Source organism: Thalia democratica, chromosome 4, assembly GCF_965202585.1.
Source record: "Thalia democratica chromosome 4, ktThaDemo2.hap1.1, whole genome shotgun sequence".
In the NCBI taxonomy this organism is placed as follows: domain Eukaryota; kingdom Metazoa; phylum Chordata; class Thaliacea; order Salpida; family Salpidae; genus Thalia; species Thalia democratica.
Window position 1 is genome coordinate 38,981,368 of NC_139168.1, and position 56,020 is coordinate 39,037,387.

Here is a 56,020-nt window from a genome sequence, read left to right on the forward strand (position 1 = left end):
CTTGTTTCAAAATTGGTTCTGTAATTTTTCTGATTCAAGTATTCAAGAATTTATGTAAATTTAAAACCATCCAGTTTTTGCCTTTTACAGTGCAAAAACTACTCAAAATTCTTCATAGTTTTTGTGAAAAATTTGCTTGCTGAAAGTAATAATTAAAAAATCTGAAATACTTTTTTAGAAAAACTTTATACACCACTTTGAAAAAAGATAATTTAATTAAAAAATTAAATGCTTTAATATAATTTTTTTCTATTGATATTTTTTTTCTAAACAAAAGTAAATAGGCATCAAAATATTTTGTAAAAACCCTAAAAAAATATTTATATACCCATAAATAGAACTTTTTGTGATTTTGTAAATAAATTCCTTGTCATGTGTGCTATAGGATAAAAAAATGTCTGCAATAGGTGTTTTGAGATATTTAATTCTTAAAAATACCCTATCTTGCCATAAATACACCAATGAAGTTTTGGAAAGAATACCAGTCTCTTTAAATGACAAACAATATAATTATTTTTAATATTCAAAGAATTTGAATTTTTTTAATAAGCACTAAACCAAAGAGAATAAAAAATCCTAAAAAAGTAATTCAAAAAAAGCTTCTAATGTGTTTTTAGCAGTTGCTGTAGGCCTTAATTCTGACATAAATCTTAGGGATTTTTGAGTTATTTTCAAATTTAAAAACAGCAAAAATTTGCTACGTTTAACCTGACGTAACTTTTAATATACTTAACGCAGAATGAACTAATCCCATTTATAAAAAAATAAACCTAGCTCTAAATAAACAAAAATCTTGGTTAAAATTTTAGTCACTAAAATGGTAAATGACCGCTTTCCAGCCAACTGTGCTCTTTTAGAGTCAAAAAAAAACTGTCCTGAGTGACCAAAAACTGTACTGAGTTGTCCTGAGATTTTTCAAATCCTTTAAAAAATATTTTTTTTTTAATAGTAAAAATCAAGCTGTTTAACAAAATTGGTTATAAAATAAAAATTATTGCAACTTAATCAACTAAATTTCATTAGAAATCTATAAAAAAATTGTCCTGAGATTTAAAAGTTATAATCAAAATATCCAGGGTCTTTTATAGAAAAAGAAAACTATTCTGAGTCACCATGAGTTTGAAAAATTAGTTCTGAGTTATCTTCAGATTTTCAAAAACTTCAAAATACACTGAGTCATCATAAGTGTCCTGAGTATCCTGAGTGTGTGGCAATCCTGAAAAAATCTTGTTTTGCTCTTTAAAAGAAATATTGAACTTACTAACTTTGACACTTTTTAACCTAAAAGTTACTTTAAACTTTGTTTAGTGGTAAAAAGTGTATAATTTCTAAAATAAATATGTAAGAATAGGATAAACTTGTAAAAAAACAAGGTTAACCCTCCTGGCCTTCTTTGAATTAAATATCTGGGCATATAGGATAAGAACTAATGAACTTAAGTTATTTTACAAATTTTCATGTTACTCAAGACAAGTTTTAAACGTTTAGAAACTAAAGCTAAATTACTTCTACAAAAATAGTTTATGATTAAAAATTATTTCCACATTTTTTTATTAATAAGTCTTTAGAATTGATCTTGTTTTATTTTTTGACCATTAATTTTCCAGCAACGTTGTCAAAATTTAGACCAGTAGTTACAAAAGTTGGGGGAAATTTTAAACCTCTAATTTCCCCTTGTTATAAAAAATTTACTAGTCTAAAAATTATAAATCTTTGCCTGATAATCAATTATACCAATCCTGGTTGCAGGAAGACAAAAGAGATTGTTATTTAAGAGCAATAAACATTGATTCATGGTTAATTTCTTATACAAAACGAATGGTTTCCCATAGAAGGCTACTCTGCCCCTCCTATTTGAGAACTATATTTTACAGTTTAAGAAAATTTCCAGTAAATTTTAAGGTATAAGGTATCAAAGGTGGTAAGTTAGTTTAACAGGTAAATACTAAGAAGATCAATGTAGAACTACCTCATAAAAACTTTATCTTCTCTGATGTATTTTCAAGTAATTTTAATCAACATTTTACAGCTTATTCTTAACTTGATTTAAATGGTTAAAGCAAATGGAATTTTTTTTAATTCATAAAGTTTCTCTTTTTCTCTGAATTGGGTGACTTTTGGTCATGGAAGATTATTTTATAATTCTAACTTTCTACAGGTTTTTAATAATTAACAGAGTAATTTTATAAAAACTTTATGTCCCTAGGTTTAAAATCTAAAGGAAGATAAATTATTGGTAAGTTAACTTTTGAGAAAACTAGAAACTTTTTGTGTGTTTTGATAAGCATGTTTTATGATTTTTCAGCATCATAAGAAACCCTACACAGTGGACTAGAATTAGCTTTGAATTTCATAAATAGATTAATACAATTAATTTAAATCCTTTCAAACTAAAATGTTAAATATTTAGAAATTTCAACAAGTAAATTATCTGAACTAAAATTTTATTATTCTTCAACAACTTAAGTTGTTAAACTTTACAACATAACAGCATTCTGACTTGCTTTTGCTACATGCTAATGTCTGCAAGACATTTTTGTTTAAAATATTTTAATTAATTAACAAACGAGATTCAATTTATAAACTACTATTAAACTATTTTTTTAACTTATCATTAATGCTTAGTATATATTAAAACCTATTTTTAAGTTTTTTTCTTACTGAAACACTTTGTCTACTTATTTTTTTTATCATTAGTTTAATAAAATTAATAAAATTATAAAACCACTTAAGCATTTAGGTTTTAAAGTATTACAAAATTATACAGCTTTTTATACATCATTTGTTTTTTATCTCACAATAAGCAGGTTTTTAGTTATAAGTATCAACATTGCAAACTACTTAATCAAAATAATCATATACTTCTATTTATTTTAAATTAATTCAAAACCAAAATTATTTATTTTCATAATTGATTCAAAACTGTTTTAGATTCAAACTGTTTTAGATATACTAAGCAATAAAAAGAACTACATCAGGGTTGCCAATTGCTTTTGGAAAATTTTCTACAGGTTTTTGAAATTTCTTCCAGGTTTTTAAAATTACACGTTTTAAGGGTCTATTTTTAGTTTAAAACTAAGTTTTAGGTACAAAACTGTGGTAAATAGTATAGTGACATTGAAAAGATATTGTATAGCTTCTTTTAATGTGTTTTTTAATAAAAAAATTGTTGATGATGACAAAAATTTTTATCTATATGATAGATTTTTTGTGTCAAATTGAAATTTTATTATTTAACATGTAAAAGTTGTTTAAAATTCCAGATTTTTCCAGGATTTTTTGTGATTATTGTTCAATACTTTTCAAATTCCACTTCCAAGTTGTTTTTTTTTGCCTAAATTTAGTCAAATTCCATGTTTCCCTAGGATTCCAGGTTTTTTGGCAACCCTGCTACATAGAAGAACAATTCAAAATTCAACTTAAGTTTATTTTCAGTTCAATTTCAGAAAATCATGTAGCACATGTTGAATTTCTCAAAATCCGATTGATTAACTTTGTTATGGAAGGATTTTATATATTCATTCAAACCCTTGATAAAATTTAGGGATATTTAAAATCTCAAATTTATAATGTTTTTGAAATTGATATTAATAGCTATTACTAATTTTCAGTCTTGCTCACTTAACTAATGCATATTGTTTATTGTTATGGGAGAAAGAGGGGAGAGAAAGTACTGATGTTTTACCAATTATATAAACTATGTATTAAGTCACCACAGTTTAAAAATATAAGTCATAAATTTTTGTAATAAACATTTTTGTAATTGCTGCAAATTGCTGTATATAATATGTCTAATGGCTTTTTTAATTATATTAAATATAATTCTTGTCCTAGACACGACATTAAATTGTTCTGGTGTATTACTTAAAAACCAAAATGTTTTTCTGTGCACCAGGTCCTTGGACCAAACTTTTTAGGTGTTTTTTGTCGTTTAATAAACAATATATAATTATTAAAAAAAATTGTCATAGTTTGTATATTTAGCTCTGGTATAGTGTGTGCTAAGTTCAGTAAAAATTACTTTTACCTCCTCCCTGTAGACTTTGTGTTCTAATACACTTTACAGAACTTTTATAATTAAATAGTAGAAAAAGTTTTTAGCAATTATAAGCTCAAGACTAGAAGTTATATTGTGAATGGTATTTGCTCAAGTTTAAAAAAGATTTTAACTATACAAAAAAATTTTTTTAATTTTCACCCTTTGTTATTTTAATTGTTGCTACATGAATCATGGCTTGGAAGGGGCACCTAGGTTTTGTTTGGAGGTATATTAGCTGCTGTTCCAGGACTTACTTGAATTAACTTGAGGTTTAGGCAAACACAATTATTTTACTATATCTTTCATTTTAAAAGAATATTTTTATTTAAATTTATATAAATAAAAAAACATTTAAAAGTATATAAGAGTCATTTTTCAAATTTACAATACACAAAGTGTTTGCAGCAAAGCAACATAATCATGTGACATCTCAATCATGTGCAAATAACCATTGGAGCATATCATAGTACAGATGTTTACAAAATCTAAGCTGATGCACAGTTTGGCCTTTGCTGGATTTCACAAAGCTTTTGTTCAAAACTGAGTTGTACCAAACCGTTAATTTTAACTTAAGTAATTTTTATATTAAAAGGTAATTAAAATACCTTACAACTTTTTTTTTCATAAAGTCTTTAAATTTTAATTGTTTAAAACTTGCTTCCAAGATAAATGTGAAATTCACCACAGCGTAAAGTGGTGAAGTGAACCATTGTTGTTGCCAGCTTAAAAACAGTTTATATTTAACACTCTTACCTAGGTCCTAGACATCGGTTAAATAAACAAAAACCCGTTGTCTAGCAATAAAGCAATTGGATTTTTAACACCTAATAATACGATGATCGTAAAGAGTCTTTTGAAATTAGTAATGTACCGGACTCACTATCCGGGTCCGGATCCGGCCGGATATTGCCATTTTTGTCTGATATCTGGATCCGGCCGAATCTTGATATGAAAAAAAGTCCGGATCCGGTTCCGGCCGGATCTTGATATGAAAAAAAGTCCGGATCCGGTTCTGGCCGGATCCTAATTTGAAAAAAAAGTCCGGTTTCGGCTGGATTCTAATTTAAAAAAAAAGTTAGGATCCGGGTCCGGCCAGATCCTAATTTGAAAAAAAAGTCCGAATCCGGCCGGATACTAACAGATATCTGGCCGATTCGGATCTAGTTAGTAAAAAAGAGCATACAAAAAAGTATTTTTTCAAAAACAAACCCTTGGTAAATCAAAAAGAGTCATTTTCGTCAGTTAAAATTAAACACCTACCATGATTGGCTCATTTTGAACACGTGACTAATTTACATTTGTTTACATTTAAACTATGAAATAAACATTTTAGAAATGCAACTCTTTACCTATGTTGTAAAATTAAAAACTTTACTACCAAATTGTTAGGCTAGTTTTAAGATTTTTTGAAAAACTCAGGCTAGTTTTCTTTTAGATTTTGAATGAGTTTGAGCTGATCCAGTTTTCAATATTTTGTGATTTTCTAGTTAATTTTGTTCAAGAACTTGATTTTAATTGATTTTAGATTGGTAAGGCTATAGGGGTGGTCTTCCTTGATTTTTAAAAGTTGATCTTAATTAATAGATTTTAATCTTAGCTACCAGATATTGTTTCTGTGATATACTTTATCTTTCTATCAATTTTCCTTATACTAAATTTAAAGTTATTTATAGTTTTTTTTTTAGCTTTTATAGAAATGAAATTTTGAAACTCCAAATGTAAGCTCTACTTTTTATGTGAAAACTAGTGATTTACCGGACTCACTGTCCGGGTCCGGATTCGGCCGGATATTGCCATTTTTTTCTGATATCCGGATCCGGCCGGATCTTGATATGAAAAAAAATTCCGGATCCTAATTTGAAAAAAAATTGTGGGTCCAGTACATCACTATTTAAAATAAGATATGAAGTGCTAAATGTAAAAAATCGAAAGTAGTAAAGCCTGTCAATTTAGAAAAACTTACAAATATGAACTCGTCTCGTTTACAATTCCAATTTAACAACTGTAAGACGGTCGGTCAGTAAAGTATTTCTTTTAAATCGTTGTATTTTTATAACTAAATTCTAAAAACGAAGTTGTTAATGACAATTTATCTTTATTAGATTTTTGATATAATTCTACTTTAATTTAGTAATTCTTTTTTCTATGGCTCTTTTATTAATCACAGATAGCGTAACAAGAGATTAAATCCTTTAGTTCTGAATAAGCAAAGCCTATCAAAAAATTTCGACTTGTCACATTTTATAAACACTAGTCACTAAGGTAAGGACTAGTAAGCAACTTTATGTACTTGAGTTGAGATGATTTTATTTTGTTAAAAGGTTATTTTCATATTGATTACATTTTGTTGTCTAATTTTTTAGAGCTAGTTCATTTACTATACTATATGTAAAACTATTTGTTTTCCAACGTTTACAAAAAAAAAAGCATCTACATACGTTAATAAAACAAATCTTTGCAATGGTTAGTTCAAAATACGGCATCAGGATTTCCGCGACTCTTTACCTGAATCGCCTAATTTTAAGGTTTGAAACCAAAAACTTTCACGTTAATAGAATTTACTGTTTGTTGAATATTTAAAGTTCAATTCTTTATTAAAAAGTTATCTTTCTTTAATTTTTTACTTTAAAATACTTTTTCCACAAGTCAACTATCATTAATTTATAAGTTTTTAAAACTATCTAACGGATTTTTTTAGTTTAAGAAAAATTATATAAGAGTTATCACAACTTAAATGTTTTATTTAAGAAAAATAAATATCTTGCAATTACTGAAAGTCAAAATTTTGGTAGAAATTTCAGTTTTCAGCAAACTGATGCTAAAAATAATTTATTAAATAAATTGATGTTGGATTCGAACAAAACCAGTCAACCTACTGCAGAGAAAAAGAATATTAACTCTCGCAGTGATAAAAATCTGTCTGTATCGCAAAAATCAATTGAAAAAAATTGTTACAAATAAGCCTCAATCGTGAATAGATTGCAGTTTAAGCAAAAATAAAGATGTTTATAAACCTCAAGTAGAAAACTTTAAGATTGCAGCCCAAAATTAGCAAGTAATGACAATCAAAATTTTGAATCCGAGTGTCATAACAACTCTTCTTCTGAAAAATGTCAATCCTAATCAGTAAGTGGAAAGTAGCTTCGTGAAAAGTTGTAGTTCACAAGACACGGATGCAAATGAATTATCAAACAATTCTGATAAAATAACTTGTGCTAATTTAGTGGCAACCACAAAATCTAAAGACGATTCCTGTAGACGTATCAAAAATGAGTGACTAAAGTATGTTATTTTAAATAACATGGTTGAAAGTGTCGTCAAAAAATCTAAAAACAGCTTAAATATGCTGTTGATTCGTTAACACACAGAAACATATGTTGGTACAATAAAGGAAGATTACTATACAATTTGTTTTTATTATCCTATTTAACTATGCAATACTGCTGTTGATATTTAGTTTAAATTAATTGTAAATATATTTACTCTAATTTTACTTAAGTTAACTTAAAATCCTGTATGTAAGTATTAAGAATTACGTAATTATCTAAGTTCTGAAACTTTTTATCCTTTTTTTTTATTAGCCTTTATTTAGCATAGGTAGTTTTTTAAATAGAACAAAAAAATTAAAAGTTAAAACATAAATAACAATTGATAAGTCTATATACAAATGGTATTACAAATTGTAAAATAAACTCAAATAAAATAAATATTAGTGTTTATCTTCAATTACTACTTTTTAAATATTTATGAAAACGTAATTTCAAACTGGATTACTATTTTTTTTGAATAGTTTTTAATTTTATATAATTCTTCACTAATTTTTGATATCACATTTTAACATTTTTTACCATATAAAAGTATTATTTTTATTTTTATAAATTTTAGTTTGTTTCGAGTTCAACAAAATAAACTTTACCTTTGCAATATAAACAACTACCTTTGCAACTATAACTAAAACATTTCTATGTATTTTTCAAATATATTCATCTCTATTGTAAATAAAAGCATATAATTAAACTCTTGCAATAAAGTCAATTTATTGTATATAGTAAAAATAAAACTACTTTTTATTTCTTGCTAACACGTATAACAAGAATGTTTTAATTGACCGTTGAAAGACCAAAACTGTTAGTCAACGCGTCTTATATCTTATATCGTCTCTTATATTTACCAATTATAATTTTTGATAAAAGCTAAAACTTAAAAGAAGTGATGTAATTTTTTACACTTAAAACATTAAAAAAACAAAAATACTGAACTAGTTGTTTATTAATGAGATAATAACGTACGAAGTTTGTCTTTTAAGTTTGAACAAATTACTAAGAATAAAATAAAACAAATATGTAGATAAATACAGTTAAAAATTTATGAACTTGTTTTGCAAAAATTCAAAAAATTTTAGTATATGCTTTTTACTTGATGTTTAACATTTGTTATCATTTTTTAGTTATATGTACTGTAAAACGCCAAAATGTATAAAACTACTTTTATAAATCTTTTTGTCAAATGATATTTTAAGCATTCAATAAAATGACGAATTCTTAAAATTATTTTTTCAACAATACTTTAACATCCAATATTACGTTTAAAAAAAAAGTAAAGAAACGTTTTTTTAGTACTAAATTTAAATATATCTTAAATATATTGTACAATAGCAGTGCACAAGTTTTGATAAATTAATTTGAAAAATTATTAATTTTTAAGTTTCATTTTATCAATATTAAATCAATATTTCTTTATTAAGTTTACATTTTTGAAATATACTGCTATTTTGTCTTTTGAATTTTGTCATACTGGCAGTAAATCAACGTAAAACTAAACAAAAAAAATCCATGAAATTAAAAAACTAATTCCAACCAAAAGTTTTAGTTGCTCAATAGTTACTGAATAACATCTTTGTTTTAAGTTGTAAATAGAAAATTCAAAATGTCAATTACTTTTCATTTGTCCTGGACAAAACATTAGATTGTATCCAAATGGTTTGCGACTAGATAACCGAAGTGTTTTTTTCGTACACTAGCTCCTAGGACCATATATTTTGAGAGTTTTTTTTGCCGTCTTAAAAGAATACATATTAACAGTTGTTATAAAATAACAAGCTAAACAGTTAAGCTTAAGTTACTTGATTTTTTGACATAAAATTCCTACTTATACTTTATTTCATAACACCTAACTTTTCTAAGTATTTTATTTGTAGTTTTGCTAATCTCGTATTGTACAATAATTCATTAGTAATTTTTTTACAATTACAATTGAAAAATATATACTAATACTTAGTTTGTTAATATTTTTAGCAAAAAAAAACTAAACTATAAAAGCGTACACTGGAAAAACTTTAAATGCAAAGTTTAAATTTAAACATCTCTATTAATTTAAAGTAGAATGTTTTAGACTAACACTGTAGTAGAAAAATATAATTTTTTTTTATGATTAGTTTTGTAACCGAGGTCCTCACTTATTTTAGTTTATTTGGTTTATTTATTTTTTAGTTTGCAGAGTTTCTACTTAGACTTTTAGTGTATTTTTTATGTTGTTTGGTTAGTAATTTTCTAATGGTACGTCTAAAATAAAATTTACTTTAAATTTGTTTAACTATATAAGAATATAAGTTTTAAAAGTGTTAATGTTGTCGTTATTGAAATAAAGTTAAACAGTTATTAAACTCTTTGGTGAATAAAGTACTTGTTGTTTTATACTGAGTTGGTTTATAAACCTAAACAACATTCAATAGAAATAAAAATTCAAAAACATTACCAAAGTAAGTGTTAAAATTAAATCTAAGATTGAATTATAACATTTACTTTTGTAATAAATATTTTTTTTATAAAAAAAAACATTGAAAAACTAATCTGTTTCATAAAGTTATAACTACGTTTCCATTTCGACATACTTTTAAGCTTTAATAAGTAAAAAAGACTTATTTTTAGGGTGTTTTTTTTATTAAGATCCTTTTTAACATCTTTCTAAAAGTTATTAATTCATTTAAATATTTAAACGAGGTACAACGACCTAAACAGTTTTTAAATATAATACTATATTAAAAGTCGTTTAATAACAAAAATAACATTATAAATGTATTTCAGCTATTTTTAGTAATAAATAACACTTGGCATTATGTTATAGTATAGTTATTTTAATTTTTACAAGTCGTTTATTTTTATGTAATTACTAGAGTTTATTTTTAATTTAAAACATCAGTAGACTATGTGTTAAATCCTAATAGCAATAAAACTAAAAATTATTTTAAAATATAATCTAATCGAAACCATCTAAATTTATAAAAAGAAAAACCCGCAACATCGAAATAAAAATACCTTTTAGACAATAAATGCAAGCAACCTAGTTTACCAAACCAAAACATAAAAAAAGGCATAATAAAGTTTCACGTATGTTCAATTATCACAACTTTCAAAAATAGATACAGTAATCACAAGGCAAGTTTTAAGAATATAAAAATTGCAGACAACAACAAACTTTTAAACTTGTATTGCAGACAACAACAAACTTTTAAACTTGAGATCAGAATTGGTGGGAAAATGTAGACATTTAAAAAAAAATTTATTTAAAGTCTTAATTTACTAAATTTAAGTTTAATCTACCTTTGTTTTATTATGCAGTTTTGTTTTGTCGTTTGATTTTTGTTATAACTGTATTTACGTTAATTATAATTTATCTTACTTAATATTACTAAAATTTAATTAATTAACCAATCACCTAATCAACTAATTACTTATCTAAAACTACATAAAATGTTTGTCCGTTGCAACTTGTTAGTTTGTTTACTTTTTTACTTGTGATCATCGCTCTAGCGTGAAACAATTGTTAAGTAATAAACTTTTTAACAATTTAACTTTTGTCATAATTGTAGAGAAATTACATACCACTGAACAATCAAATTACATATGGTAAATAAAAGACGCAACTAAAGACTATAACTCAAAATGGGAGATATCTGCAGACTAAAACAAAACCAAAAATTAACAAAACATCTAATTTATGCAGATTGAAAAACTACGAAATTAAAAAAATCAAAAATTAACATCACTAAAGAAAAGAAAAGGAAGACAGTAACACTGCCACCAAAACCAAAAAGATTTAAAAAAAAAAAGATATATATAAAGCAGTAACTAAAAATAGCAACAAAATAAAACTAAAAATAAGAACAAGCAACACAAAACAAAATATAGATTAAGTTGTACAAAATGTGTATTTAAAAAAGGCTAACTAAATTTATTTAAACTTATTTGATACGTTACAAAGTATATTTTTGTAATTTATTCAAAAATCGCCTATAAAGCTTTATTTTTGTTCTGATGATATGCGCAAAGCATTGAAACAGCTGTAATCAATTTTAAAGACTAGTTTTTTTTTTTTTTTAAACTAAATAAATTATTTTCATTATAAAGTTAATTTTATTTTTAAAAGCCTCGAGTGTTTAGAAAATATCAATAACAGTTAAAGAAAAAAAAATAAAGTTTAATGTTAGAACAAAAATAAAGGTAATATTTCGATGAATATAAAACTGTGTACTAAGATTTTATAGTTATTAAAACTTTTAAACGGTGATGAGTTTAAGCTGAAATGTATTCTTATAATAACAAAAAAGTGAAGACTTACAAAAAAAAAAGCTTTTAGTTTAGTAAAACTTTAATTTAAAAATATTAAAAACTAAAAATATACTATCATATTGACTAAAATAAACTTTAATACAGCTAAATACAAAATAGTGTTTTTAAATAACTTAAATAAGTTTCTTAGTACAAAAAAAACATAACTTATAGTAGATTTTTATAATTTTATCACTAAAACAGCTCTATATTTTTGAACAATCATTATCAATGTAGAGCAGGCTACCCCAAAGCTTTTTTCTTTCTGTTTTTCAGAATAAAACTTGTTGTGCAGTATTATTATTTGGTCATAGACCATAGTTAACAATTAGTAATCTAAAAACTTTATAATCATTATTAAAAACATCTTATGTACTAGAACTAGTAATAAAAGCAATTATTAAAAAAAAAACGTCAACCCAAACTGAATATTCAACTTGACCCTGATAAAGGATCAAAAACAGGGATTATTACTCAAACTCATTTTTATAATCGCCTCTTTTGGCAGTAATTTACAAATAATCGCTCTCTTTATTAGGTATAGCTTCCTAACTAGACATTAGACCAGGGGTCGGCAAACTGCGGCCCGCGGGCCAATTGCGGCCCGCGAAGGGTAAATCTGCGGCCCGCGAGCACGTTATTTTTTTGAATGTAATGCGGCCCGCGAAAGAAAATTTTGTGGCCCGCGAGTATGTAAATGTGGCCCGCTGAGCAAAATTATATTTCTCGTTAATTTTTTTTCGGTAATTCGACTTGATTTGATTAGTTTGGTGTTAAGTCTCTGTACAACATTTTAAAATAATTACAAGAAATTACTGCTTTAGTTTAAAATCGTGAAAAAGACAGTTTAGCGTTCTAACAGGATATGTTTCTCAGTTTCATAATAACTTCTTTTTTACAACAGTAAGTATTTATCTGAAAAAAAGTGTAAAGAGTGCTTGTATTTAATAAGTTAGTTACATAACACCTATTTATTAAATAAACTAAATGCAATTGTTTTTCGTTTTGTACAAAAGTAATGCATAGTAATTAATTAAAGTATCATTTCTTTATAGCTTAGATATTCTTTTTTAATATTTTTTATACCTAAGTTTATTTTATAGATTTTTATTTGTAAATGTTATATTTTAGTGTGAAAACATTTAAAATAACATAGTAATAAAAAATAAGGTTTATTTGATTTTCGTTTTGACACATTTTAATTTTTTATAAGTTTTCTATGCACATTAACTTAAAAAAATGCTCATATTTTAAATCACCTTTTTTTTAATACTTTAGTTAGTTTAAGTTCAGTTTATGCATACTTTTCTAACATTGTTGTTTCTACATGTCATATCTAAATTTGTACAGACACATTTAAAACAATATATATGACATAAATTAATATAGTTTTTGTTTGGTATACATTTCTATTTTTCAAACATTTTTTTGTCAAGCTAAGTTAATTTTTATGCCTTGCATATCAATACACACAATTGCTATTTTTTGGAGCAACCTATTTAATATAAACTAGATATAGAGATGGTAAATTTATTAAGTTTGTACATTGTTAATCAAAATAGTTCAACATTTAAGCAAATAAACAACTAAACATTGCCACACACTCAGACTATCACTAATTGAAGACTTCAAAACACAGGCCAACTAAGCCATTTTTTAAGTTTTTGGCTTGAATTGCTTTTTGTATAAAAAAATATCAGGAATGTTTTTGTTGACTTAGGCTGGCTTTTTTGCTTGAAAGAGTGGCAAATTAAACTTATGATGTATGTTTTGCTCAATCCACAGTGTTAGTGTGAGTTAAAATATATGTTAAATTTTAAGTCTTGCAGCTGATATAATTCAAAATATTATTTATATTATTGTGTACATTTAAATATGAACAATCAGTGTTGCCAAAAAACTTAAATCCCAGAAAAGCTTTGAATTTGTATATTTACATTAAAAGTTCTAGAAAAAAACTTAAATTTAAGAATTTTTGAAGAAATCTTGAATTTCAAACAATTATTACATGTAAAGTAATGAAATTTCGAATTGACTTAAAAAAAATTACCAAATGTTTTTTTTTTATTAAAAAAATATATTAAAGTAGCTTAACAGTATTTTTTAACATTGATAAATTTTTTAAAACATTTTTTAAAACCTTAATAAAACTTTATACTAAAAATAAAAGACGGAATTGTACTTCCAAAAACTTTTTATTGGTGCATTACACCTTTAATTGAAAAAGTTCACCGATTGTTTTGCTTCGCGTTGGAACTAAACCAAGAAATTCTACTAAAATATCAAAATTAGTAAAACATATCTAATAAAAATTCTGAGATGAGCAATAGTTTTTCTATCAGTGCACTCATGTTAGCAGATTGATTAAAGTCCTCATTTGATTTATGCGACTTTATAACCTTCATGCATTTCCTAAACACGACTTCATGTTGTCATTGAAGAAATAAACAAAATTTTTTCATTACCGCAAACGTAAATTATTTAAAAAAGTTTTCAATTATAAATGGTATCTCATTTTGAGTAATAAATTTTGCTAGTTTATTACTTGCCTTAACAATTTTTTCTGATCATTCTGTAGTTACTGAAGATAATAATATGCTTTGTTGGAAATGACTTTGGTGATTTTTTTATCGTTTCTCGCAATAACTCCAAACTAACGTTTTTTTGTTCTTGTAGCTCGTCTTATATTTTACATTACTATTTTTAAATGCAATATTCTTATTGCAAATAAAGAATTGCTTTCATGCTTAATAAAAAAGAAGTTTTTCTATATCGCTAATTACTCAATAAAGGTTTATACTTTTGTGAAATTTGTTTAAGAAACTTAATTGTCCATTCCAGCTGACTTATATTTTTTTTGGAATGTATTTTTTGACTGTTAATAACCTTCGTAATTTCTTTAAGTAGTGACTTTTATATTAACTGGGCTGCTACACAAACAGGCTATTTTAAAAGCTTGAAAATTCAGGTGTGTGAAGCTTTTATTTCAAACACTTTAAAGAAGTCTCCAAATTCTCAGAATAGTTTTCATGACTGTAGTGTAGTTTACTAATTGTATTTTTATCTTGTTTTCTTACACTTTGTGTACTATTTGATAATGATGATATTTTGACTAGGTATTTAAGCTTGATTAACAACTATTTGTTAGCTTTTTCAAATTAAAAAACAACTTAAGCTGGTTTGATATAACTCAGACATTTTTAGTTTTTAAGTGGCAACCATGTAAAAGACTAATTAATTACTAATAAGATATTTTATTAAAATATTTGAAATTAATTAATTTAAATCATTTGTTTTAGCTTTCTGGAATACATACAGGTATTAATTTTACTATGATAAGTAATTACTTAATTTTTTATTCAGTGTAAATTATTTAATTCGCAAAAACTTTTTTTGAAGTAAATATTTGTAGAAATATGAAAAAGGTGTTACAACAAATGTATGAAAGTAATCTATAAATTGTCTTTTAAGTTAAGTTTTTATTGAGAGTTGGGTTGTAAGTAAAATTACAAAAGTATCAAATTTAACTTATTAAGTGCTTATGAAGGTACATAGTTTATTAAAACTTAAGTATATTAGTCAATGTAAATTATAATCTAATAAATATTATTATAAGTAGGCATTCTATATAAGTCATTTAAAATAATAAAGTAATTAAAAGTAAAACGTTTCTCTAGTGTGACAAAAATAAAACCAAAAGATTATTCAAATATCACTAAAACTAAAACTGCGGCCCGCGAAGACTTTGGAAACTTGAAATTTGGCCCGCGACCACCAACTGCCTGCCGACCCCTGCATTAGACTCTAATAGACAAAATCACCCAAACGGAGAAATACTGCCCACTTTTTGAAACCCTGGTCAAGAGTAGCTTTTGATATATTTTAAAATATTTTTTGTTTGTAATTACTTCTACGTGGCTGTTATATTTTAAAGTTTGAGTGCTTGTTTATTTTAAAGTTGAAGTATGTGTTTTAATTAACTACTCGATAAGTACATTAGTTGTATTTTATAGAGAAATCATTTATTAAAAAAAAAAAAAACTTAACACTCAACAGTTTTATAAGTTAAGTTATGAAAACAGAGCTGTTTATTCTAACAACTAAGTGTACTACTTTAACAATACTACTAAAACAAAGTATTTTTTAACTTAAAAATACTAAGATTGACAAACTAAAAGTTATTTAAGAATTATCAATATAAATTGGATTACTAATTTCATTACTTTTAATTTTTTGTTTTGTAAAAAAGGACTGTCTAGTAGCTGGAATGTTATAGCAAAAAAAGATAAACTTTTTTTTTCTTTATGTCAAAAATTGTTTTCAATAAAAAGTTAAAGAATATAAGCATTTTTTAAAGCAAACTAGATTGTATTTGACCTTTTTGCTAAGCAAAAATTCACCTTTACAATTTTTGATTTGTTACGAGAATTATAAAAGATAATACAAAATTAAGCAAATAATTATTCGAAGCAAAGACTTTGGCTTTTTGAGACTGTAATTAAGCATTTTTCCAAGCAAAATTCAACTTTAAAAGTTTTATTTGAATAAAAAAGTTTAGAAAAGTACTAAAAATTTTAAGATAATAAGAATTTTTTGACTGTAACTAAACTTTTTCCGAATAAAAAATTCAAGTTTTATGTACAGTTTATAAATTAAATTAGTACATGCTTAACACTATTGAATAAAAACTAAAATTGATTAAAATTAACAAACTTATGTTTTTAAGTAGCTAAATATAAATAAAAATTAAAATTTTTCAAATCTTAAAAAAAATTATTGGATTTTTTTTTTTAATTTGTTTGAGTTGAAAAAAAAAATTGCTTGTAAGTAGTAATTGTTATAAAACAACTTTATATATTTTTTGTAGTACATAGTTATAAACCATTTAATATTGTAAAATTACAAGCGTACCAGCAAATTTTAGCCAAAATTGTGTTTCACTGTAGGGCTTTTTAGGAATTTGTGTTTGAAATAAAAAGTACAAAAAAGCTTAGAAAGAATTAAAAAGCGAACAGTTTTTTATTGATTTCTATAAAATCTAAAATTTATAAAAAGAATTGAAATCGAAAGTAAATGTTTTTTAGTATAAAGTTTCATATTAGTTGAATACGTTTTTCTACACAGTTGTAAAGTTTTATTTTCACTGTTATATTGAAACGTTTCATTAGTGATTTCTAGTAAACGATGTTGCATGCAAGTAAAGTTTACGTTTGGTAGGGTATTTTAACAAAGTATATAAAAATGTATAAACAAAGTTATTTGAATTAATTTAAAAGGGTTATATCTTTATTTAGTAGGTACTTAATCATGAAATTTTAAATATAGCCCAATGCTTACGATCCTTAATCTTTATAAGTATACTTATATATAACAAGAACAATATTATAGTTTAACAATTTATTACCGATAAAACGCAAACAAGATGAAAAAAGTAGATAACGTCATAACTTAACTTGAACAGAGACAAACAACTTAAATTTAATATGAAAACGTAAATGAAGCTCTAGAAAAAAAACTAAACTAATTTCAAAGGTCAGGAGAAAAACAAGGCTCGCAACAACACATCTCAAACGCGCAGTTGCGCAGGTCATAAGCCCAGCTGATGAGATCATCATAACAAGGCAGGTCTCCGTGAAGAAGAGTTTTGAAATATTGCGTCAAATTGAAAATGTCTTCCAGACAGCTTTTCAAGCGATCTTCGTATTCAGTTTCTTTCACGCCAGTGGCAACCATGAGCGCAATCTTAGACAAAGGTTGGTGGAGACTCTGTAGCAAAGCTCCAATGGCTTCAGAAGCATTCGTGAAGTTCTCAACCAGCTTTCTTTTTGCTCCTATGTTCCCCAAGTTCACAGAAGGGATACTGATAACAAGATTCGACAGTAAACTACTAGTGCTTTTCAGATAGACTTCCATTTTTTCTTGAGTTGCTACTTTTCTTAAGAGTTTGAAATTAGCGGCGTATTTTGGGATTTCGCTATAAAAGATGTCAAATACTTTTCGTTCCCAACTGTTGTAGTCAGCCATGTCAAAGTCTGAAGGCAAAGAATTGAAGCTTTTCTTGAACAGAAGAAAACGACTTGCTAGTTCACGGCAGTAGCGAGAAAAGTTCAGGATCTTAATATGATCCCTGATGCCAACTGAATTGATCTCAAAACTAATTAGAGGTAACTTTTCAACATAGTCTGAGATTTTAGATTCTACTGAACTTTCTGAATCTTTTTTATTCAATTGTTCGTTTGAGAATTTAACTGAATTTGTAACTTCAGTTTGTTCCTTTCTTTTGTTATATTCACCAGCCACTGCATCATACAGTTCATGTAAACAATCGGAATACTGGCGGAAGCACGATCTTGTTTTATCAAGCGCAATTTTTACAACTGCAGCTGTGTCGGAAGACAAGACTACGTCTTTGAAAGATTTTGGACTTATTGCAAGCTTTTCATCGCTGTAAAACTTTGACCGCAATATTTTGACATTCTCCTTTTCCATTTCCAACCTTTCCAAAGCTGCTGCTAGTTCCTTAACAACGATGTTTTCAAACACGTCACTAACAGCATTGCTATTGCTTGGCACGCTGGTTTTTTCACGAAGTTGACCATTGAAGACTTGAGGTTTCTTCAGTTTCAGTCTGAGAACTTTACTGCCGACATTAACTTTGACTGGGTGACATTTGGTAGTGGTTACAGACATTACAAGTAGTAGCAGTTATAAAACAACCTAAAATTATAACAGTTTAAGTACTATGCCTGATAATTCTAATTTTTGTTAAATTTAAGATATGTTAAACTATTTAATATACCTATTTTTTTATTTATACAGAAATAAACTTTATTGAAATTCATTTTATCAAGTATATAATTTTGGCTTAGTTTTTTTTTAATAATTACTTAAAACTTTATATGGAGTTGGAATTTAATTATTAATCAATTTTCAACAAGCTTAAATATAAATCAAAGTGTAAACTTGTCAATATTATGAGTTTACGTACACTTAATTTAATTTAAGATTTAAAATTTTCATAGAAAAGACTACTGCTTCTTTGATTTAAATGTGTTTAATGCTTTTAATTTGTGTTGTATGAACTTATTATGATTTATTATCGTTTACATACTAACTAAATAACTATGTTGAATTGTATACATAAGTTTATTATCAGGTTTGCCACTCTATAAAGCCAAAAAATAAAGTCAGCTTAAGTGACCAAAAGCTTATGAGAAAATTGATAAATAAGTACTATGAGCCAGATGCTTAAAACAATTTCTGTTAACAAAACTTTTTTAAATACCAAAACAATTACAAAAGGATTTATAAAAAGACCAGACTAAAAATATATTCAATAAAATGCTATCATAAAATTTAAAAATATATGTTCAAACTAGCCTAAGTTCTATGTTTAGATTTAAAATCAGCCTAAGTTATCCTGAAAGTGTGACAACTCTATATTATGTTAAAAAAGTTTTAAAATCATAGCTTTTATTTGGGTTGAAGTCAGGCTAAACAAATTGTAACATAACAGTTTAATATTATTACAGTTTTGTTTAACACACTAGTAGTTTTTATATAGGTTAAGAAAGGAATAAAGAAAAAATTTAAAACAAGCCAAGTTTAGCAACTAATTCTAATTAAGTTCAATAAACGGAGAATGAATAGTAGCTCAGAGCTAAACAAATGTTTTAGATTATTAACACTGTTATCATGTTTAATTAAGTAACAACAAACATGTATAACTGATTTTTTTTAATAGCGACTTTACATATAAACCTTTATTAAAAAATTCTAAGCTTTTTCTTAAAACTTTAAATTTTTTCATTAGTTTTTTTAATTATTAATTTTTAATGATTTAATTTATTTAAAATATATTTATTAATTTTTTAAGGCTTTTAATTTTTATCTGTTGAAAATTTGTCTAGTTTCAATGCAAGCAAAATCAATAATTTTTTAACAATTAGTTATTCTAGGTTTATTACAGATTTTAAGCGTATTTTTTTAAGTCCCTTTGATATAAGTAGTAGGTTAATCAGGCAAGTTTTTCTCAAGTTTTAGTATTAGATATTTTCTAAATCTAGCATTTTTTATTTCTTTGATTTCTTAATCTAAAGTTATAATCTTCTTATTTTTAAGAAAATTTTAAAGCAAAAAGATATTAATTTTAGAACTGATAGAAAATAAAAAATAATTATTGAAAGCTATTTCAGTCTTGTAAACAAACTCACTACAAATCCTATTTAGAGTTATAAATGGCAACTACGTATTTAAAAAAGATTAAATACATAATTTATAATTACTAAACTAAATTATGAGCTATAAATTAATCCTTTAAAAATTATTTTTAATAAAGTCTTTTAAGTGTTTTATCTTAATAGATATAATTTTACTTGGCATCATCAATAAGCTTTTCAAAACAAGTATAGTTATATATTTAAAATTTATTATTTATCTTCATTTTTAGCAAGATATTAAATTTAATATAACTATGTTATCTTATAAAATTTAAGTGTTTTTTTGATTAAAAGTTTTTTATAGTACAAATAGTAAAAAAGAAATTAAATACTTATAATAGATTATCTATATTTATTGTAACAAATTTTTATATGTTCTTTCAAAAGATTTAGATCAGAAGTAATCAACAATTGAAGTCTAACTAAACAACCAATGCCTATTAATTTTCTTTAGTTTTTTAGCAGTACTAAAAAGAAATATATTGTTATATATTGAGAGTTGTGTGGGATTCAATCAGAGTGGTTGCTGAACTAAGTTTGCCATTATCCTTAGTAAAACTTGCCACTGAAAATACTACTAAAGTTAACTATAAGGGTAATAATAAAATTTATCTTTAGAAATCTTTTAGTACTGTGCTTGCTCGCTTATCCGGCCATGTTAGGCAAGCTTTTTTTTTTTGTAAATAAGGCTGAATTTGCCTTAAGTTAGATAGGAACAAAATATCGTTTTTTTAATAATCCACCTCATCAATATTATGCAAGGCAAATAATCAAACGAACACTTAGTTATCTTTTAATAAAGTTTATTTTAACTTTCTTCAAAGGACCAAAGAGTTAAAACAAACAAACAATAAACGAAACAAAACTTTGTAAAGTATAAAATTAATTTAAGTAAAACAAATTACATCGTAAACGTGTTATTTAATATCGGAACTCTTTTAAAAAAGAAAAAATGCAGGTTTGTTTGACATAACTTTCTTGTTTCTTGGCATAAAAATCACGAAATCGGATAAGTTGTGAAATACTTTCTGGTGTAGTTTCTGGCTTTTTGTTTTATTCTGCCGGTTGTGTACCAATGCTAAGGTATGTCTGGAAACATTCTTATATATAACCCAGTTTCATCGCAATAAAAAAATTATATTCACTAGTACTGGGTTAAATTTTTTTAATTAAATAGCGCGAAAATATGAATTATTTACACAATTATTTTACGTTTTTGGTTAGTTTTATTATTTTGACTAGATATTATACGACTTTTCTTATACAAAATCCAAAATGAAATACTTTATTTTCTCAGATTGCTAGTCTTTTTTAATTAAAACAAAGCTTGTTCTGTCCAGCACTGAACAAAATATAAACAAGTTATTTGGTAAACAATATTAATGCGAGTAAGAAATTAATAAAGTTTATATTTTATTTTTCAGTTTGCGCAGTATTTTTTTGTTCAACTAACAAATGTTATACTGTACAATTTAGTTCTATTTAAAAATTATTATGCAAGCAGTATATTACAAAATGAGCTCATTAGTGCTTAAACTATAATATTTATTCAAGTAAAAATTATTATAGAAATAACTAGTTAAAATTTCATAATGAAGTTTAAAAAGAATTAAATTGTTTCGATTATTCTTGTATAAGTAGAGGTCTTTCTTTATTCGTTTTAAAAAAATATCAAAACATACAATATTTTCCTTTGGGTTAAACAAATTGAAAAAAAAAATTTATGGATTTTTATAAAAAAAAATTACTTTAAGGAAAGGTTAAAAGATAAATAAGATGAATATGTTTGTTTACTAAAACAAAAGCCATAATTATTATAGTTTAAATATAGATACAATATACGTTATATAACCCAATAATTATACATTGTGAAATGGAATCAATAAGCATTAGTGGTTGACCTAGTGGTTGACACATATACAAAAAAATATTTAATTGTATCTTATTTCGAATTTGATACAATTTTGTGTATGTAAGTGATAATTTAGAACACTTACATATGACTTATAGTAATATTACTATAATATTAGTAATAGTAAACATCACTATAACACATAAAAAATTAGTAAAAACTAAACACAATATTTAAAACTCTTGTGTATAGCTATTTGTTTCTTATTTCTGTTTTTTTGTTAATTTCTAATTGTTTGAATTTTGAGCACCTTTCTCTAGCTTGCATTTTTTCAACTGAAAGCGCAGTGTATTACTGACTAAAACTAAAAACAGACTGCGGGTACCCTTTAGTTGCCGTATTTTAGTTTCAACATTTTAGTTAATGCTTATTGATTTATTTCATTTCACAATGTATTTCGCATTATATAACATATATTGTATGTATAAATAATCTATCATAAGTATGGGTTTTATTTTAGTAAATACACATATTCATCTGATTTATCTTCTACTCTTTTCTTAAAGTATTTTTTTATAGAACTCCGTAGAACTGTGTGAATTTGTTTATTACAGAGAAACATATGTTAGGTGAATGAAGATAAGTACTGTGCAAGTTTTTTTATTATGTATTCCAGCGAATGTGCTTCGTTAGGACCAGGGCCGTGTTTTGACTGGTGTCCTGTTTCCTGTGAACCCCATGAAAAAAGAAAAAAAAGATTCATAGAATATCACTAAAAACGTTGTTTATTAACTTTGTTTTGGTTATTTGATAAACTTTGAATAATGAATGTTGAATTTATAACACTGAAAGATAAAAAAAGTTTCCTTAACAACAAATGCTCTTTTTTGCCCAGCTGAAATAGATTTTAAATAATATTTCAATAGTGACGTCATAATAGGTAAAAGTTTAAAAGTAGCATTTTCTTTCTAGGAAAATTTTTACTAAGATGCTCTTAGTGTAAATAACTTTTAAATTTAATACAGTATTTTTTTTTGAACTAGTAAGTACAGTTTTACTTAAAAAGTGTCCAATATAATCACTAAAATTTTATTTTACTTGTTTGGTTGTATATAATAATGTTGTGTGAAGCTTTTGTACTTTAAAATTTATATTTTTTGTTTATGTGTCAACCAACTTGGTTTAAACCTTGAAAAGTTCAATTTAGAGAGTTTTTAAAATTATCTTTAGACCTGCCAATTTATTCTTTTATCATTTAATGGTATTTTAATATTTTTTATTCAAGTTGTTTTATTTTTGTATATATGTTAGCCACAAATTTTGTTCTTCATTTTTTGAAATTTTTAACTCAGAGAGATTTCAAAATCAATATTAGAATTCCTGCACCATCAGGCAAACATTTAATTATAATTTAATGATTTTTTAATTTAGTTGTAAAAGTCTAAACATTTTTTGGTAATTACCTAGGATGATGTTGCACCAATATCAAGCTGAAATTATATTGTGTTTAATATCTTTTTGAACCATAATTTTATGCTTAAAATCAATATTTTAAGCCTTGTATGTTTGATTTAAAATTATACTTCGTTTTAAAGAAGCTATATAAATACATAGTTAGAATTAAATTCATTTGTTATAAACTAAAATACTTATTTTATTTTACTTTACAGTATAGTAATGTATATAAGTTAAGTATAATTTGCTTTGTTTTAAAATAAAAAGAAATTAAATATTTAAATTTTATTGGTTTAGAAAAACAAGTTTTAAGCCTATAATTATGGTAAAAAACAACATTAAATTTAATATAATTTCAGCTTGATATTGGTGCGACATCATCCTAGGTAATTAATCATTTTTTTTAGTGAAATTTAAATTTTTATAGATAGAATTACTTAAAAAATATTATTATTATTAAAATATTTTTTCGGCTAAATATTGCGTACTTAACTGGCATACCTAAGAAATGCGTACTTAAGCAGGAAATTAAGAACTAAAAAAAATTGTGAACTCCCTTTAAAAAAAGTCTAAACACGCCCCTGGTTAGGACCACTATTAACAAACCATTAGCTTCTTAAAATAAAAAAGAAGTTTAATTAACGGAAAAGGACTAACACATAAAAAACTTTCATAAAAAAAGTACTACACTTTTTTTTGAAAAAGCAAGTATAGCAATGAACATAAATGCATGGTTTTGCATTTAAGAATACCGTACTTAAACAAGATGCCTTGAAAAAATTGGTCTTCAATGTTAGATATGATTAGAATAAAGTTGGCTTGGTTATTTTTTTTTCTACAACTACAAACAAGACATGTAATTGGTTTGACTTTAATTATGATTATGTAGGTGTGTTAAACGCTTAACACACCTACAGAGTATTTATTTGCCAAACTTCTACTACTACTTATTGTAGTGTAAGTTATACTAAATATTTTTTTTTAAGAAAATACCTAATGTTTTTTTTCTACTACTTAAACAGTTTTATTTTTCTTTTTTTACATTTTTTACATCAAATTTAAACATGCTTTTATCACATGTTTCACAAAACATTTGAAGCCTCATATACTGTGTATATAACAATGTGTTAAGTATTATGTAATTTATTATTTCAAATATACAGACTAATTTTATTTTGTTAATTATTTTATTACAGTTAATCTGTTTTAAAAAGGTTCTTCTTTAAACTCCTTGTGACTTCATTCAACTTATAGCCTCTCATACTGCTTCCAAACTTTTCTTCTCTCCAACCGCGAGGAGTAACATTCCATTGACTAGTCTTCCTTCGTTTCATCCGCAGCATAATAAGTTATTTAAATAATATAGTATAAAAATGTAATAGAAAACGAGCATTCTTCCAAAGATGTATCAACACTACAGTCCTTCAACTCAGTAATCTCCTTTCAACAAATCACTTTCGAGTGAGATACCAATCCTTCCCACAACCCTTCATCTATCGAGGAATGCAAGCCCATACGTCATGGATCTTACCGACCCCATAAAATTTATAAATTAATTATAACATCAAATTTATTTTTTGATAAACTATTACGTTACTATAAACTGGTTGCTTAGTTATTGAAATCAAATTAGACATGTATTTAAAGTAAAGCATTGAATTTAGCAGAATTAAATAAATCTACTTCTTTACTAAAGTCGGCCGGATTAGCGAGGATTCGGATAAACGAGGATTAGTGAAAAATTACTGTAATCAAAAAACGTGACTATATCAACACGATCTGTCTTAAAATGTTTTTCAATTGGAAGTTTTAAACTCAAAAGACTGAAACTTAAAAGCATCTAAGTTAATTTCCTTGTAGAATTAATAATAAACTTTAACTTTGTTATTAAATATTTATTTCCTCAGCTTCACATAAGTTTTTAAACAGCTTTGAGTAATCTTGTTTTATTTTGCATAGTTATTGATACAACAACATTTCACTTTATCCATATTTCAACTATTTTTTCTTCGTGAAATAGTATTATAACCTTACTTTTTGATTACGGTTATATGAAGTTAGTTATAACTTAAAATCTTAATAAATTTTATAGTATTTTTTTCTACCTAAGTATTTTGGTTAACCTGTCTAACTTTTTGTTTTGTATTTTTAAACTGTTGTTTATTAAAGGCTTCAAGATTTTAACGTTGAAGTTTTTTTAAATAATTTTAGTTCTGTTCTCCTAGTTAAAACTGTACTTTTTTTTTACGATGATTTAAGTTGCTAAAGTTAGCTCTTGTAAACTTTTAGAATTTAAGATTTTTTGTTTATGTTCTTTTGGTATAATGCACAAGTTTCACTAGATGTGTCTTCTTTTTTTTTTCAAAAAGCCCTCTTTAAAGAAATTAAAACGCCTCAAACCCAGAATATCTTTCCCATTAACGAGAGTTGTTTGTTTATATTATAATTTGTTGTGTAATTTAGCTTACTTTACTTATTTTAGACTTAATGATCATAAATATTATATAGTTTTATAACAGTCGGATTTAATATTAAGTATTTCACCTATTAATAACTATTATCTGTAGAAAATATCTTATTTTAATGAAAACATGTATACACCTACTTTATTCTATGCTTCTATTCTCTCATTACAGTAATTATTATTTTTTAAAGAACCGAGTTGAAGTGTGTTGATTCGTTGACACACAGAAACATATGTTGGTAGAATAAAGGAAGATTACTGTATAATTTGTTTTTATTTATATTCCAGTGAAGTTACTTTACTAGGATCTTTTGTTAGCAAACAATGAAAACTACATTCTGAACACTTATAAGTAGATAGATATATATATAAGTCTATCGATAATCTTAATTTGTTTCAAAACTAAACTTTACCAGTAATTTCAACCAATTATTAACTGTTCAACTGTTTACTTATAAATCTTAGAAAGTATATTTAAGTAGTAAACAAGTATATGTCAAAAAAATTCTATAACTTGTAAACACCTAACTCATTATTTTTATAAATCTAATTTAAGTGGTGGACTACTAAAAGTTTGCGATCTTTGGCTTTGACCTTTTAAATGCTGTATTTTTGTTTACTTTGGATAATGTTTTATTTAATCTTAATTTATTTAAACTGCATTCGTTTTGTGCTTCATCTTTGTTTTTACTTTTTCATGTTTATTTCTCTACTTGATTGTATAAATTAAAATATTAGCTTAATTTATAAGTATTATTTCTTTCGTTTTTTTTTCGAACTGTAAATTTATTATAAAAACATTTGATATTATATTAACAATTTAAGCTGTAAATTCTTATAACGTTAAAACTGGCTTATATCTTAATTTAAAGCCACTTTCGAAAACAATTAATATACTTTAGTTTGCACAGATATTATTAAAATAAGCAAGATACTTTACTGTTTTGAAAACAAGTAGCTCAGATAAATTTTGCCTGTAAACAATCACATTATATATATAACCTTGTTTTGCACGGACTAAAAAAAATTATACTAATCTTACTTCACATTAACGATTTACAAATTTTAATTAGCATTGAATTATAAAATATAGTGAAGTATTGTAGAGTTGCAATTATAAAAAAATACATACTTTCAAAAAAATCAATTTAAAATATTTTGTTGTACTAAAACCAAGTCAATCGGCTGAAATTTAAAATACGTTAGAAATTTTCGTATTTATTCTAAATACGTTAGAAATTTTTGAGCAGCAAAAGAATTATAAATGTTTCCTCTTATTAGCTAAGAAGTTAGTTTTGGTTTTATTTTAATTTAAAAACTGTTCGCCTTGAAACTTTTTTTTTGTAAAAATTATGCTATAAAAAATAAACACCAAATAAACTTTATTTATGTGAACATAATAGCAGACATCGAAAACTTAAATTTAATAGCTTAACATAAGGATGACAAATAGTAGTCATAAACAATCTCTAGTTGAAAGTAATTTAAACAAAAAATAAATAAACCAACATAGTCTTCTTAAGAAATCATACACTCTCTAAAAAGGAAGATAAGCCTAAAAATTGTAATATAAGATGATTTATTTTCAACAAAAATAAATGTTTTTAATTTTTACCATCAACTTTAAGCTAGACATAGTACTAAAATATGCTTATTGAGTCTTCTTTTTAGCAACTCCAGTTACCAAACTAAGAACTACTGGTTTAAATGCATCCATGGATAAAACTCCATTTACATCAAAAAATTCGCCTGCAAAATATTAATTGAAAAAATTTTGAATTCAAATCAACTTTAACCATATTAGAATATAATAACTGTTAATTCTTTAAAAAATTCAAGTTATAGTATTAAAAGAAGTTTAAAATACAATAGTATATTATAGTAAATTAAGAAAATTTGGTTTAATTTAACACAAAGTGAATCTTACACACGATTTTTGAAGTAAACTTCACTGATATTTTATGAAAAATTATTTTTCACTGCATTGATTAAAAAAAATAATTAAATATTAATAAAAATATTCAATGCTATATTATTTGAAACTATTTAAAAGTCTTAAACCATTCTTGGAAATGTCAATAATTAAATAATACTATACAAATACTTTAATCAAATTTATAAAAAAATTAATTTAATATTAACTTTTTTTTTAACTTCATTTTCAAAGGCTAATTTCAATTGAAATAATCTAATTTTCAAATTTGAAAGTTAGCTATAATAGATAAAATTAACTTTAATTTAGCAGAAATGCAGAAACATTTGAAATAAAAAAAGCTTTAGTAACATCATAAGGTTCTTAATAAAACTGCCTTAGTTGTCATAACTTGTGTTTTAGTAAACACAATGGTTTTAACTCTACATGTTGTTTTACTTTAACATCGTTTTATGTCTAACTTTGATAAATAAAATAAAAAACAGTTTTAAAACAAATATAGTCAAGAAGCTTCGCATATGACGGATCTTCTTAGAAATAAACTAACTTTTAGCTACAAGATTGTACTAGAATGTGATATAATAAAACAGTTTGTGGGATAAAGTCAAGTTCCATGAAGTACATTAATGCTTACAAATCTTATTGTTAATTACTTAAATAATTAAATAGCAATACATATTTTTATGTAAATGAGCTTTCAATTCATTTATAGAGGCTAAAAATTGAGTACTTTTGAAAGATATATATTTTAAACAATATTATTTGTTACTTTTAAATTTGTGTTAATAATAAGACTCTTATTTGGGAGACTTGATTCTAATAAAAATTAGTAGCAAACACGGTTCTTTATGAAAAAACAAATTTTTGTAAGTCCACATAATTAAATCGCTACTCACAAAATTAGAAACTAAAATATTAAAATTTACACTTGATCACAACTCTGGTTATAATCTTTTACTTAAAAAAAAATTTGAACTTATACTAAACATATTGACTGTTAAGTAAAATAACAATATCTATAGTGCAAACTAATTCACTCACCAACACATTTCTTAACTGAATCCTTTGTAACATTTCCGTTTCCATCATTTCTTTCAACATTCAGTTCATAAAACTCATCATATCTATTTTTATGTTTATTGATTAATACTTAATTAGAATATACTATATAACGAAATACTTAAAATACTTGTACAGTAAAAAATAATTAAGTCAAGGTTCAAAATCTAAGGAGCTATTTTGACTGAAATCATTTCTTTTCGCTTTCATGTGTCAACAATCTTTGTATCGAATTTTAACTCCTTTAGGACTTTAAATGCATGAGATATTTTTTTACGAGAAACTTTTGATAATGAGTTTAGGATTTACAACACCATAGTAATAAATTTAATATAATAATTATATAAGTATTCATTTTAAGACTTATTAATTTTATAGGAATTAATAATAATATTCTTCAAAGCAACACGGACTGTTAGGCATTGTAAATAGTAACTACAAAATAAAATAATAAGTTTTGTTAGGAAAATACTAAAATATACCAAAAATAGCATAGGTTCTTATGTGAAAGCCAGAAGTATGAATAATGATACTCATTTTAATTAAATATAAAAATCTAAAACTTTTTAGATATAGTTTGTTTTATAATGTTTTGATATAATGTATTTTCCACAACTTTTTCATTAGTTTAATTTTCAGAGAAATTTTAAACTTATCTACTTTCCTGTTTATTAAGCTAGATACCTCAAATTTTCCAGGAACATTCTTTAAATAGTTAAAAATACTTCAGCTTTTGAAAGTTTTAGGCAAAAAAAAATTATTTTGATAAAAAAAAAGGTTTTCACAACTAAAAGTAACTTTTATGTAGAATTATTTAAATATTTGTAAAGAACGGACTACTCTAAAATTTTAAAGATTGGTTAAAAATTTAAAGATAAGATACACTTTTAGTAATTAAGTTGTTTTAGCTTTAATAGTTTTTCACCTTCTTAAAGAAGCTATTAAACTCATCAACCATAACCCTTAAAAGTTAATTTGAGTTTTGTAAAGGTTAAAAGTGTCTGATAGCAAATATAATCTAACTCTAGATACTAATATTAACTTTTAAAAGTCAAGACCTTTAACAGTTCTTTAGAAACTGAGATTTACATATTGTTTTGGAAATAATACTACTATTGAATAATAGTTGTTAGAAGTCTGTACTTACATGTGAAGAAAAATTGCTTTATCTACTCAGCGTGATAATTTAATGATAAACAAACAAAAAAAATACGTTCCAGTGATCAATTACCATAAGTCTTAGGTTAGCATTTTTATAAGTCTGGTCTGTACATAAACATCACTTATCAGAGATTATTTTACAAAACATAAAAAAAAAACTTTTTTTAAATAACAAGATCATTTCATAAAATGTGTGCTTAACTTTATGAAAAAAACAAACTTCTTAGCAGTAGATGATATTCTCCATACAATGTCAGGTTCAGTGCCAACAGGATCTTCTTGGTGTGCCAGTAGAAATGTTGTTTTTTCAATATACTGCATGTAGTAGGTCAAAACCAACATCAGAAGTCCATATGATGCCTGTTATTTGGATAATAATTTTAAACTTTACAAATACTTGGAATATTTCTTTTTTTTTTGATATGTCAATATCACAATAAAATTATTTGAAACTTAATGCCATAGGGTTTAAATAAAACTTTTTTGAAAGTTATTTTAGTTGTATTTTTACATTTCTAAAATCATATATTTTTACATATGAAACTAAGTTATTAGTTGCTCATCATTGTTTTTAAAAATACAAAGTAACTTCTGAGATATAAGTGATTACAGTTACAAAGTTCAATAGATGTTTTATTGAAGGTGAAAACAGACTATTTCACAAAAATTTTACTTCTCTTTCAGTTTTTGAGCATTTGTTTTAAAACTTTCTTTCAACTATCTTTTGTAAGTTGTGGACAACTTGTTAGAAATTAACTTTTTTTTTATTCAAGAAAAAAATTTGAGTTCTTTTTAATTTGGTCTAAGAGATCTAAACAAGCAATGCTCAATACTCGTTAGAAAACCAAAACAATCGGTTTTTACAAAAACACTTATTGACTTAGGGATTAGAGTTATGAAAAGCTCTATAGAATTAAAATCATATAATAAAAAACAGTTGTTTATTTTCTTTAAGTTAGTCAAAATATATTTTGACTTTTTACTAGTTTTGCAATGTTTTTAATTTAAAGCTTTGAAATTGAAAAGAAATTTTATACATCTATGATTAAATAAAAGCTAATACAAAAAGAACAATTGATAAAAGCTTTTATTTAAAAGTTTATTATTTTTGTATAAAGTACAATACTTATTCATAAGTGTTTGCAATTACTTAAAAAAATATTTTCTAAAATGTAACTACTATACCTTTTTATTTCGACAGTTCAATTAAAAACAAAGTATACTGTCAAGCTTCATCTTTTAATGTGAAACATTTAAAAAATAAAGTACACATTGATATGATAAATGAATAAAAAATGTTTAATCAAGTTTTTAAACAAATAAGTCAATTGTAACTAAACTATAAACACTATAATAAATAACAATACTAAGAACACATACCACACAAACTAATAGAACGGCCTTTGATGCAGGAAAAGGATGGAGCCAATCATAAACTATAGCAGCTCCAGCAAATAGGACAGCAATTGTACAGATTGCAAGTCTCGTGTCTATTAGCTTAAAGTTTTCTTTGTATCCAAGTTCCAAGACAACCTGCAATGGACAATGTTAAAATATTAAAAATTAATGTTACTAATATTGATAAATATAATCAAAAACCTTTAAATTTTAATGTCAAAACTTTTTTAATAGCTAAGGCACACAATTTTAAACAACTTGATTTAAAATATAAAAAAATATAATAACTTATAAATTGTTTTTATTTAAAAGGCCATAATAAAACTAGTTTTAAAAAATTTAATTAGCTAGCATTTTTCTACTTAATATTTTAGACAGCTAACTTAGATCAACAAACTAAGCTTTTACATAATAACCTGTTTTAAATCAAATCAATCAAAATATTTATACCTGTTTAGCAGCATCATCTAGGGCAATTCTTACTGCATTTTGGTCATTTTTGTCTACTTTAACTTGATTTTCTTGGTCCATTACTAACTACTATAGTTTTATATCACTATTATTAACAAAATTATTTAAGACATCAACATTAACAAACTTTCTATTAGATTAAAATTAAAAAATCAATCCAAGTTTCAAATTGAAATATGCAAAAATAAAGTCTGCCAAACTAAAAATGAAATTTTAATTATTAAAACCTTACTACAAAATGTTAGGTGAAGTTATAGTTATAAAAAAAAATTACTATACAACATGTTAAAGATGTTTGGATAAAACTACAAAAACCAAAATGTTTTTTGTTAATGGTTACCGAAGGTTTATTGAGAATGTTTTCCAATTTTTTAAAAGAACAAGTCTGTTTTTAGTAATTAAACTTAAGGTAAAAAACTGTTAAGATTGAAAAGATAGTGTAATACAATTTTAAATGTGCAGCTTAATAAAAATTCTAAATAATACATTCAAAATTTTTTATATTTGATATATTTTTGTTTCTCATCTAAATTTCATTACTTAAAATGTAAAAAATATTTAAAACTCTTAGATTTTTACAGTTTTTTAGTGATTTTATTCTACAGTCAAGATTTTTCAAAGATTGAATGTTTTTTGGCAAACCTGTATCATAGTAATAGGATTACACAATGTTTTTGATATCATAATCTAGAGTTTTATACTAGCTATTGAAAATCTTTTCTGCTTATTTATTTTTGAGGTATAATGGTACAAAGTTAGTGAGTTTAATTGTTTGCTTATGGAAGGCTCGAACCAAAAAAGCCTAAAAAGATTGTTTTGCCAAAAACCTATTTGTTCTTCATTTTGTACCAATCTTTTTCAAATTTTTACTGAAAGTTTGTTAGTATTTAGAGGGTAGCAGCTGGTTTTTAAGATCTTTTATTCCAGGTTTTTTTAAGTACAACTTTTTTGATACTTCTTTTGTATTAAATTTCTAAAAAAGTATTGCTAATTTATTTGTTTTTCAAAATAAATAAAACTACAAATAATGATAATAAAAATAAAAACTGAAAAATTTAAACCAACTAAATAAAACTAAATGATGGAGAACTAGCTTTTAAGATAACAAATACATATTGAAAACTGAAACAACTATAACTCATTTAATTTTTATATCTATAGCCTAAATATTTTGATATCTTTAATGTAGCCAGTTTTCTCAAAAAATTAATTTATATCAAAGTTTAAGATTTTCTTTAAACTAGCTTTAGATAGACTAAAGTGTAGCAACTTGGTAAATAATATTTCTGATATAAAGTTAAAAATTAATAATAATAATAATAATAATAATAAATGTGAACAAAAAAGCATATATTAAGGTAACCACTGGTTTTTAACCAGTTATGTAGAATTTCTCATTAATAATTTTAACTAAAGATTTTCCAGAAGTCTGTTAGACAAATAAAAATTTGTTTTTTTTTAATCTTAATATTTAAACTAGTGACCATAAACTAAATTAAATACACCTTTTTCTTTTGTAACTTAAACTTTAATAACTTGTTTTAATTATATTTTATATAAATAATTTTATATATGTTATAAAATTTTATAACCTTAGTACAATACAGTGATTCTTCCCGATAAGAAAAAATTGCTGGAGATTTAATGATTAAACTTATAAAATATTGTTTATATCAGAAGTTATTGAAAGAAGAATTAGCTGTTGTACTTTAAATTTTGTACCAAAACATAGTTAAATAAACTTAGTTCTTTTGAAAAGCATGCATTTTAAGTAAAAACTTAACTTTTAATCACTTAACATCATAAACATTTATTAAACATAAACAAAAATAATCAGTATGTCTAAAGTAATTGATACTCCTGATAACTAATTCAAGTTTCTTAGTCAAGTTTTTATATGGTAGAAGAAAATCTTACTCTTCCCTTTACAAACATAAACATTTTGAAGATCAATCAAGTTAACTACATCACATGTAACTATACCTGCCCCTTTAAAAACTACATTAAACTAAGAAAAATAAAAACTATCTATTTTAACTCAAATAAATATCCCTTGTGACACTTCATTTGGCAAATACTAATAAGGTTAAACTCTCAACACTAAGACAAAGGGCAGAAAAATCATAAAGCTTAAATGGTAAGCAAGTATTTGCTGAATCTGCAACAAAAATATAAACATCAACAAGGCAGTTATGTGATCACTGCCTCTGAAGTAAATTTACAATCAACAGTTGCTTATTTGAATTAAAAAAATTTGCTAAAGTCATCTCTTTTTAATGATTATAAATTGTTGCACTAACCCTTAAAATTTAAGTCTCTTTTTTTATATTACTTATTTCATTATACATATGTATTCATAAAAAGAATGTAAAACTGATGTTTTTCTTTACAATAAACTTGGCTTTAAAAATTTTAATTTGCTTTAATTGTCTTATTATGATACGTGTTTTAAAAGTTAAGCTTTCAGTATTCAGTTAATATACCAAGAATAAGACAAGTTTAACATTTGTGAGCTGCAAATTCTAGGCGCTTCTGATTAGCTAAAACTGTAGTTTTCTAAGTTTAAAGCTTCATAAAATAATTTTTTTTTTGATATACCTATTAAGTGTTTAGGAAAAGTAGGTTAAAGGTAAGGATCTAGATTTAAAACTTTGGGTAAACCGAGCTATTAATAAAGGTTTGGAAGGGGTAGATTTAAAAGTTGCACGAACTACAAGAAAGCACCAGGGGACAAAATTGCACAAGAGCACAAAATTGCACGGAGATACTTTTGCTAGAAGACACTTTTGTACGAAGAGACATATTGAAAGAAGATAAAATTGCACAAAAACACTTTTGCACGAAGAGTAACTTTTGCACGGAGAGTCAATTTTGCACGGAGGGACAATTTTGCACGCAGACATTTTTTTCACAGGTTGAAGTTCTTTTAGTTTTTTTTTTTGATAATTTGTATTTTTTATTTCATTCTTTTATAAATTTCAATTTTGATTTATTTTTATTATCACACTGTTACCACCAGGCCAGGGGCGTCGCGTGAGGTGGAACGCTGGAGCTGTAGCTCCACCTAAAAAAATAAAAAATATTGCTTTTTTTTTTATAGTTTAAGCCTTTAAACATGCTGCTTTAAATGGGCCCCTGTTTCAGCTGTACAATCCCAAACTACGTCAAATTAACTTTAAAAGTTGAGGAATCGAGCTTTAAAATGTTATAACTTTTTTATAAAAGCTTAAACAATAAGAAATTTATTTTATCATGAAGTTGTACAAAAAGTACAGCCAAATGTGTACATGAACGTCGTTAATTTCCCTGCTAAATTAGTTTTTTTTTTTTAATTTATCTATTTAATGTTTAAAATGTTCGTAAAATAGGAGCTGCAAGTTCAATCTGTTTTGAGCTGCATCTTAAATGTTTACAAGTTTTTAATACAAAAGATGTTGAAAAGTTGAATTCTAGAGCTGAATGAACTTTCAGCACTGTGTGAATTAAATCATGATCGTTGTTGAAAATTTACTAAAACGCGAGAACAATAAGAGAAATTGAACTCGAGTAGAAGAAACTCTAGGAGGGAATACTCAAGCAGAGGCAACTCGAGCAGGAAAAACTGGAACAGGAGCAATTTAAGCAGGGAAAACTCGAGCAAGGATAACTCGAACAGGAGCAATTCAAGCAGGGGCAACTTGATAAGTAATAAACTCGAGCAGGAACAACTCAAGCATTGCCCCTGCTCGAGCACGGAAAACTCGAGCAAAGGCAATCTCGTTTTTAAAGTTCTTGCATGTTTTATTTTCTTACCACCTAATTAGACAAGTCATAAATTCAAGTTAGTAAATTTATAATTGTGCAAATACAGAAACTTATATGGACATAAATAAAAATAAAAGTAGCTGTAGTTGTTAAGAAATAATAATGATATACAAAGGTATGAAATATGTGTTTTTTTATATTTAATTTTTTGTTTCATCTATTATTTAATTAAAGAAATATGTTCAAAATTTTTTTTTTGAAAAATTTGCATTTTTTTTTCTTGTACCTTTATAATTTTAATCTAAGTGTTTCAAACTAGGTTTTTTTTTATTATTTGACAATGTCAATCTGCAGCACCCCTTAACAAAAACACCACGCGACGCCACTGGTTACCACTAACCCTTACCCTTGGTCGGAAACTTTAGTTTATTTTTATTTTTTTTATAAATTTATACTTTTTTATTTTTTTATTAGTTATTATTTGTTTTTTATTTAATACTATCACTGTTACCCCTAACCCTTATCATCAGTCGTGTCGTGAGCTTTATTTTTCCTTTTTTTTTTATCTTTTTTTTTTTTATTTGGTTTTGTTGTTGGTTTTTTATTTTCAATTTTAATCACTGTTACCCCTAACCCTTACCCTTATTTTTCTCCTTGTTTTTTATTTAATTTGTCTATTTTATTTGTTTTTCTTTATAGTTTTTTGTTTTACTTTGGTGTAAAACTGTCACTAGTGCAAAAATGACCCTACGTGCAAAATTGTCTTCGTTTAGTTTCGTACCCTCGTGCAATTTTAACCCTTTCCCTTTTAAAGATATGTTATGCAAGTTTTACTATGTTGTTACTATTTCTCATTTATATAACATAAAGAACAAAAAGATATTAAAAAAATTGAAAACTACAGCAGACCCATTATTTATTGTGATAATTTAGTCTGATTGTAATCTCTCAGCTGCAAAGTCAAGGCGCTTCTGATCGGCTAAAATTTGACTTATGTACTTAAAACTTTTATTTATAAAACAATTTGTTAGTTATATGTTTTAGTAAGGTAGGTTAAGATTTAAAATTTTGATTAAAATTAGTTACAGATTCAGAAATTATTGGTGTACTGCTGTATTACTGCTTTATCTGTCTTGGACAAGACGTTAAACAGTATCCAAGTAGTGTACGAAGAACTCGATAACTGAAAAGGTTTTTCCTATCAGGTCTTAGACTAAGTTTTTCAGCGTTTTTTTTTTGTCATTTGATAAAATTTCTTATTTTATAAAATTATTAACAAATAGATAAGTTTACTACTGCAACCGAAGAGTTTTTTCGTGCACCAGGTCCTAGGACCAAAAACTTTTAGCGTATTTTTTGTCGTTTAATAAGCTCTCTCTACTGCAGCTGACCCGATTGTAGTATGTAGCAGTGGCGTCGCGTGGTATTTTTTTTAGGTGGTGCAGAATTTAAAAAAATATCAACTATTTTAATAAAAATATGTTTTTACTGTCAAGTTTGAAAACAACTGAACTTTTGCTACACCTGAAGATAAGCTTTGCTTTTAAGGGCATAGGGGGGATGAAACAATTTAATCTTATTTTATGTAGTTTTTACTAAGCTACAAGATGCTTTCTACAGATTTTAAAAATTCAGTATATGTTTTAAGATATAGCCGGTTAAAGTCAAAGGCAACAAAAGGTTCATAATGGGAGGCACAAACTAAAACAGTGTTTAAAAAAATGTTTTATCCCCCCCCCTTTATGCCCTTAACATCTACTTTAGAATTATTTTATTGAAATTACTTTATACAGTTTTATTTTAACTACAAGTCATCTTTTATCAATATAAAAAATTCTTAAAATTTTTGAGATATGGTTATTCACAGTCATGGGTACAGATGAATCCTTATTTTTATAATATAAACTCAAACAACAAATAAATCAAATCACTAAAATCATATCTTTTTTTTATAAGTTGGCCTCAAAATCTTTAGATGTTTCTTTTATAAAATAAAAAAAATTGCTAAATTAGATATTTAAAACACCAAGAAAAAAAAAGTTATAACAAAAGTTTGTTTTTTGTATATATAAAAATATATATTGATACTTAAAAATTGAAAACTTCTCTTCAACAAAAGTATAAAGTTTTAAAAAAATTAGGATGAATAAGTTTAATTAAAAATTGTTTTAAAAATGATGGAGAATATAGGTTTTCAGTAAAATTGTATTTTTTGCTGTTTTGGTTTGCTCCTTGTATAATAAACCATTGTACTCTCTGGCTTTGACTGGTTGTAACTAAAAGTTTAATTGGAAATTTCAAGTTTATTAAAGAGTAACTATTAGCTTTCTGAAAAAGTTAAAATAAGAACAACATGTAAAAAAGTGCCTATACACCCTCCCCCCTTACTCCTCACTAATTTGCACATTTTTTTTACAAACATTAACATTTTTATTAATTTTTTTTCTAATTTTAATGTTTTTTGTTGGAGGTTTAAAATTCAATAGTTTTTTAAGGGTATCTTTTCTTTATTTAATATTTATTTGTTTTTCATTTTGATGACAGTATTTTTCTCAGGAGCTCAACTATTTTAAGTTTAGTTGTGAGGCTGTTGAACTTTTCAAGAATTTTAAAGATAATTTATAAATATGTAACCATTATAGAAGTAAAAGTTTGGTTAGTTAGTTTTCATGTGGCCATAGGGGTAAAACACTTATTTTTTAATTTTAAATAACCTTGTTACTTTCAGAGTAAAAATTAAAACTGCTTTAGTCAGTCTGAATATTTTTCTAATTTGATCTGTTTTAATTTATCTTGGGTCATCTTGAGTTTTTAACATTTCTAAGTTATCCTGATTATGAGGCAAGGCAACCATGTTTCAACAATTTGATCTTAAATTTTTGCTTTGTATATGAAAAAATTAAACCAAAAGTTATATAAAGTAGAGGTAGACTAAATTTTCCTAAAATGTTAAACTACTCTAAGTAATCAAAGTTTCTAAATTAAGGCTATTTACTTTATTTAAATATGTGATTGTTTCAATAATACTATTTTTTATTTAATATAAATCTAAAATATTTTTCTGTAAGAGTGAACTAGAAGTTTATAATAAACTTCTTAATTCTTTTTTTCAGAACTTGAATTTTATTATTTATTTTATTAACTTTATGATAACAATAATCAGTTATAGTTAAGTTTATGTATGCAGATTAAAATAAAAAATCAAATTTTTAAGACTTTGGTGATTTAGGGTTTTTATCTTTTTTTCAAAATATGCAATTTATGACAAATCTTTTAAAAGAAGTGATCTGTTAAATTTAAAAAATCATGTGGGTACATAAACTCAAGTTTAATCCTTTGCAGTAGCTTGCTTTGTTTTTATTTTATGTTTACAATAGCTTGTAGATGATACTTAAGCAAGTCCTGTTTTAGGGAATTTTCAACTTAGCTTACTTACCGGTATTGATTTTGCGGTAATTCTTGAAGAAATTTTGCTTTTTTGAGTTCATTTGCGGCAGTCAGCTAAGAGTTTGCGGCAGTGAAGTGGGCAAAATGGTCGTTTTCAAAATTGAAGTTTTAAAAGAGATTTTGTTCAAAAAAGTAACGAAAACGTTATAGATACTTATTTTTTTTCTTAGAAAATTTCAAGGTGGTGCAGTTGCGGCAGTGCAACACCCCACGCGACGCCCCTGGTATGTAGTACAATAGTCAATAGTGTACTTCAACTTAAAATCAAAGTTAAAGTTATTATAGTAGTTCTTCTTTTTTTTGTATAATAATTCTTGCTAGGTTATAACAAAAATTTAAGATTAGTAATTTTTGTTTCCAACATTTAAAAAAACTATTACAAAGTAAAAATCAGTTAAGCTTCTTAAACATCTATTTAGAACAGTGTTACCTAAAGTGGGCAGTAAGTCAGTGACGATTTGTCGTCTGATAATGTCAGATACTTTTAAATTTTTTAAAGCGTATCATTAAGGCTGCTAGAAAAATAACTCTGAAGACTGGTTTCGGAGTTTGAATGATTTAACTTAACTTTAATTTTTATGCTCTAGTTACTATAGTCTAGTAATTTTGTAAAACACTTGATTACTAATGATTTCTAATAGACTTCGAATGTTAAAAGTTTAACTTATTAAAAAAACATGTTCTATAAAGATTAAACGTACATATACTTTACTACTAAGGTAAAAATTTTATGTCAATAACTTTTATAGCTAATACTTGAAAAAAAAGTAACGTGACGGCTCAGGCAGTACTTTAGTATATTTTATTAAAAAGATTAAATTTAAAGATTTCTTATAAATCTCAATTAAATATTTCTCCGAAGTTAAAGTTGTGTTGTTTATTCTTTCTGCAAACTTTAGTTTACGAAAAAAGAATGACAACAAGAATAATTAAATTATTTAACTTTACTACTCAGTTCAATTTTTTGTTAATTTTGTTTTGCTTGTTAGAACACTTATTTTTTAGTTAATGATTTCAAACAGCAGCCCGCGAGGTACTTTTTAGCTAAAAACATTTTTTTAACCTAAAATAAAGAAGTTTTTGTGACAATAGCATACAGTTTTACTCTTATTATTACTTTTTCGTTCTACTTATTACTACTTTTCTTTTATTGCTTATTTTATCATATTTATGGTTTAAAATAGAATTTTAATATTGGTTACTACAATTATTTTAAAATTACTGCGGTCCGTAGAAAAACTTTTCTATATAGTGCAGCATGCAAGAAACTTTTTTAAGAAAATTGGATTTCAATTGATAAAAAGCTGCCGACTCCTGCTACAAAGAATGTCATATTATTATGGTCTAGTAATGGATTGTATTTTATTTATACTTTTTGCAGAGTTACGATAACTTTATTTTTTATAAGTTTAGCAGTTATAAACGCTAAAGTTTAAAATGCTTAGATCGTAATGCGTTTAGTATTTACTATTTAGTAATTAAAATTAAAGAGTATAAAAGTTTAATTCGGGAGATTGAAAAAACCTTAATACTTAACGAACGGTTCTGTTCTTTAAAAACAAATTAACGTGAGAATCTATTGGAATTTTCAAATAGATACCATAACTTAAGGTGTTAGTAGTTTTTAATTTTTTTTGTAATGTTTAGTTTACCGTAACTAAGAAATTTTATTTTGCTATAAACAGAGTGGTACAACTGGTTTTAAGAATTTATCTCCAGGTTTAAAAGAAAAGAAAGATATTTTTCCCTTTTTAGTATAAAAAGAATTATGGTCAAATAAATGCTTTAGATAGTAGTATAAAATTACTAAAAAGATACTGTTTTACTAATACTTTATAGTAAATAAAACTACAAATTATTTCTAAATATTTTAATAGTCGATTTATCTAAGCTAAATTCTACTAATTTTTACATAAAAACTGCTTTAAGTTCCATATTTGTCACAGTTTTTGAATTTTTATCTAAAACTCTACTTTTTTTCAATAATCAAAATCAAAAGTATCAATTTGTTTAGCCTATTTTTTTAATTCAAGATTTTATCCAGGTAAAATGGCCACCAACATAAAAGCTTCTAAATTATTTAGTAACATCAAGTGATTTTACACAAAACCATACAAAAACTTTATACCTCGACTTTACTCTATTCAGTACTCACCCTTTGCGTGTTTTCTGATTTTTATTGTAAACTTGATAAAAAATAATTTAGACGACCATTGTATATAGATGATTGGTCAGAAAAAATGGGTATGCACCACGCACTCAAGGGTCGCCAGAAAAAACTTCAGCTCTAATTACTGAACAAACATTTGTTTTCTTTAAATTTATACTATCATAGTTTAGTAGTTTGTAGCAATTTGCTCATCACAATCTGCCAACTATGAACAGACATCTTGAATATAATTGGTATAGATGATTACAGTAAAACATTATAAAACCATGCTTTATATTTTTTACATCAAGTTTACAAGATTTAGATCAGAAAATTTTCACACAGTTACTCAAGCATAACATTAAAGTTAACACAAACAACTTTATTTTTCATTAATCAGAAGTCCATATCCTTTAAACTAGGGCAATTTTTTGCTCTTAAATAAAGTTTCTTTGTTTTTCTTTAATTGTTTGAATGACTAGTTAATGAATGCAGATCGATTTTAGTGGAAACATAATTTCAAGTAATCATTTATAAATAAAATATTTTAATACTTAGTGAAAAATGGCTACTAAATTTTAACAAACTTATTCAAGGTTTTGTGTTTTTTTTTTGGTAAAAAGAAATGAAGAAAAATTAAGGTTAAAAATTGTATTCAAACTGAAAAGAAACTGTAATGCTACTACTTTAAATATTTTTTATAAAAAATGAATTTTTTTTACGTATTAGTTATTTTTTATCTCATTAAAATTTTCAAGTAAAATTTTGTCACAATTCCAGGTTTTTTAACAATTTTTGCTCAAAACACGATTTATTTTTTTCAAAACTACCAATTTCTTCTTTTTTAGGCTAAATGACCTACAAGTAAGTTGTACATGGTTTTGAATTTTCCTATATAAGTATTGAACATAGACATGGAATTTAAAAAATACAATAGAAGTTTTTGTTAGAGTGTTTGCAAAAATTTAGTATTGTTTTAGATTAGATTGCAGGTTATGCGTATATACAATAGTTTATTTTCATTCAAAGTAATCGGCATTTCTTTGAAATATTTTTAACTTTAAATTACATACTAGGTAAAAAATTTAAAAAAAGTTAAGACTGTTTAAGTAAAACATTTCAAATAGTTTAAAAACTAAAGCTAGAAATTTAATATAACTCATAAACTAAAATACAACTTTTTTAAACACAGTAAATACGAATATGCTTTTGGTTGTTCCAAAGACTCAGTATAGCTATCTGTCGGTAAAGTTCGTATTTTAGAGGTTTTTTTAGTCTTAAAATTCAATTTTGTTTTAAAGTTAATTTAGGTTTTTTTTTTCTTACTAAAATAAATCACATATAAAATCAAAATACCCAGTGTAAAATGAACATACAAGTACTCCGTTAAAGAACAGGAAAGTTTAATTTTAATGATTAGTTTAGTTTGTTTAAACACTAATATCAAAAATTTATTATAAAATGAAAGATTAGGTATACGTCTAATATGATTTAGTAAGTATAATTTTTAATAAATCCAATAAAAAAAAATAGACAAAGTAGATTTTTGTTCACCGTACTAATTTTGCTGAGTTTGCATTTTTAAGCTGTATTCGAAATACGAATTCAAGTTTACTGCATTGTTTTGAAAAACAAGCTAGCTAAAATAACGTTTCTTATACTAGATTAATCTTAATAACTGTTCAAAACGTATATAGTAATTTTACCATCAGATAAAATGTTAAGAGAACTACAAAACTTAAATTTATTGTTAATTCACAAAAAAATACTCAATTTATTCAAAAAGATCACCAGTGACTGTTACCCAAAACCGAGTTCCATGAAAAATATTCCTCATAAAAAAAAGTACTTTTCAGCTATAATGCCACGCTAACCGAAAACTAGTTCACTAAAGATTTTTAAAAAACTTGTTTAAAGTAGCATTCAGTTAAAGGTAAAATCCACTTAATTATCAGCCATGAAATATTATTAGCAGTTTTTTTTTAATTTTACTATGTCAACCTTCCATGTTTTCTGATTTTCTTCAAAATTTTTGGGTCTATTTTTAGTTTTAAGTTAAGTTGATGTTTAAAATCTGTGTTAAAGTAGTATAACAACATTGAAAAGATACTGTAAAGCTAATCTAAATGTGTTTTTTTACAAAAAAATATTTAATGGTGACAATTTTTTTTTATCTACAAGATAGATTTACGTGTCAAATTAAAACTTTACTATTTCACATGTAAAAACTGTTAAAAATTTCAGGTTTTATTCAAAATGTTTCAAATTCCGGGGTTTTCCAGGCTTTTTTAGCCTATATTGTCAACCTCCAGGTTTTGTGGCAACCCTGCAAATACTCAAATGTAGGGATAGAGGAACTTAAGACAATGTTCACGTATGGTAGATAAAAAGTTTGAACCTCTAAAATATTCCACACTAATTATAGGTAATTGGAAATTCACAATAGCTGAATAAAACCAATTAAGTTTTTGTTACTTAGTATCCCTTTAAAAAATACTGTGGACAAAAATTTAAATTGTACCTTCAACAAAGTGGATTTGGTTTTTAAAAATAACACTTTAATCACTATACTAAAAAAGCTTGAAACAATATCTTTTGCAGTTTCTTTTAAGAGACAGGATGGCCACTGTTTTTGAGAAATTTCTTCAGGTTTCTGAAAGTACACGTTTCTGGGACTATTTTTAGTTTAAAAATAAGTTTAAAGTAAAAAACTGTGTTAAATAGTATAATAACATTGAAAAGATACTGTGAAGCTATTTTAAATGTGTTTTTTGGTAAAAAAAAGTTGATGATGACAATTTTTTTAATCTATACTATATGATAGATTTTTTGTGTCAAATTGAAATTTGACTACTTCATATGTAAAATTTGCTTAAAATTCAAGATTTTTTAGTGACTTTATACAAATTTTCGGTTTTTTTAGCCTAAATTGTCAAAATCCAAGTTTTTCCGGGGATACCAGGTTTTTTGGCCACCCTGAAGAGAACTTTTGTTATTACGACTGTTAATAATGTTATTTACAAAAAAAAAAAACGATACTTATAAACGTTTTATTTTTCTAGCAATATTTCACTAAGAAAAGTACTAAATCAAAAAACAAGATAGTTAATAAACAAATAAGATTAACACTAATCATACATTATAAAAATATATCAAAAACAAGTTAATTTATATTTAGTAAACCAGATTTGTTGTAAATTATAAGACAGTATAACTGCTTAAAAGAAAGTCAAATACTTAAGACTGATTCATCAAAAACTGCATAACTAACCTTACTACTGCAAACCTTCACAAATTAACTAAGCAAATAAATGTGAAATTAAATAATCGGTACTTAAAATATATCTTTGAAGACTGCATTAATAAAAATTTCACGTAATAAGTATCTCCTGCTTCAGTTTAGTTTTTAAGTTTATAAATAAACATTTTCTAACATATAACAAGTCAAAATAGTAAAATTAACGAAATCTCACAACACATATGCTTCTTTAAGAGCTTAGAAATCTTAAGGTGCGATTTTCAATCAATGACATGATTATCAAAACTAGCATCCTTGTGAAGGCTTCATCTTACGATGCCATCTGGTTTCCTGAGGATCGAAACCTCTTTCCTTGGATCCAATTTGAGCCCAGTATGGAGTTGGTGCCATGTAGTCCTCTGTAGCAAATAGCTCACCTGTTTTATTTTCAATCATCTTACACGTGCTTCCATGAATAACAACCAGTTTATATTCATCAAAGAAAACTTAAGACAAATCACAAAACTCATAAAACACTGAGAAGACTTTTTAGACTTGTTAATATTGGATGTAAAACCTTAAATAACTTTATTTCCACCAAGATTGACAAAAAATAAAATAAAATTTAGCTTAAGCAAAAGTATTATCTGATACTATTTATTATCACTTTATTGTCATTACTTATTCATATTGGTATTTATTAGTTTATTCTTCATTTAGAACAAACAATTATAATAACTTATTCGCACATATAAATACCGTATTTTAAATTCATAGATTTTTAAATTAATATATTTTTAAATTCATACAAAACAAATATTAAATTTTAACCACAACCCACCCGTAGCTACGTATCTTTGATACAGCTCGTGGAACTTCTCGTAATTTATCCAGGTGTTCCAGTTGCCGCCCTCCTCCAACGGGTCCCTGAACTTGGAGTTGGCGAGCAGGACGCAGTTGGAGTGCTCGTGTTCGCTCGCAACTTCGTACTCGGGCAGGAGTGAGGCGAGCTGCCGCACGAACCCCAGCACTTCGTCGTGCCACGGCACGTTCTTCATCGTCAACCCTCCGTTGGATTTGTTGTCGCCGCAGTACGTAACCCCCTTCACCTGTTTCGTAAGTTTTATGTAACATCACGCTAAAATGAACCTCACTTATTTTTTCTTAAGATGAGTTCTAAAACTTTTAAAAGAAAGAATAAAAAATAGAAGATTTTTTTAAGTACCGAGTTGTTTTCCAAGAAATATAATGTTACCTCAATAAAGTCAGGTTTTCCAAGTTCAACGAGGTTGGCATAAGATTCGATTTCTTCCGAGTTCCACGATTTAACAACTGTAAGCCTGTACACAGTACGCTGTCCCTTTTCCGATAGTGCTTTCAAACTTTCTATGAATCTGTTGAACAATCAGCCCATTTAAAATTTCAGTTATAAGAAAGATCTTAAACTAACCACTGTTTAGTGAAAACTACAGAAGATAGTAAGTTTTTTCTTAAAAGATTTAGCTCGTAATGATAATTGAGTTAATTAAGTAGAATCAAATAATACATTTATAAAAAATACTATCAATGAAACAAGTTGTTACAAAACCTCAGTTACAATAAAGGAATTTTTTTGTTTTTAAATCAATTAGCGCACATGTATAAAATTGAATTGAAATTTTGCTAAACAAAAAACACAGCAATGGAAGTTAAAAGAAAAATGTTTTAATTAATAAGCTAGTGATCAAACATAGTATTGCTTGGTTACATCTTGTTAACAAACACATGCTAGCAATTTATATAAAACAACTTTACCTGGGCCAGAAATCTTTGAACAGAGGTCTGTCAATTTTCTTCAGCGACTCTTGAGTAGCAGCATCAACACTAACGTATAACTGTGTGCAGGGTAGCAAGTCTCTGATTGCTTGAGGAAATTGTGCATTTGTAACAAGGAATGATGATATTCCTGGTGTTTTAAACATTTAGATAGGTCACAGAGGAACTTATAGTATTCTATTATCTGAAGCTGAGTATTATATAAAGCTAAAAGTTATTAATTTCTTCTTTTACACTCGTTGTTTAAAACAAAGTAACTTAAAATTGAATCACATTACCTTTTACCAACACAAAAGTATTTTTTTGTTTGAACTGACACAGTAAATATTTAAGTATAAAAATTATTAAAGTTGAAGTTCAAACTCAATGATGTAGCTTTTGATACAGTAATGAAATTTTAAGTTTGCTAAACTAAATACTGTTTTACAAATAAATAAAAAAGATTTAATAAAATGCGTTTAAAAACAAAATTAAACCTTTCTCATGAATAAGTTTTAAGAACTCATTAATTTCAGGATACATAATGGGTTCTCCAACAAGTGACAGTGCACAATGTTGTATTGAAAACCCTTCTGCAAATCTTTCCGGTTTTACTCCAGGCACTCCTTTGAACTGCTTAATCATGGCGTAATGGTTTGATATTGCGCCGTCAACTTAAATTAAATTTTGTTATTTAAAACAAAAAATAATAAACTGAACCATGTAAATTACTAATTGACCATAAAGTACTACTGTTTTAATTCAAACGTGTCTAGCTTAAGACACTAAAAAAGGTCATCTATTTTTTCATTAAAAATTTATTATTTAAAAAATACTAAATTGAAATAATCAGATTTGTAATACAGCAATTACTACCTTATAAAAATTAGCAGTTCTGAAATTCTATTGTTTAGTCTTAGTTAACTAAAGGTTTAATTTATTATTATTTATATTTTGGTTGTTGCTTTTTTACAACAGATGATTAATTGATTATTCAACACTAAACTGTTGTAAAACTATGCAAATAATTTTAAAATAAACAAACCCTAGTATATGTTTACTAATTATGTATATATAAAAACGGCAAATTCATTAATAATATAGGCTTAGAATTTATTATCTCATTTTTCCGCCGCCTTAAAAAGTAAAAACTCAAAACAAAGTTGTATTATCTTTAATCTTCTAACACTTTCTTAATATAATAATTACGCCTTTATAGTAGATAACAAATATATTTTACAATTTAATAAAAATAGCTATAAAACATGCAGAACTCTGAGGAAAAATTAGAACCGATTAGAGATAAAATTTAATAGGTAAAACAAAACAACAACATCTCAAGATAATATTATCTTAGTCTTTTTTTTTATAAGGTTTTAGAATTTCGAAATGCATTTAGAATGCTAGCGTGAACTTAATAATTACATGTAACTCACCGATAACATGGGCAGGATCTTGTTTCCACCTCCATTCAGTACCCACTGGATTGGTGTGATGCCTCCAGCAAAACACACACTTGTTCGCACAAGCCAGCGAGGGAGTTGTTTCCATACATCTGTTAAAAACAAATTATCATTTTAATATTCTTACAATTTACAGTTTACTTTTGTATATTTTGTTATGAAAATTAGTAACTATTTAAACAGTAGCTAACACCAAGATTTTGCATTAAAAAAAATAACGATTCCATTCGTAAACACTAAATAAGTATTATTCGAAGCAAAGTTCATTGTTCAGTAATTACAAAAAAATAACCTGTGACTCTCAATACCGTAGAAAGTGTGCTTGTAGCAGCCACCTCTGCCCCTCAACATTGCTTTCGTCCATCTGCACAACTTGACACCGGAGTGCGAACCTATCAGCTTATATCCCTGCTTGCCTACATACAGTTTTGGATTATTATGTAACAAGTAACTAAAACAAATTGATGTTTTTATGTAACAGATATGGAAGGTAGTCATCTATAAAGAATTTCAAATAACAGAAGATTGGTAATTTTTTTAAAGATTACAAAGAATGTGTTAAAGTATTAAACGTGGAGTTATATATAAATTATTAAAATAATCGGTTCAGTAAAAAGTGGATAAAAACTTATGAAAGCTTTGAAAAATCAACATTTAAAATTTTTAAGGTTATACTTCTTTAAAATTATGCGCTAACCCAAAGCTTTTCTTAGTTCTGGGGTAATCATCTCAACAGGCTCTTTGTTTTTCTTAGTTGCACGTTTAATGACAGAAGAAGAATTGTTTTTGTTTAATTTGTCACCATACTGCGCAATAAAATCGCCCATTTCTTCAACGTCGACCAACTCCTCGTTCTCTTTATTATCGTCTTCATTGTCATCACTTTCAGCTTCTTGTTCTTCTTCAGTCTTCTAATTTGATAGTTTATATTACATATAGATAAAAAAAAAACTTAACGTGCTTCATCTAAAATTGATTTGTACTTTTATAATCCATAGTTTTTAACTATTTACCCTATCTAAAACACGATTTCGTTATTTATTATATTTAGCATTACTTTTTCTGTAGTTGGCTTCATGTTAATTTTATCATTATTAATGTCTTCAACGAGTGAAAGAATGTCGTTTGCCCACACTTCGAAATCTTTTCCCTGGCTGCCGTGAGCTGAGTTGGGCGAATACTCGTCACCATCGGTGAACGGACAAACTCTGACGGCTGATAACTTGTGCAGCCATCTGTCAACGTTCTTAGCAGCAGTGCAGTAATAATCACTGTAAAGTGAATGCCCTGTGATTGTGAGTTATTTGATTATCGTGTTTAAGTAACTGTTTTTTTTTTTAATGAAGTTGGAATGCTTGTAATAAAAAAAATTTTAATGTTATTTGGTAATCATTTAACTAAAATATCAAATACTTTTCAAAATAAATATTATCAACATGTCAACTTTTCAATAGAAATATTAATTTAAGCAAGTAACTCACCTAACCCAAATACCGCATACTTCATGTTGCTAAGCAACGATTTTTGAACCCTGAAATCATTAGAGCTTTCTTGAAGCCATTTGCTAAACCACTTAGCACTTTCAGCCGGTTCCCCATCTGTGTAGGTTGACATAATGATAACATGAAACCCTTGGCTGGAATCTGTAACAAACTCGTCAGGGTCGAAGTTTTCCATGTTTTTGACAATCACTGTGAGTCCCTAAAAAATAAAATCATACACAATTAATTTCGTTAATTGTTTAGTTCTTTTTAATATTTTAGGTTAAAATAGATGACACGTAAATGCAACAAATTGGAACCAAGTTTTTTTTACAAACTTATAGGTTATAAAAGTAAGTGATATAAGAATTTAGCATAACATGAAAAACTAATTTAATTTTCTAATATTACGAGTGAGTCACTAGCCATTAGTTGTCATCTTTTTATGTTTAACTTAAGTCACATTTTGAAATGAAGCTAGTTTTATATATTTTATGATATAAAAATAATATTATATGATTTGAATTTTTTAACTAGCTAATCAAAATAATACATAAAGCCTATATATCATTTTTTAAATCCTACATTTCTAATACAAGGCATATGATATTAATCATAACTAACTTTTTCTCTATTTAAAGTCATTTCTTTAAACTTGTGAGCAAACTTTTCAGAAGACCCAGTTTGAGTACCAAAGTAAACCCTTATTACTTTAAGGTCATTCTCGTTTGTAGACTTATTTACATTATTCTCATTTTCGGTTTCTATTTCTTTCTTGACTGCAGGTTTTTCGGTTTCTACTTCTTTCTTGACTGCAGGTTTTTCAGTTTCTACTTCTTGTTCGATTGCAGGTTTTTCAGTTTCTACTTCTTGTTCGATTGCAGGTTTTTTAGTTTTTGCTTCTTTGTTTGTTGATTTTTCAGATTTTGTTTTCTTTTTCATCATTTCTTGTATGAAGTACATGATGAGTCCACCAACTGAAAGCCCAATAAACACCGCTGCAGTATTGCTCTGCACCATTGTGACGTGTTAATGGTTGGTTCTGAAATACATTAAAACGTCGATATTTTTCTGTCATTGACTATTTAAAATAACCCCTTTTGGTTACATATATAAACAAATATAAACTAGCGTTTATAAACAGTGTAGAAGTAGATAAAGAAAATCGTAAACAAAAAATACTTAAAATTTTGACAAATTAGTATACAATACTTATAAACATATGTATAGCTTTAAACTCACTTTTTATACTGAAAAATGCTACTTCAGAAGCTCAAGCTAGCAATGTATCTTTATAAACTTACTAAAATCTGTGTACAAAATAAACGTTGGTTATAGCAAGGTTTAATGAAACTAAAATGTTAGAATGTTGAAAAAAATAGTTATATAAAAGTACTAAGTACAAAGACAACAATGATACATAAAATTAATTGAAAATCTTATTCGAATAATCATTAAATAAATCTTAATACAAATAAGTATTTAGCATTAAACACTATTAAAATGTTAAGTAATAACTTGGTTTTTTCATTGAGAACATTGCAAAATACTGAAAGTGGCTAAAAATGATGGAGTTAAAGTATAGAAAAACAAAATATGAGTTTTGATAATAACACCGAAAATGGAAATTTGTTAAACATGCGTTTTAAACATAAAAATAAGAATATTTATACAGGAAGCAAAGACTAATGAAAATAGCTAAAGTTTAGTTTAAAAAAGTAACGTTTTGACAAAATAATAGATTTTTTAAAACAAAAATTTTAAAAATATTACTCAGCTCCACATAAACACTTGAATTTATTTAATTTTAATTGAAGGAATATTCACGTAAACAACAAAGTTTATAAAGAAACTATTCACATACATTACTCTGATTTTAAAAAACTAAATTGTTAGGTTAAGAAATATGTTTAGTAAATTTTCTCAAAAAACATTTTTTACTCTATCAACTGAAAAATGAAAAAGTAAAACAAATTTGGACTTACAAGTTTCCATAATAATAAGTATTTAGCCTAAGGTACAGATTAAATTAGTAAACAGATATATAACATATTTTTATTACAACCAAAATCACAACAGCCAAAATGGCTGGTTGGGTAGCTTATTATCAGAAAAAAACTGAAATGATCCCTGATGAGTATGTAAAAAAATAATAGAAAAAGAAATACATCAAGTTGTTAAAAGTCTAAAAGGTCACCCAGTCCTTTTCACCTCCAGCAGAACTTGCGCCTGAAGCTGAACTGAAGCTTCCCCATTCGTCATTGGAATTCTGCTGCTTAGGTAGATTGTCAGACTGTTGATTGGAAACTGCAGGTTTGGACGCTTCCACCTTTCCACCCGGAGGTGGAAGCAGAAATCCAAGACCACCAGCCGATTGGACTTTTGGTTTTGTCCTGGAGCGGCCAGATGAGTTGCCAATCTTTATGTTGAGAGTTTGTCCTTCTTTCAAACCGAGGTTGAGTTTAGGAGCATCTTCAGCTGGCAAGGCTGCTATATTCTTCTCTTTGTTAAAATGATCCTATAGGAAAATTTTAAGTAAAGAATTAACATTTTAACCGTATTAAACAAAAATTAACAGTTTTTATAACAAATGGTGTCTTATTTATGAAAAGGTTAGTCATAAGGTAATTATTCCAGCGGGAAACATTCAAAATCCACCCAGTCAAATTCGAGAACCGCTTACCAATCAAGGGTAAGGGGTAAAATTGATAGTGAAAAATAAATAAAAAATTGAAAAAAAATATAAAAATTATGTAAAATAAACTTATAAAAGAAAAAATTGAGTTGATTTTGACTCCTGGTGGATTTTGAACGCGCGTGTAATTTGTTAGTATACCATTCCAGCACATTTTGGTATAATGCTTAAAACTTAAAATGTAAATTATTCTTTAAAAAACTAGAACTTAAAACAAAACAATAAGAATTATAAAAAAACTACACTTTTACATGTCCTATAAAAAACATTTTTAGAACTACATATATAAAACTTAACTGACTTGTAAAGTAACATTGAAATCAAAAGCATCGCCTCTGTCAGCAAATCCAACACCAAGAAAAGCTGATCTATCACCTTGTTTTATGCGTAAAACGAAGTATCTGAATGATGTTGCTTATGGATCAGAATGTTTTATATAAAAAATTGAAACCATTAACAAACTATTAATTAAAATTGTTACTAGAATATACATACTTAGAACTTTCAAAAAAACCTTTCAACAAGATAAAATATGTTTTAATTTTTTTTTTTTTAATTTTTAGCAAAAGCTACAGAACATTTTACTCAAAAAAATTATAAGGTCTTTAAATAAATATTTAAATTTTCTAAATTATAAATAAGAAATAAACCTTGAAGAGTCAGTAACACTTTCAACAGCAACTCCTGGATAAGTATCAATCGGTGCAGTCGCAAAAAGCTCACCACTTATTTGGTTCTCTAGTTTTACAGCAACCTTGTAAAGTATTTAAATAATCAAATATCATAAATGAAAAACTTTATTTGATAATATAATTATAAGCAGATATTTTAAACGTGTTTTAAACTCTAGATCATTTGAAGGAACTGCATGCACCATAACATTTAATATGTTTCATTTTTATCTTAAATTTAAGTTCTTCTAAAAGTTTTTATTGTAATTCAAAACTTAACATAAAACTATAAAAATAAAACCTTGTTGTTCTTTAAAGTGATTCTCATTCTGACTGTCCATTGTGGTTTGTCAAGACCCCAATCTGAAGCCCTATAACCTTTGTTACTTGGTCGAGGAGGTAGTCTGTATACAAAATACCATAACAAAATTGACTCATTGATAGTATAGTAACATTTAGAAACTGTTCTTGTTTCATAAAACATCAGTAGAAAAATAAAGTGTACTTTAACCAATAACAAAATACCATTGCAACAATAGCTATATCAGTCTTACAACTAGACAGCTGAAAAAAAGGGCCAAAGAACATATACCTGCTTGCATTAATAAGATTTTGAATTTAGATGAAAAAGAAAAGAGTTCTAAAAAATAATGAATGCAATAAAAAGATCTGCTATTGCGGAATATTTGGTGAACAATCAGAGTTGTGCTGAATATTTCAATAGATAATTAAAAGCTGTTATAGTGCGTTTGACTTAGTCAAAATGGAAGCTATATGTATTTTAAATAGAAAACCTACCCTTTGTAGGCAAAAAGAATTTGACTATAGTGTTGCTTTATTTACTTATTTCTTTTTTTGTTGTTTATATGCTTGTATTTTATAAGGTCTAATAACTAGTATTTTGAATAGTTTTGTGTAATTGACTTTGTTTGTAATTAATATTTTATTATGATATTTACTACTGTTACTATATAAGTTAAATTTATTATTATTAGTTATCTTTCCTATTAACAACCCAGTTGAAGTGTGTTGATTCGTTGACACACAGAAACATATGTTGGTAGAATAAAGGAAGATTACTGTATAATTTGTTTTTATTTTTTTTATTTATAAGTTAAATTTATCTTTTTTTTATTGCTATGTAACTACTGATGAAAATGGCGTAAAATATATCTGGATTTTTGCACGTGTCTTTTGTATATTGTTTAAATCAATATAGGTTTCAATTTATAACAAAAATATGCTTAGTTGGCTGTTGTATTTTGTTTATACTGGGTAGACTATCAAGGAAAAAAAAACTACTTCAGTAAAAAAAGCTTTATAAATATTGAAAACTATTTGTTTAATAATTTAATAGATTATATTTTAAGCCTATAAGGGGTAAATCACTTTTTTTCTGCAACTTGACCTTATTTTAAATAATTTTAATTCATCTTTAGTTTGCTTTTTACAGCTAGTTAAAGTGAAAGAATACTATAGGTTCCTTGTGGAAGGGAAAAACTTATATGTTTAATAAATAAAATCAATAAAAATATGTAAACTCCTTCCGTTTTTTGAGATAAATAGTTAACATTTTGAGAAAAAAATCTTTGCAATAATTAAAAAAATATTATAACATAAGTCACTTATTCTAAATAAGTTTATTAATTAAATTCATTTAGCGTGTCATCAGAATAAGCTTGTTAAAAACTGATAAGAGTATAGTGTAAATTTAGTTATATACAATGATTTTTAAATGTCTACCTAAAGATAGTTACGTCTTTTAGAGTTAAGTGTAAAAAACCTGTTTAAAAGGTTTAAATTAGAGTTTAGTTATACTTTGCTGATTTGAAGTCATTTTTAAGACAAAATTTTTAAAATAAAAACATTTAAGATAGATAATATAAATTTACTTAAAACCAAATTAAAAAGTACATTACAAAAAACGACAATAATAATACTAAAAACACGCTATCTATAAAGTTGTATAAATCTGGTTAATTACAAATTTTTGGCTTGCAAGTTCTAATGAAAAATGATGCTAGAGTTGAGAGATAGTAAGAGTTTCTTGCTCTGGATAGAACTTCAAATCTACAATTCAGGTAGTTCTCAGCACAGCTAGGATTATTGAGGAGCTGTTCATGGATGGATGTTTGTTCACCTTTTGGCTTAACATTGTAATCAAAAATAAACCTTTTAGCTTTTTTGTGACATGCTGTTCTTGCCTGACATGACTTATGTTTAAATTTTTAGTTAATACCAGTCCCAAAACCAAACTATTTAAAAAATTATGTAAAAATAAAAAATGTTAAAAAATTATGTAAAAACAAAACATATTAAAAAATTAATCATAAAATTATAAAAAAACAAAAACTTTTTGTTTGCTTTTGAAGTTAAAAAAATCCTTACAATAGATTACTTCAAATATTGCATGAAATTTATTTTTTTTAATTTAAGGTATTTATCTGAAAACATACAGGAGATAGATATTTTGAGATTTTTATTCATTGTTTTAGTTTTCTCTTCCTTCAAGGAAACTATTGTAACTCTTAATTGTAGTTTTAAGTTATTTGAGAATTTAAATTGGTAATTCTCAAAAAAAAAAGTTGGAATATAAAAAAGATATAAAAAGCAACTTGCAGCTTAGTTAGAGCTCCAGAAAACTTTACAAGTTGTTAAAATTGATTTACCTCTCTATGACCTTAAAATACTAATTTTGTGTTCAAAAAAAAAATATGTTAACTTTGTCAATTTATTCTTATTTATTCTTAGAACATAAGCCTTACAATAGCAATAAACATTTAAAACTACAAAATACTTACTTGTACACAAAACATTCTTGTTTGACCATCAAAACTCTTTCATAATCATCCATTTTTATATCTGATTATTGTAAACCTAGAAAATATATCATAGAGTTAAATGACTTAAATGGTATATAAAACTAAACATAAAAACTAAACTAAATAAGTTAATATTTTTTGTGAAGTATAATTTAAATACTATATTTTATTGTAGACACAGCCTAATATTATAAATTATTATAATTAAAATACTTTTCTTTATTTACAATTTCTATCATTTGTCAGGGTTACCACTCATTTTTTCAAAATTTTTTCCAGGTTTTCAAAATTTCTTCCAGGTTTTTAAAAATACACATTTTTAGGTCTACTTTTAGTTTTAAGGTAGTTTCTATTTAAGAGACTGTGTTAAATATTATAAAAACATTGAAAAGATACTGTAATGTTACTTTAAATGTGTTTTTTGTTAAAAAACTTTTTTGATGATGACAAAAAAATCTTATTTATATGATAGATTCTTTGTGTCAAATTGAAATTTTATTACTGAAAATGTAAAAATTATCAAAAATTCTGGGTTTTTCCAGGTTATTTTTGCCTAAATTGTCAAATATAAGGTTTTTCCAGGTTTCCAGGTAAAGTGGCAACCCTGATTTGTACACTAATGAAGCTGTCCCTTACCTATCTTTGTAATAGTAAGTCAACTAGTCTACGCTTTAAAAAACTTTCAAGTGTTAAAAAAAGGAATATAAATAAACATTAAACTAATACTATTTACTTAGTTTCTATCTTACTCATAACATTTTTCCCATAATTTGTTAAGAACATGTATAAGATATATTATTGTTTTCATTTTATTACTGAAACTTTTTACAGTTCTTCAGATTATTACACAATTTTATT

The 56,020-nt window shown here is 25.8% G+C and overlaps 3 protein-coding genes across 3 annotated transcripts; all 3 read right to left on the reverse strand.

The window, feature by feature from the left end:
- Positions 1 to 26,459: 26,459 nt before the first annotated feature.
- Positions 26,460 to 31,745, reverse strand: LOC145834392 (signal peptidase complex subunit 2-like). The gene is made up of 5 exons (XM_082941809.1): positions 31,638 to 31,745; positions 31,170 to 31,322; positions 30,010 to 30,149; positions 28,611 to 28,693; positions 26,460 to 27,385 (listed from the first exon to the last, which is right to left on the reverse strand). Exons 1-5 carry the CDS (start codon positions 31,716 to 31,718, stop codon positions 27,288 to 27,290), a joined length of 555 nt encoding a protein of 184 aa, XP_082797935.1. The 5' UTR covers positions 31,719 to 31,745; the 3' UTR covers positions 26,460 to 27,287.
- Positions 31,746 to 44,237: 12,492 nt separating this feature from the next.
- Positions 44,238 to 50,286, reverse strand: LOC145834763 (S-adenosyl-L-methionine-dependent tRNA 4-demethylwyosine synthase TYW1-like). The gene is made up of 12 exons (XM_082942273.1): positions 50,217 to 50,286; positions 49,599 to 50,016; positions 48,975 to 49,194; positions 48,551 to 48,780; positions 48,191 to 48,404; positions 47,786 to 47,909; positions 47,467 to 47,585; positions 46,528 to 46,704; positions 46,031 to 46,181; positions 45,492 to 45,630; positions 45,078 to 45,345; positions 44,238 to 44,673 (listed from the first exon to the last, which is right to left on the reverse strand). Exons 2-12 carry the CDS (start codon positions 49,992 to 49,994, stop codon positions 44,543 to 44,545), a joined length of 2,169 nt encoding a protein of 722 aa, XP_082798399.1. The 5' UTR covers positions 49,995 to 50,016; positions 50,217 to 50,286; the 3' UTR covers positions 44,238 to 44,542.
- On the reverse strand, positions 50,286 to 55,219 carry LOC145834764 (adaptin ear-binding coat-associated protein 1-like). The gene is made up of 5 exons (XM_082942275.1): positions 55,142 to 55,219; positions 52,642 to 52,744; positions 52,320 to 52,423; positions 51,971 to 52,070; positions 50,286 to 51,492 (listed from the first exon to the last, which is right to left on the reverse strand). The coding sequence occupies exons 1-5, from the start codon at positions 55,192 to 55,194 to the stop codon at positions 51,160 to 51,162; spliced, it is 693 nt and encodes a 230-aa protein (XP_082798401.1). The 5' UTR covers positions 55,195 to 55,219; the 3' UTR covers positions 50,286 to 51,159.
- Between the last annotated feature and the right edge of the window lie 801 nt (positions 55,220 to 56,020).

What these genes read in the sequence shown, in the direction of transcription:
- LOC145834763 (XM_082942273.1), bottom strand. Translation starts at nt 49,994, where the DNA reads ATGGTGCAGAGCAATACTGCAGCGGTGTTTATTGGGCTTTCAGTTGGT. An exon ending in AGATCCTGCCCATGTTATCG is followed by an intron (nt 46,705 to 47,466) that starts GTGAGTTACATG and finishes ATTTAATTTAAG; the next exon opens with TTGACGGCGCAATATCAAAC. An exon ending in AAAACTTATTCATGAGAAAG is followed by an intron (nt 46,182 to 46,527) that starts GTTTAATTTTGT and finishes TTAAAACACCAG; the next exon opens with GAATATCATCATTCCTTGTT.
- LOC145834392 (XM_082941809.1), bottom strand. Translation starts at nt 31,718, where the DNA reads ATGGACCAAGAAAATCAAGTTAAAGTAGACAAAAATGACCAAAATGCA. An exon ending in ATATCATCTACTGCTAAGAA is followed by an intron (nt 28,694 to 30,009) that starts GTTTGTTTTTTT and finishes ACATAAAAATAG; the next exon opens with ATATGATGAGTTTTATGAAC. An exon ending in TTCAGTTAAGAAATGTGTTG is followed by an intron (nt 27,386 to 28,610) that starts GTGAGTGAATTA and finishes AATATTTTGCAG; the next exon opens with GCGAATTTTTTGATGTAAAT.
- LOC145834764 (XM_082942275.1), bottom strand. Translation starts at nt 55,194, where the DNA reads ATGGATGATTATGAAAGAGTTTTGATGGTCAAACAAGAATGTTTTGTG. An exon ending in CAAGAATGTTTTGTGTACAA is followed by an intron (nt 52,745 to 55,141) that starts GTAAGTATTTTG and finishes TTTTGTATACAG; the next exon opens with ACTACCTCCTCGACCAAGTA. An exon ending in ATTTCAATGTTACTTTACAA is followed by an intron (nt 51,493 to 51,970) that starts GTCAGTTAAGTT and finishes ATTTTCCTATAG; the next exon opens with GATCATTTTAACAAAGAGAA.